The sequence below is a fragment of the Melospiza melodia genome, chromosome W (assembly GCF_035770615.1).
Source record: "Melospiza melodia melodia isolate bMelMel2 chromosome W, bMelMel2.pri, whole genome shotgun sequence".
Classification (NCBI taxonomy): domain Eukaryota; kingdom Metazoa; phylum Chordata; class Aves; order Passeriformes; family Passerellidae; genus Melospiza; species Melospiza melodia.
Genome location: NC_086225.1, coordinates 41,962,494 through 42,034,582, shown reverse-complemented (window position 1 = coordinate 42,034,582; position 72,089 = coordinate 41,962,494).

The window sequence follows — 72,089 nt, the reverse complement described above, 5'->3', positions numbered from 1 at the left end:
GACAGAACCAGAAGCTTTGTTTTCTGAGTCCAAGTTGATCTTATTATTATCAGTTTGTTTAAAACAGTGCTCCAACAGCGCTCTACAAACCGGCATAAGTTCTCTTAAGCTTTCATCTTTTTTGAGAGAGACTAGTTTATAGATTCTCCAGTTTATCTGATCCCAAAAATGAAAAGTCAAAGCAGACTGCAGATTTAAATCTTGCGTATTCGCTTTAACCCAGATAAGTAAGTTTTTAAGCTCAGTTTTTGAAATTTCAGAGTGACCTTTTTCTTGTAACATTGTCTCTAATTGATGAAAAACATCCCATTCAACTTTTGATAAATTCGTTCCCATTTTTGTGTTCTTTTAATAATTTTCTTTTTCGCTATTTTGCCTCCCCACGTCACCCAAGCGCTCTCCCGAGATAAGTTACTTACAATTTTCTTGGCTTCGGCGGGAGAGATGATACAGTGTGCTCCTTGTTAACACTTGGGTCTCCGCAGCTGGTACTTCCACGATTTTTCTTTGTTTTTCTTCTATTCTACGTCCTCACACGAGGCACCAATATGCGGGGGACGGGACAGGTATAAGTCCAATAGTGTCAGGAACCCACGCCGTAAAAAAGGAACCCACTAGGCCGCGGCAAAATATCCAAATATGGATAACATGGTAACCAGACCAGTGAAGAGATTTTTGCTTTTATTTCCAGCACATCAGTCTCAAAATACAAAATGGAGACATGACAGCTCACTGATCCACACCAAAAAATGTCTCCTTCAACAGGGCTCATACAGCAATACATAAAATCATCTCAGACTAGAATTCAGCCAATCAGACACAGAAAACACATCTTGACAAGCATTCTATCCAATCTTATAAAACATAGGTAATCGTAGCTAAAACAAAGACTAGTTGATAAGAGACAAAGAACAGAGTTCTATTCATGCTAACCTTCTAAAGATATACATTAAATAACCTTGTTGCCATCCTAAAGCCAGTTCTACAGAAGCCTATTGTTATTTGTCACGTCTACTGCTTGGGAAACTTTTCTGCTTGCATGGAAAACTTTTTCTGCTTGCATGGGAAACTTTTCTGCAATGCTAACAAAACTCCAGTCTAAGGCCTACATACTTCTTTGAAACCATTTCTTAAAAATCCTCTAACCTTATGGATTCCAACATTTCCCCCTCTCTGTTTGACCCAGAAGCTTTCATTTTCTTGTCGCTTGCTATTTGCGTTTCATAGCTCTATTGCAAAATTTCTGCTTATTATCTGCTGAAGACCTATTTTCACTAAACTGAAGCATTGCTATATTACGGCACAGCAACTTAATGCTGTGAAGACCCAATCCCTGAAAGAGAGATATGAATCACGTTTGGCAACAGTCACAAGGCATCGTTCAAAAAACTGGTCGATTCCAAGGCTTTAATTCAAAACCTTCGCTCATGTCAATACCCTCATCTACTGCTTTCGTGAGATTTCGTACACTCTCTGTGCTTCTACTTCCTAATTCTCCTGCTTGAATGACAAAAACTTCTCGGGCTGTTTTGTTCATCATTCGCTGAAGACAACAGAGTATACAAGGTGCCACTATCAATATCAGTATTAGAACACCTAATATGTAAAGACCTATCTTGCAAAGTTGCCTTAGCCAAGGTGCAAAACTCCAATTTTGAAACAAATCATCCAACCAGGAACCTCCATCTTCTTTAATTTGGGCTGTCTGATCCTTTAATTTTTGAATGCTTTTGTGAATGGATTCAGAATGATCAGACAAATTCATACAACACAATCCTTCAAATTCCTCACAACCATGTCCTTGTGCCAGTAAAAGAAAATCAATGGCTGCTCTGTTTTGAAGAGTAGCATGTCTAATACTATCAACATCGGTCAACATATCACTGATTGCGGAGGATGTGGCATTAGCTTGTTTGCTCAGCCAACATCCAACTCGATCTAATTGTCTCAATGCCACAGCTGAAGCCAATTGGGGTAGAAATATACCTGCTGAAAGCCTTCTGGCAGCATTCCAAGGCATAAAATCACTCTGACAGTTCTCATCATAATGAGGAACAGCTCTTGTTTTCCTTTGTTTCTTTTTCATCACTGCTTTGGCAGTGGGGGCAATTATGGTAAGCATACCAATGCTACAAGGGCCACCTTCAAGGTGGGCTGGAATGCCTTGCCAACCTCTGTCTCCGCAAATGATCCAATACCCTTTTGGCAATTGCCGTGGATATTGGTCCGTCTCCAGAAACACATCCCAACTGTTTGAAAAATTTGCTGCACTGAGAAGTTTTTTCGAACAAATGTTCCAATTGAAGGAAGGACTGTTTCCATTGTCAATTCCACCTGGTTTACCATTGGATTCTTTTCTGACCAAAGGAAACTTTCACTGGCACACCAACCAAACAGGTTGAGAAAGGCTTTTCTGGTTCCGAATTCGACAGGCATATAGTTTCCGATCCGGCAGCCTTGGCTAAGGTCACCCAAACATTCGTTTTCGGTTGATCCACAGGCAAATCTGCACGACAAAAAACAATTAACATCAAGCAAAACAAGTATACCATTTGATTCTGCCCCATCTCTTTCAAGAACTAAGTTTTGGCAGAATTCTTTCTAAACAAAAACAATAACCTAAATTTTCAGCCAAAAATTAGCGTTGTTAAACAAACATTCAGCATTCAATTCGTATACTCATAAATAACATTGGCACAAAATCAGAGTTCATGGGTTCCACCGATGCACAAAGAACGTCAGGCACAAGAGGCGTCAGGCGAGACCCGGGATCCTTCCATTCGGTCCACGTCTGCGTACTCGCTTCCTCAGTTCTAGGCTCGACAACAGGTTCTGAAGTGCGATACGGTTTGACGTTTTTGGCAGGAACCCACTTAATTCTTCCAGCACCTGTGGAAATAGAAGCATACCCTTTGCCCCACGTTATTAATTGAAACGGGCCTTCCATCTGTCCAGAGTCAGGGCTTCCAATTAGAAGAGGAGGATGTTCTTTCAGTTTTGCCTGTGTGCTATTTGAAAAGTGTCTAAAGATTGGTGGATCTGGTTCTGTACTTGAACTATTTAGAAAATTAAAACCATACAAAGCCTTACTCAGTCTCATCTGTGGGGTGATTTCCGTTCCCCCTCTCTGTTGATCTAATATGCGTTTTAAGGTTTGATGTGTTCTTTCAATGATTGCTTGGCTTGTGGGAGAGTGGGGAATACCAAAAATGTGTCGAACACCCCATTCATTTAAAAATGTGGCCAATTTTTGAGATATGTATGCGGGACCATTGTCAGTTTTTACTTCTTGGGGTATACCCAATGAAGCAAAAGCTTGCAGGAAATGATGACAGGCATGGCTGCCAGTTTCACCTGTGTGAAGGGAAGCAAAAACTGCACCAGAGAACGTGTCTATGGAAACATGAATATTTTTAAATTTACCAAAAGAAGGCTATTTAGTAACACCTGTTTGCCACAACTGTAGGCTTTGTAAGCCTCGGGGGTTGATTGCTCCTGTAGAAACAGGAGGTTGTACCAATTGACAGTCAGGGCAAGTATGAATGATAGCTTTAGCTTGACTTTTAGTGATTTGGAACATTCGCATGAGTGCTTGTGCATTTTGGTGGAAAAAGGCATGACTCAATTTTGCTTGTTCAAAAATATTTGGCAATGTGTTAGAAATGACCATTGTCAGCTTGTCCGCTCTTGCATTTCCTTCCACTAAAAATCCAGGAAGTGAAGAATGCGCCCTAATGTGAGAAACAAAATATGGATTAGTTCTATATTGCAAAGTTATAAAAAGACATGAAAGCCAACGATGTAAAGTTTCATTACTAACATCCTTTAAAATGGAACCTTCTATTCTCCTGACTACATTAGCAACATAAGCAGAATCTGTGACCAAATTAAAAGGCTGAGGAAACAGCTGAAAAGCTCAAACTACTGCAGCAAGCTCAACAATTTGAGGGGATCCCTCTACTGTTTGAATATCAGATTCCCAAACATCAGTCTTTTGATTAAACCAAGTCACAACGGACTTGTGGCTTTTACCAGAGCCATCAGTGAAGAGAGTCACAGCATGTAAAGGTTCTTCACTTAATTTAGGTTTTTCTCTGAAACTCAATTTTGCTTGCAGTAGTTTGTGAGCTGGATAGTGTATGGAACAAACACCTGGAAAACCTAAGAATGCATATTGTAAATCATCAGAATTTTGCATTGCCCAATTGAAATAATCATTTTTCAATGGCAAATAGATAACTGAACATTCTTGACCTGCCAAAGTTAACAATCTGGTTCTAGCCTTAATTATAATGTATGCAATCATTTCTAAAACTGAGCAAATGGTCTTTGAAAACCTGTAGGGAGGAAAAACCCATTCCATTATTAACAAAGGATCTTGTTCTGTGGCATCCCACTGGAAAATGAGACCACAAAGCTGCATCTTCTCTCCTAAGATTGCAAGAAAGAAAGGATTTTCAGGAACGCAGCGATGAGCTTGTCTTTTTTGAAGAGCTTCTGTGACTTTGTCGAGAGCAGCACGAGCTTCAGGGGTTAAAGTTCTTGGCGAAGTGATGTCGCAACTTCCTCTCAGCAAATGGAAGAGCGGACTCAGTTCATCATTGGTGATTCCCAGCATCGGTCTGACCCAGTTCATTTCTCCTAGAAGTTGTTGTAACTCTTGTAGGTTGTTGACTCTGGTTCGGATCTGAATTTTCTGTGGTATTATTGTCGTCTTCCATTGTCTTCCATCATCTTCCATCCCAGGTACTTCTAAGGTGAAACTTGTTGAATTTTCGTTGCAGAGATTTCAAGTCCAGCTTTTTGAATTTCAGCAACAACACAGTCGCGAGTTTCTTCCATCTCTTCCTTTCAAAGGACTCCACCCTTAAAGCCAATTTTTCTTTCTCTGTATCTATAGATTGACAAACACCAGAACAACCATGTTTTTGCTTAACTGAAAAAGAGTTCCCCGGAACCACAATTTCCCGAGTGGAAGCAGCCACCTCAGCCTCCACCCCAGGCCCAACAGAATCCAATTCAGGTTTCAGTGTCCCTGCACAAACAATTTTAGGAAGTACAGTCACTTTTTCATTTCCATCTTTTACACACTTTGTTCCATCCCCCTTACAAGAGTCACATATTTTTACATTAATAGAACAACGCAAAGAAAAGTCCAAAAGAGTCTCATTTTTTCCCAGAGAGAGAGAAGAAAGATTTTGTTCAACAGAGTTCAAAGCAATACTTTCAGCATTTGCAACAACACTTGTAACATTCTCCGATAGACACACAGTCTCCGGTTTACTGGAATTTAATGAGACAGAACCAGAAGCTTTGTTTTCTGAGTCCAAGTTGATCTTATTATTATCAGTTTGTTTAAAACAGTGCTCCAACAGCGCTCTACAAACCGGCATAAGTTCTCTTAAGCTTTCATCTTTTTTGAGAGAGACTAGATTATAGATTCTCCAGTTTATCTGATCCCAAAAATGAAAAGTAAAAGCAGACTGCAGATTTAAATCTTGCATATTCGCTTTAACCCAGATAAGTAAGTTTTTAAGCTCAGTTTTTGAAATTTCAGAGTGACCTTTTTCTTGTAACATTGTCTCTAATTGATGAAAAACATCCCATTCAACTTTTGATAAATTCGTTCCCATTTTTGTGTTCTTTTAATAATTTTCTTTTTCGCTATTTTGCCTCCCCACGTCACCCAAGCGCTCTCCCGAGATAAGTTACTTACAATTTTCTTGGCTTCGGCGGGAGAGATGATACAGTGTGCTCCTTGTTAACACTTGGGTCTCCGCAGCTGGTACTTCCACGATTTTTCTTTGTTTTTCTTCTATTCTACGTCCTCACACGAGGCACCAATATGCGGGGGACGGGACAGGTATAAGTCCAATAGTGTCAGGAACCCACGCCGTAAAAAAGGAACCCACTAGGCCGCGGCAAAATATCCAAATATGGATAACATGGTAACCAGACCAGTGAAGAGATTTTTGCTTTTATTTCCAGCACATCAGTCTCAAAATACAAAATGGAGACATGACAGCTCACTGATCCACACCAAAAAATGTCTCCTTCAACAGGGCTCATACAGCAATACATAAAATCATCTCAGACTAGAATTCAGCCAATCAGACACAGAAAACACATCTTGACAAGCATTCTATCCAATCTTATAAAACATAGGTAATGGTAGCTAAAACAAAGACTAGTTGATAAGAGACAAAGAACAGAGTTCTATTCATGCTAACCTTCTAAAGATATACATTAAATAACCTTGTTGCCATCCTAAAGCCAATTCTACAGAAGCCTATTGTTATTTGTCACGTCTACTGCTTGGGAAACTTTTCTGCTTGCATGGAAAACTTTTTCTGCTTGCATGGGAAACTTTTCTGCAATGCTAACAAAACTCCAGTCTAAGGCCTACATACTTCTTTGTAACCATTTCTTAAAAATCCTCTAACCTTATGGATTCCAACATTTCCCCCTCTCTGTTTGACCCAGAAGCTTTCATTTTCTTGTCGCTTGCTATTTGCGTTTCATAGCTCTATTGCAAAATTTCTGCTTATTATCTGCTGAAGACCTATTTTCACTAAACTGAAGCATTGCTATATTACGGCACAGCAACTTAATGCTGTGAAGACCCAATCCCTGAAAGAGAGATATGAATCACGTTTGGCAACAGTCACAAGGCATCGTTCAAAAAACTCTGGTCGATTCCAAGGCCTTAATTCAAAACCTTCGTTCATGTCAATACCCTCATCTACTGCTTTCGTGAGATTTCGTACACTCTCTGTGCTTCTACTTCCTAATTCTCCTGCTTGAATGACAAAAACTTCTCGGGCTGTTTTGTTCATCATTCGCCGAAGACAACAGAGTATACAAGGTGCCACTATCAATATCAGTATTAGAACACCTAATATGTAAAGACCTATCTTGCAAAGTTGCCTTAGCCAAGGTGCAAAACTCCAATTTTGAAACAAATCATCCAACCAGGAACCTCCATCTTCTTTAATTTGGGCTGTCTGATCCTTTAATTTTTGAATGCTTTTGTGAATGGATTCAGAATGATCAGACAAATTCATACAACACAATCCTTCAAATTCCTCACAACCATGTCCTTGTGCCAGTAAAAGAAAATCAATGGCTGCTCTGTTTTGAAGAGTAGCATGTCTAATACTATCAACATCGGTCAACATATCACTGATTGCAGAGGATGTGGCATTAGCTTGTTTGCTCAGCCAACATCCAACTCGATCTAATTGTCTCAATGCCACAGCTGAAGCCAATTGGGGTAGAAATATACCTGCTGAAAGCCTTCTGGCGGCATTCCAAGGCATAAAATCACTCTGACAGTTCTCATCATAATGAGGAACAGCTCTTGTTTTCCTTTGTTTCTTTTTCATCACTGCTTTGGCAGTGGGGGCAATTATGGTAAGCATACCAATGCTACAAGGGCCACCTTCAAGGTGGGCTGGAATGCCTTGCCAACCTCTGTCTCCGCAAATGATCCAATACCCTTTTGGCAATTGCCGTGGATATTGGTCCGTCTCCAGAAACACATCCCAACTGTTTGAAACATTTGCTGCCCTGAGAAGTTTTTTCGAACAAATGTTCCAATTGAAGGAAGGACTGTTTCCATTGTCAATTCCACCTGGTTTACCATTGGATTCTTTTCTGACCAAAGGAAACTCTTTCACTGGCACACCAACCAAACAGGTTGAGAAAGGCTTTTCTGGTTCCGAATTCGACAGGCATATAGTATCCGATCCGGCAGCCTTGGCTAAGGTCACCCAAACATTCGTTTTCGGTTGATCCACAGGCAAATCTGCACGACAAAAAACAATTAACATCAAGCAAAACAAGTATACCATTTGATTCTGCCCCATCTCTTTCAAGAACTAAGTTTTGGCAGAATTCTTTCTAAACAAAAACAATAACCTAAATTTTCAGCCAAAAACTAGCTTTGTAAAACAAACATTCAGCATTCAATTCGTATACTCATAAATAACATTGGCACAAAATCAGAGTTCATGGGTTCCACCGATGCACAAAGAACGTCAGGCACAAGAGGCGTCAGGCGAGACCCGGGATCCTTCCATTCGGTCCACGTCTGCGTACTCGCTTCCTCAGTTCTAGGCTCGACAACAGGTTCTGAAGTGCGATACGGTTTGACGTTTTTGGCAGGAACCCACTTAATTCTTCCAGCACCTGTGGAAATAGAAGCATACCCTTTGCCCCACGTTATTAATTGAAACGGGCCTTCCATCTGTCCAGAGTCAGGGTTTCTAATTAGAAGAGGAGGATGTTCTTTCAGTTTTGCCTGTGTGCTATTTGAAAAGTGTCTAAAGATTGGTGGATCTGGTTCTGTACTTGAACTATTTAGAAAATTAAAACCATACAAAGCCTTACTCAGTCTCATCTGTGGGGTGATTTCCGTTCCCCCTCTCTGTTGATCTAATATGCGTTTTAAGGTTTGATGTGTTCTTTCAATGATTGCTTGGCTTGTGGGAGAGTGGGGAATACCAAAAATGTGTCGAACACCCCATTCATTTAAAAATGTGGCCAATTTTTGAGATATGTATGCGGGACCATTGTCAGTTTTTACTTCTTGGGGTATACCCAATGAAGCAAAAGCTTGCAGGAAATGATGACAGGCATGGCTGCCAGTTTCACCTGTGTGAAGGGAAGCAAAAACTGCACCAGAGAACGTGTCTATGGAAACATGAATATTTTTAAATTTACCAAAAGAAGGCTATTTAGTAACACCTGTTTGCCACAACTGTAGGCTTTGTAAGCCTCGGGGGTTGATTGCTCCTGTAGAAACAGGAGGTTGTACCAATTGACAGTCAGGGCAAGTATGAATGATAGCTTTAGCTTGACTTTTAGTGATTTGGAACATTCGCATGAGTGCTTGTGCATTTTGGTGGAAAAAGGCATGACTCAATTTTGCTTGTTCAAAAATATTTGGCAATGTGTTAGAAATGACCATTGTCAGCTTGTCCGCTCTTGCATTTCCTTCCACTAAAAATCCAGGAAGTGAAGAATGCGCCCTAATGTGAGAAACAAAATATGGATTAGTTCTATATTGCAAAGTTATAAAAAGACATGAAAGCCAACGATGTAAAGTTTCATTACTAACATCCTTTAAAATGGAACCTTCTATTCTCCTGACTACATTAGCAACATAAGCAGAATCTGTGACCAAATTGAAAGGCTGAGGAAACAGCTGAAAAGCTCAAACTACTGCAGCAAGCTCAACAATTTGAGGGGATCCCTCTACTGTTTGAATATCAGATTCCCAAACATCAGTCTTTTGATTAAACCAAGTCACAACGGACTTGTGGCTTTTACCAGAGCCATCAGTGAAGAGAGTCACAGCATGTAAAGGTTCTTCACTTAATTTAGGTTTTTCTCTGAAACTCAATTTTGCTTGCAGTAGTTTGTGAGCTGGATAGTGTATGGAACAAACACCTGGAAAACCTAAGAATGCATATTGTAAATCATCAGAATTTTGCATTGCCCAATTGAAATAATAATTTTTCAATGGCAAATAGATAACTGAACATTCTTGACCTGCCAAAGTTAACAATCTGGTTCTAGCCTTAATTATAATGTATGCAATCATTTCTAAAACTGAGCAAATGGTCTTTGAAAACCTGTAGGGAGGAAAAACCCATTCCATTATTAACAAAGGATCTTGTTCTGTGGCATCCCACTGGAAAATGAGACCACAAAGCTGCATCTTCTCTCCTAAGATTGCAAGAAAGAAAGGATTTTCAGGAACGCAGCGATGAGCTTGTCTTTTTTGAAGAGCTTCTGTGACTTTGTCGAGAGCAGCACGAGCTTCAGGGGTTAAAGTTCTTGGCGAAGTGATGTCGCAACTTCCTCTCAGCAAATGGAAGAGCGGACTCAGTTCATCATTGGTGATTCCCAGCATCGGTCTGACCCAGTTGATTTCTCCTAGAAGTTGTTGTAACTCTTGTAGGTTGTTGACTCTGGTTCGGATCTAAATTTTCTGTGGTATTATTGTCGTCTTCCATCGTCTTCCATCATCTTCCATCCCAGGTACTTCTAAGGTGAAACTTGTTGAATTTTCGTTGCAGAGATTTCAAGTCCAGCTTTTTGAATTTCAGCAACAACACAGTCGCGAGTTTCTTCCATCTCTTCCTTTCAAAGGACTCCACCCTTAAAGCCAATTTTTCTTTCTCTGTATCTATAGATTGACAAACACCAGAACAACCATGTTTTTGCTTAACTGAAAAAGAGTTCCCCGGAACCACAATTTCCCGAGTGGAAGCAGCCACCTCAGCCTCCACCCCAGGCCCAACAGAATCCAATTCAGGTTTCAGTGTCCCTGCACAAACAATTTTAGGAAGTACAGTCACTTTTTCATTTCCATCTTTTACACACTTTGTTCCATCCCCCTTACAAGAGTCACATATTTTTACATTAATAGAACAACGCAAAGAAAAGTCCAAAAGAGTCTCATTTTTTCCCAGAGAGAGAGAAGAAAGATTTTGTTCAACAGAGTTCAAAGCAATACTTTCAGCATTTGCAACAACACTTGTAACATTCTCCGATAGACACACAGTCTCCGGTTTACTGGAATTTAATGAGACAGAACCAGAAGCTTTGTTTTCTGAGTCCAAGTTGATCTTATTATTATCAGTTTGTTTAAAACAGTGCTCCAACAGCGCTCTACAAACCGGCATAAGTTCTCTTAAGCTTTCATCTTTTTTGAGAGAGACTAGATTATAGATTCTCCAGTTTATCTGATCCCAAAAATGAAAAGTAAAAGCAGACTGCAGATTTAAATCTTGCATATTCGCTTTAACCCAGATAAGTAAGTTTTTAAGCTCAGTTTTTGAAATTTCAGAGTGACCTTTTTCTTGTAACATTGTCTCTAATTGATGAAAAACATCCCATTCAACTTTTGATAAATTCGTTCCCATTTTTGTGTTCTTTTAATAATTTTCTTTTTCGCTATTTTGCCTCCCCACGTCACCCAAGCGCTCTCCCGAGATAAGTTACTTACAATTTTCTTGGCTTCGGCGGGAGAGATGATACAGTGTGCTCCTTGTTAACACTTGGGTCTCCGCAGCTGGTACTTCCACGATTTTTCTTTGTTTTTCTTCTATTCTACGTCCTCACACGAGGCACCAATATGCGGGGGACGGGACAGGTATAAGTCCAATAGTGTCAGGAACCCACGCCGTAAAAAAGGAACCCACTAGGCCGCGGCAAAATATCCAAATATGGATAACATGGTAACCAGACCAGTGAAGAGATTTTTGCTTTTATTTCCAGCACATCAGTCTCAAAATACAAAATGGAGACATGACAGCTCACTGATCCACACCAAAAAATGTCTCCTTCAACAGGGCTCATACAGCAATACATAAAATCATCTCAGACTAGAATTCAGCCAATCAGACACAGAAAACACATCTTGACAAGCATTCTATCCAATCTTATAAAACATAGGTAATGGTAGCTAAAACAAAGACTAGTTGATAAGAGACAAAGAACAGAGTTCTATTCATGCTAACCTTCTAAAGATATACATGAAATAACCTTGTTGCCATCCTAAAGCCAATTCTACAGAAGCCTATTGTTATTTGTCACGTCTACTGCTTGGGAAACTTTTCTGCTTGCATGGAAAACTTTTTCTGCTTGCATGGGAAACTTTTCTGCAATGCTAACAAAACTCCAGTCTAAGGCCTACATACTTCTTTGTAACCATTTCTTAAAAATCCTCTAACCTTATGGATTCCAACATTTCCCCCTCTCTGTTTGACCCAGAAGCTTTCATTTTCTTGTCGCTTGCTATTTGCGTTTCATAGCTCTATTGCAAAATTTCTGCTTATTATCTGCTGAAGACCTATTTTCACTAAACTGAAGCATTGCTATATTACGGCACAGCAACTTAATGCTGTGAAGACCCAATCCCTGAAAGAGAGATATGAATCACGTTTGGCAACAGTCACAAGGCATCGTTCAAAAAACTCTGGTCGATTCCAAGGCCTTAATTCAAAACCTTCGTTCATGTCAATACCCTCATCTACTGCTTTCGTGAGATTTCGTACACTCTCTGTGCTTCTACTTCCTAATTCTCCTGCTTGAATGACAAAAACTTCTCGGGCTGTTTTGTTCATCATTCGCCGAAGACAACAGAGTATACAAGGTGCCACTATCAATATCAGTATTAGAACACCTAATATGTAAAGACCTATCTTGCAAAGTTGCCTTAGCCAAGGTGCAAAACTCCAATTTTGAAACAAATCATCCAACCAGGAACCTCCATCTTCTTTAATTTGGGCTGTCTGATCCTTTAATTTTTGAATGCTTTTGTGAATGGATTCAGAATGATCAGACAAATTCATACAACACAATCCTTCAAATTCCTCACAACCATGTCCTTGTGCCAGTAAAAGAAAATCAATGGCTGCTCTGTTTTGAAGAGTAGCATGTCTAATACTATCAACATCGGTCAACATATCACTGATTGCGGAGGATGTGGCATTAGCTTGTTTGCTCAGCCAACATCCAACTCGATCTAATTGTCTCAATGCCACAGCTGAAGCCAATTGGGGTAGAAATATACCTGCTGAAAGCCTTCTGGCGGCATTCCAAGGCATAAAATCACTCTGACAGTTCTCATCATAATGAGGAACAGCTCTTGTTTTCCTTTGTTTCTTTTTCATCACTGCTTTGGCAGTGGGGGCAATTATGGTAAGCATACCAATGCTACAAGGGCCACCTTCAAGGTGGGCTGGAATGCCTTGCCAACCTCTGTCTCCGCAAATGATCCAATACCCTTTTGGCAATTGCCGTGGATATTGGTCCGTCTCCAGAAACACATCCCAACTGTTTGAAACATTTGCTGCCCTGAGAAGTTTTTTCGAACAAATGTTCCAATTGAAGGAAGGACTGTTTCCATTGTCAATTCCACCTGGTTTACCATTGGATTCTTTTCTGACCAAAGGAAACTCTTTCACTGGCACACCAACCAAACAGGTTGAGAAAGGCTTTTCTGGTTCCGAATTCGACAGGCATATAGTATCCGATCCGGCAGCCTTGGCTAAGGTCACCCAAACATTCGTTTTCGGTTGATCCACAGGCAAATCTGCACGACAAAAAACAATTAACATCAAGCAAAACAAGTATACCATTTGATTCTGCCCCATCTCTTTCAAGAACTAAGTTTTGGCAGAATTCTTTCTAAACAAAAACAATAACCTAAATTTTCAGCCAAAAACTAGCTTTGTAAAACAAACATTCAGCATTCAATTCGTATACTCATAAATAACATTGGCACAAAATCAGAGTTCATGGGTTCCACCGATGCACAAAGAACGTCAGGCACAAGAGGCGTCAGGCGAGACCCGGGATCCTTCCATTCGGTCCACGTCTGCGTACTCGCTTCCTCAGTTCTAGGCTCGACAACAGGTTCTGAAGTGCGATACGGTTTGACGTTTTTGGCAGGAACCCACTTAATTCTTCCAGCACCTGTGGAAATAGAAGCATACCCTTTGCCCCACGTTATTAATTGAAACGGGCCTTCCATCTGTCCAGAGTCAGGGTTTCTAATTAGAAGAGGAGGATGTTCTTTCAGTTTTGCCTGTGTGCTATTTGAAAAGTGTCTAAAGATTGGTGGATCTGGTTCTGTACTTGAACTATTTAGAAAATTAAAACCATACAAAGCCTTACTCAGTCTCATCTGTGGGGTGATTTCCGTTCCCCCTCTCTGTTGATCTAATATGCGTTTTAAGGTTTGATGTGTTCTTTCAATGATTGCTTGGCTTGTGGGAGAGTGGGGAATACCAAAAATGTGTCGAACACCCCATTCATTTAAAAATGTGGCCAATTTTTGAGATATGTATGCGGGACCATTGTCAGTTTTTACTTCTTGGGGTATACCCAATGAAGCAAAAGCTTGCAGGAAATGATGACAGGCATGGCTGCCAGTTTCACCTGTGTGAAGGGAAGCAAAAACTGCACCAGAGAACGTGTCTATGGAAACATGAATATTTTTAAATTTACCAAAAGAAGGCTATTTAGTAACACCTGTTTGCCACAACTGTAGGCTTTGTAAGCCTCGGGGGTTGATTGCTCCTGTAGAAACAGGAGGTTGTACCAATTGACAGTCAGGGCAAGTATGAATGATAGCTTTAGCTTGACTTTTAGTGATTTGGAACATTCGCATGAGTGCTTGTGCATTTTGGTGGAAAAAGGCATGACTCAATTTTGCTTGTTCAAAAATATTTGGCAATGTGTTAGAAATGACCATTGTCAGCTTGTCCGCTCTTGCATTTCCTTCCACTAAAAATCCAGGAAGTGAAGAATGCGCCCTAATGTGAGAAACAAAATATGGATTAGTTCTATATTGCAAAGTTATAAAAAGACATGAAAGCCAACGATGTAAGTTTCATTGCTAACATCCTTTAAAATTGAACCTTCTATTCTCCTGACTACATTAGCAACATAAGCAGAATCTGTGACCAAATTAAAAGGCTGAGGAAACAGCTGAAAAGCTCAAACTACTGCAGCAAGCTCAACAATTTGAGGGGATCCCTCTACTGTTTGAATATCAGATTCCCAAACATCAGTCTTTTGATTAAACCAAGTCACAACGGACTTGTGGCTTTTACCAGAGCCATCAGTGAAGAGAGTCACAGCATGTAAAGGTTCTTCACTTAATTTAGGTTTTTCTCTGAAACTCAATTTTGCTTGCAGTAGTTTGTGAGCTGGATAGTGTATGGAACAAACACCTGGAAAACCTAAGAATGCATATTGTAAATCATCAGAATTTTGCATTGCCCAATTGAAATAATCATTTTTCAATGGCAAATAGATAACTGAACATTCTTGACCTGCCAAAGTTAACAATCTGGTTCTAGCCTTAATTATAATGTATGCAATCATTTCTAAAACTGAGCAAATGGTCTTTGAAAACCTGTAGGGAGGAAAAACCCATTCCATTATTAACAAAGGATCTTGTTCTGTGGCATCCCACTGGAAAATGAGACCACAAAGCTGCATCTTCTCTCCTAAGATTGCAAGAAAGAAAGGATTTTCAGGAACGCAGCGATGAGCTTGTCTTTTTTGAAGAGCTTCTGTGACTTTGTCGAGAGCAGCACGAGCTTCAGGGGTTAAAGTTCTTGGCGAAGTGATGTCGCAACTTCCTCTCAGCAAATGGAAGAGCGGACTCAGTTCATCATTGGTGATTCCCAGCATCGGTCTGACCCAGTTCATTTCTCCTAGAAGTTGTTGTAACTCTTGTAGGTTGTTGACTCTGGTTCGGATCTGAATTTTCTGTGGTATTATTGTCGTCTTCCATCGTCTTCCATCATCTTCCATCCCAGGTACTTCTAAGGTGAAACTTGTTGAATTTTCGTTGCAGAGATTTCAAGTCCAGCTTTTTGAATTTCAGCAACAACACAGTCGCGAGTTTCTTCCATCTCTTCCTTTCAAAGGACTCCACCCTTAAAGCCAATTTTTCTTTCTCTGTATCTATAGATTGACAAACACCAGAACAACCATGTTTTTGCTTAACTGAAAAAGAGTTCCCCGGAACCACAATTTCCCGAGTGGAAGCAGCCACCTCAGCCTCCACCCCAGGCCCAACAGAATCCAATTCAGGTTTCAGTGTCCCTGCACAAACAATTTTAGGAAGTACAGTCACTTTTTCATTTCCATCTTTTACACACTTTGTTCCATCCCCCTTACAAGAGTCACATATTTTTACATTAATAGAACAACGCAAAGAAAAGTCCAAAAGAGTCTCATTTTTTCCCAGAGAGAGAGAAGAAAGATTTTGTTCAACAGAGTTCAAAGCAATACTTTCAGCATTTGCAACAACACTTGTAACATTCTCCGATACTCACACAGTCTCCGGTTTACTGGAATTTAATGAGACAGAACCAGAAGCTTTGTTTTCTGAGTCCAAGTTGATCTTATTATTATCAGTTTGTTTAAAACAGTGCTCCAACAGCGCTCTACAAACCGGCATAAGTTCTCTTAAGCTTTCATCTTTTTTGAGAGAGACTAGATTATAGATTCTCCAGTTTATCTGATCCCAAAAATGAAAAGTAAAAGCAGACTGCAGATTTAAATCTTGCATATTCGCTTTAACCCAGATAAGTAAGTTTTTAAGCTCAGTTTTTGAAATTTCAGAGTGACCTTTTTCTTGTAACATTGTCTCTAATTGATGAAAAACATCCCATTCAACTTTTGATAAATTCGTTCCCATTTTTGTGTTCTTTTAATAATTTTCTTTTTCGCTATTTTGCCTCCCCACGTCACCCAAGCGCTCTCCCGAGATAAGTTACTTACAATTTTCTTGGCTTCGGCGGGAGAGATGATACAGTGTGCTCCTTGTTAACACTTGGGTCTCCGCAGCTGGTACTTCCACGATTTTTCTTTGTTTTTCTTCTATTCTACGTCCTCACACGAGGCACCAATATGCGGGGGACGGGACAGGTATAAGTCCAATAGTGTCAGGAACCCACGCCGTAAAAAAGGAACCCACTAGGCCGCGGCAAAATATCCAAATATGGATAACATGGTAACCAGACCAGTGAAGAGATTTTTGCTTTTATTTCCAGCACATCAGTCTCAAAATACAAAATGGAGACATGACAGCTCACTGATCCACACCAAAAAATGTCTCCTTCAACAGGGCTCATACAGCAATACATAAAATCATCTCAGACTAGAATTCAGCCAATCAGACACAGAAAACACATCTTGACAAGCATTCTATCCAATCTTATAAAACATAGGTAATGGTAGCTAAAACAAAGACTAGTTGATAAGAGACAAAGAACAGAGTTCTATTCATGCTAACCTTCTAAAGATATACATTAAATAACCTTGTTGCCATCCTAAAGCCAATTCTACAGAAGCCTATTGTTATTTGTCACGTCTACTGCTTGGGAAACTTTTCTGCTTGCATGGAAAACTTTTTCTGCTTGCATGGGAAACTTTTCTGCAATGCTAACAAAACTCCAGTCTAAGGCCTACATACTTCTTTGTAACCATTTCTTAAAAATCCTCTAACCTTATGGATTCCAACATTTCCCCCTCTCTGTTTGACCCAGAAGCTTTCATTTTCTTGTCGCTTGCTATTTGCGTTTCATAGCTCTATTGCAAAATTTCTGCTTATTATCTGCTGAAGACCTATTTTCACTAAACTGAAGCATTGCTATATTACGGCACAGCAACTTAATGCTGTGAAGACCCAATCCCTGAAAGAGAGATATGAATCACGTTTGGCAACAGTCACAAGGCATCGTTCAAAAAACTCTGGTCGATTCCAAGGCCTTAATTCAAAACCTTCGTTCATGTCAATACCCTCATCTACTGCTTTCGTGAGATTTCGTACACTCTCTGTGCTTCTACTTCCTAATTCTCCTGCTTGAATGACAAAAACTTCTCGGGCTGTTTTGTTCATCATTCGCCGAAGACAACAGAGTATACAAGGTGCCACTATCAATATCAGTATTAGAACACCTAATATGTAAAGACCTATCTTGCAAAGTTGCCTTAGCCAAGGTGCAAAACTCCAATTTTGAAACAAATCATCCAACCAGGAACCTCCATCTTCTTTAATTTGGGCTGTCTGATCCTTTAATTTTTGAATGCTTTTGTGAATGGATTCAGAATGATCAGACAAATTCATACAACACAATCCTTCAAATTCCTCACAACCATGTCCTTGTGCCAGTAAAAGAAAATCAATGGCTGCTCTGTTTTGAAGAGTAGCATGTCTAATACTATCAACATCGGTCAACATATCACTGATTGCGGAGGATGTGGCATTAGCTTGTTTGCTCAGCCAACATCCAACTCGATCTAATTGTCTCAATGCCACAGCTGAAGCCAATTGGGGTAGAAATATACCTGCTGAAAGCCTTCTGGCGGCATTCCAAGGCATAAAATCACTCTGACAGTTCTCATCATAATGAGGAACAGCTCTTGTTTTCCTTTGTTTCTTTTTCATCACTGCTTTGGCAGTGGGGGCAATTATGGTAAGCATACCAATGCTACAAGGGCCACCTTCAAGGTGGGCTGGAATGCCTTGCCAACCTCTGTCTCCGCAAATGATCCAATACCCTTTTGGCAATTGCCGTGGATATTGGTCCGTCTCCAGAAACACATCCCAACTGTTTGAAACATTTGCTGCCCTGAGAAGTTTTTTCGAACAAATGTTCCAATTGAAGGAAGGACTGTTTCCATTGTCAATTCCACCTGGTTTACCATTGGATTCTTTTCTGACCAAAGGAAACTCTTTCACTGGCACACCAACCAAACAGGTTGAGAAAGGCTTTTCTGGTTCCGAATTCGACAGGCATATAGTATCCGATCCGGCAGCCTTGGCTAAGGTCACCCAAACATTCGTTTTCGGTTGATCCACAGGCAAATCTGCACGACAAAAAACAATTAACATCAAGCAAAACAAGTATACCATTTGATTCTGCCCCATCTCTTTCAAGAACTAAGTTTTGGCAGAATTCTTTCTAAACAAAAACAATAACCTAAATTTTCAGCCAAAAACTAGCTTTGTAAAACAAACATTCAGCATTCAATTCGTATACTCATAAATAACATTGGCACAAAATCAGAGTTCATGGGTTCCACCGATGCACAAAGAACGTCAGGCACAAGAGGCGTCAGGCGAGACCCGGGATCCTTCCATTCGGTCCACGTCTGCGTACTCGCTTCCTCAGTTCTAGGCTCGACAACAGGTTCTGAAGTGCGATACGGTTTGACGTTTTTGGCAGGAACCCACTTAATTCTTCCAGCACCTGTGGAAATAGAAGCATACCCTTTGCCCCACGTTATTAATTGAAACGGGCCTTCCATCTGTCCAGAGTCAGGGTTTCTAATTAGAAGAGGAGGATGTTCTTTCAGTTTTGCCTGTGTGCTATTTGAAAAGTGTCTAAAGATTGGTGGATCTGGTTCTGTACTTGAACTATTTAGAAAATTAAAACCATACAAAGCCTTACTCAGTCTCATCTGTGGGGTGATTTCCGTTCCCCCTCTCTGTTGATCTAATATGCGTTTTAAGGTTTGATGTGTTCTTTCAATGATTGCTTGGCTTGTGGGAGAGTGGGGAATACCAAAAATGTGTCGAACACCCCATTCATTTAAAAATGTGGCCAATTTTTGAGATATGTATGCGGGACCATTGTCAGTTTTTACTTCTTGGGGTATACCCAATGAAGCAAAAGCTTGCAGGAAATGATGACAGGCATGGCTGCCAGTTTCACCTGTGTGAAGGGAAGCAAAAACTGCACCAGAGAACGTGTCTATGGAAACATGAATATTTTTAAATTTACCAAAAGAAGGCTATTTAGTAACACCTGTTTGCCACAACTGTAGGCTTTGTAAGCCTCGGGGGTTGATTGCTCCTGTAGAAACAGGAGGTTGTACCAATTGACAGTCAGGGCAAGTATGAATGATAGCTTTAGCTTGACTTTTAGTGATTTGGAACATTCGCATGAGTGCTTGTGCATTTTGGTGGAAAAAGGCATGACTCAATTTTGCTTGTTCAAAAATATTTGGCAATGTGTTAGAAATGACCATTGTCAGCTTGTCCGCTCTTGCATTTCCTTCCACTAAAAATCCAGGAAGTGAAGAATGCGCCCTAATGTGAGAAACAAAATATGGATTAGTTCTATATTGCAAAGTTATAAAAAGACATGAAAGCCAACGATGTAAGTTTCATTGCTAACATCCTTTAAAATGGAACCTTCTATTCTCCTGACTACATGAGCAACATAAGCAGAATCTGTGACCAAATTAAAAGGCTGAGGAAACAGCTGAAAAGCTCAAACTACTGCAGCAAGCTCAACAATTTGAGGGGATCCCTCTACTGTTTGAATATCAGATTCCCAAACATCAGTCTTTTGATTAAACCAAGTCACAACGGACTTGTGGCTTTTACCAGAGCCATCAGTGAAGAGAGTCACAGCATGTAAAGGTTCTTCACTTAATTTAGGTTTTTCTCTGAAACTCAATTTTGCTTGCAGTAGTTTGTGAGCTGGATAGTGTATGGAACAAACACCTGGAAAACCTAAGAATGCATATTGTAAATCATCAGAATTTTGCATTGCCCAATTGAAATAATCATTTTTCAATGGCAAATAGATAACTGAACATTCTTGACCTGCCAAAGTTAACAATCTGGTTCTAGCCTTAATTATAATGTATGCAATCATTTCTAAAACTGAGCAAATGGTCTTTGAAAACCTGTAGGGAGGAAAAACCCATTCCATTATTAACAAAGGATCTTGTTCTGTGGCATCCCACTGGAAAATGAGACCACAAAGCTGCATCTTCTCTCCTAAGATTGCAAGAAAGAAAGGATTTTCAGGAACGCAGCGATGAGCTTGTCTTTTTTGAAGAGCTTCTGTGACTTTGTCGAGAGCAGCACGAGCTTCAGGGGTTAAAGTTCTTGGCGAAGTGATGTCGCAACTTCCTCTCAGCCAATGGAAGAGCGGACTCAGTTCATCATTGGTGATTCCCAGCATCGGTCTGACCCAGTTCATTTCTCCTAGAAGTTGTTGTAACTCTTGTAGGTTGTTGACTCTGGTTCGGATCTGAATTTTCTGTGGTATTATTGTCGTCTTCCATCGTCTTCCATCATCTTCCATCCCAGGTACTTCTAAGGTGAAACTTGTTGAATTTTCGTTGCAGAGATTTCAAGTCCAGCTTTTTGAATTTCAGCAACAACACAGTCGCGAGTTTCTTCCATCTCTTCCTTTCAAAGGACTCCACCCTTAAAGCCAATTTTTCTTTCTCTGTATCTATAGATTGACAAACACCAGAACAACCATGTTTTTGCTTAACTGAAAAAGAGTTCCCCGGAACCACAATTTCCCGAGTGGAAGCAGCCACCTCAGCCTCCACCCCAGGCCCAACAGAATCCAATTCAGGTTTCAGTGTCCCTGCACAAACAATTTTAGGAAGTACAGTCACTTTTTCATTTCCATCTTTTACACACTTTGTTCCATCCCCCTTACAAGAGTCACATATTTTTACATTAATAGAACAACGCAAAGAAAAGTCCAAAAGAGTCTCATTTTTTCCCAGAGAGAGAGAAGAAAGATTTTGTTCAACAGAGTTCAAAGCAATACTTTCAGCATTTGCAACAACACTTGTAACATTCTCCGATACTCACACAGTCTCCGGTTTACTGGAATTTAATGAGACAGAACCAGAAGCTTTGTTTTCTGAGTCCAAGTTGATCTTATTATTATCAGTTTGTTTAAAACAGTGCTCCAACAGCGCTCTACAAACCGGCATAAGTTCTCTTAAGCTTTCATCTTTTTTGAGAGAGACTAGATTATAGATTCTCCAGTTTATCTGATCCCAAAAATGAAAAGTAAAAGCAGACTGCAGATTTAAATCTTGCATATTCGCTTTAACCCAGATAAGTAAGTTTTTAAGCTCAGTTTTTGAAATTTCAGAGTGACCTTTTTCTTGTAACATTGTCTCTAATTGATGAAAAACATCCCATTCAACTTTTGATAAATTCGTTCCCATTTTTGTGTTCTTTTAATAATTTTCTTTTTCGCTATTTTGCCTCCCCACGTCACCCAAGCGCTCTCCCGAGATAAGTTACTTACAATTTTCTTGGCTTCGGCGGGAGAGATGATACAGTGTGCTCCTTGTTAACACTTGGGTCTCCGCAGCTGGTACTTCCACGATTTTTCTTTGTTTTTCTTCTATTCTACGTCCTCACACGAGGCACCAATATGCGGGGGACGGGACAGGTATAAGTCCAATAGTGTCAGGAACCCACGCCGTAAAAAAGGAACCCACTAGGCCGCGGCAAAATATCCAAATATGGATAACATGGTAACCAGACCAGTGAAGAGATTTTTGCTTTTATTTCCAGCACATCAGTCTCAAAATACAAAATGGAGACATGACAGCTCACTGATCCACACCAAAAAATGTCTCCTTCAACAGGGCTCATACAGCAATACATAAAATCATCTCAGACTAGAATTCAGCCAATCAGACACAGAAAACACATCTTGACAAGCATTCTATCCAATCTTATAAAACATAGGTAATGGTAGCTAAAACAAAGACTAGTTGATAAGAGACAAAGAACAGAGTTCTATTCATGCTAACCTTCTAAAGATAAACATTAAATAACCTTGTTGCCATCCTAAAGCCAATTCTACAGAAGCCTATTGTTATTTGTCACGTCTACTGCTTGGGAAACTTTTCTGCTTGCATGGAAAACTTTTTCTGCTTGCATGGGAAACTTTTCTGCAATGCTAACAAAACTCCAGTCTAAGGCCTACATACTTCTTTGTAACCATTTCTTAAAAATCCTCTAACCTTATGGATTCCAACATTTCCCCCTCTCTGTTTGACCCAGAAGCTTTCATTTTCTTGTCGCTTGCTATTTGCGTTTCATAGCTCTATTGCAAAATTTCTGCTTATTATCTGCTGAAGACCTATTTTCACTAAACTGAAGCATTGCTATATTACGGCACAGCAACTTAATGCTGTGAAGACCCAATCCCTGAAAGAGAGATATGAATCACGTTTGGCAACAGTCACAAGGCATCGTTCAAAAAACTCTGGTCGATTCCAAGGCCTTAATTCAAAACCTTCGTTCATGTCAATACCCTCATCTACTGTTTTCGTGAGATTTCGTACACTCTCTGTGCTTCTACTTCCTAATTCTCCTGCTTGAATGACAAAAACTTCTCGGGCTGTTTTGTTCATCATTCGCCGAAGACAACAGAGTATACAAGGTGCCACTATCAATATCAGTATTAGAACACCTAATATGTAAAGACCTATCTTGCAAAGTTGCCTTAGCCAAGGTGCAAAACTCCAATTTTGAAACAAATCATCCAACCAGGAACCTCCATCTTCTTTAATTTGGGCTGTCTGATCCTTTAATTTTTGAATGCTTTTGTGAATGGATTCAGAATGATCAGACAAATTCATACAACACAATCCTTCAAATTCCTCACAACCATGTCCTTGTGCCAGTAAAAGAAAATCAATGGCTGCTCTGTTTTGAAGAGTAGCATGTCTAATACTATCAACATCGGTCAACATATCACTGATTGCGGAGGATGTGGCATTAGCTTGTTTGCTCAGCCAACATCCAACTCGATCTAATTGTCTCAATGCCACAGCTGAAGCCAATTGGGGTAGAAATATACCTGCTGAAAGCCTTCTGGCGGCATTCCAAGGCATAAAATCACTCTGACAGTTCTCATCATAATGAGGAACAGCTCTTGTTTTCCTTTGTTTCTTTTTCATCACTGCTTTGGCAGTGGGGGCAATTATGGTAAGCATACCAATGCTACAAGGGCCACCTTCAAGGTGGGCTGGAATGCCTTGCCAACCTCTGTCTCCGCAAATGATCCAATACCCTTTTGGCAATTGCCGTGGATATTGGTCCGTCTCCAGAAACACATCCCAACTGTTTGAAACATTTGCTGCCCTGAGAAGTTTTTTCGAACAAATGTTCCAATTGAAGGAAGGACTGTTTCCATTGTCAATTCCACCTGGTTTACCATTGGATTCTTTTCTGACCAAAGGAAACTCTTTCACTGGCACACCAACCAAACAGGTTGAGAAAGGCTTTTCTGGTTCCGAATTCGACAGGCATATAGTATCCGATCCGGCAGCCTTGGCTAAGGTCACCCAAACATTCGTTTTCGGTTGATCCACAGGCAAATCTGCACGACAAAAAACAATTAAAATCAAGCAAAACAAGTATACCATTTGATTCTGCCCCATCTCTTTCAAGAACTAAGTTTTGGCAGAATTCTTTCTAAACAAAAACAATAACCTAAATTTTCAGCCAAAAACTAGCTTTGTAAAACAAACATTCAGCATTCAATTCGTATACTCATAAATAACATTGGCACAAAATCAGAGTTCATGGGTTCCACCGATGCACAAAGAACGTCAGGCACAAGAGGCGTCAGGCGAGACCCGGGATCCTTCCATTCGGTCCACGTCTGCGTACTCGCTTCCTCAGTTCTAGGCTCGACAACAGGTTCTGAAGTGCGATACGGTTTGACGTTTTTGGCAGGAACCCACTTAATTCTTCCAGCACCTGTGGAAATAGAAGCATACCCTTTGCCCCACGTTATTAATTGAAACTGACCTTCCATCTGTCCAGAGTAAGGGTTTCTAATTAGAAGAGGAGGACGTTCTTTCAGTTTTGCCTGTGTGCTATTTGAAAAGTATCTCAAGATTGGTGGATCTGGTTCTGTACTTGAACTATTTAGAAAATTAAAACCATACAAAGCCTTACTCAGTCTCATCTGTGGGGTGATTTCCGTTCCCCCTCTCTGCTGATCTAATATGCGTTTTAAGGTTTGATGTGTTCTTTCAATGATTGCTTGGCTTGTGGGAGAGTGGGGAATACCAAAAATGTGTCGAACACCCCATTCATTTAAAAATGTGGCCAATTTTTGAGATATGTATGCGGGACCATTGTCAGTTTTTACTTCTTGGGGTATACCCAATGAAGCAAAAGCTTGCAGGAAATGATGACAGGCATGGCTGCCAGTTTCACCTGTGTGAAGGGAAGCAAAAACTGCACCAGAGAATGTGTCTATGGAAACATGAATATTTTTAAATTTACCAAAAGAAGGCTATTTAGTAACACCTGTTTGCCACAACTGTAGGCTTTGTAAGCCTCGGGGGTTGATTGCTCCTGTAGAAACAGGAGGTTGTACCAATTGACAGTCAGGGCAAGTATGAATGATAGCTTTAGCTTGACTTTTAGTGATTTGGAACATTCGCATGAGTGCTTGTGCATTTTGGTGGAAAAAGGCATGACTCAATTTTGCTTGTTCAAAAATATTTGGCAATGTGTTAGAAATGACCATTGTCAGCTTGTCCGCTCTTGCATTTCCTTCCACTAAAAATCCAGGAAGTGAAGAATGCGCCCTAATGTGAGAAACAAAATATGGATTAGTTCTATATTGCAAAGTTATAAAAAGACATGAAAGCCAACGATGTAAGTTTCATTGCCAACATCCTTTAAAATGGAACCTTCTATTCTCCTGACTACATTAGCAACATAAGCAGAATCTGTGACCAAATTAAAAGGCTGAGGAAACAGCTGAAAAGCTCAAACTACTGCAGCAAGCTCAACAATTTGAGGGGATCCCTCTACTGTTTGAATATCAGATTCCCAAACATCAGTCTTTTGATTAAACCAAGTCACAACGGACTTGTGGCTTTTACCAGAGCCATCAGTGAAGAGAGTCACAGCATGTAAAGGTTCTTCACTTAATTTAGGTTTTTCTCTGAAACTCAATTTTGCTTGCAGTAGTTTGTGAGCTGGATAGTGTATGGAACAAACACCTGGAAAACCTAAGAATGCATATTGTAAATCATCAGAATTTTGCATCGCCCAATTGAAATAATCATTTTTCAATGGCAAATAGATAACTGAACATTCTTGACCTGCCAAAGTTAACAATCTGGTTCTAGCCTTAATTATAATGTATGCAATCATTTCTAAAACTGAGCAAATGGTCTTTGAAAACCTGTAGGGAGGAAAAACCCATTCCATTATTAACAAAGGATCTTGTTCTGTGGCATCCCACTGGAAAATGAGACCACAAAGCTGCATCTTCTCTCCTAAGATTGCAAGAAAGAAAGGATTTTCAGGAACGCAGCGATGAGCTTGTCTTTTTTGAAGAGCTTCTGTGACTTTGTCGAGAGCAGCACGAGCTTCAGGGGTTAAAGTTCTTGGCGAAGTGATGTCGCAACTTCCTCTCAGCAAATGGAAGAGCGGACTCAGTTCATCATTGGTGATTCCCAGCATCGGTCCGACCCAGTTCATTTCTCCTAGAAGTTGTTGTAACTCTTGTAGGTTGTTGACTCTGGTTCGGATCTGAATTTTCTGTGGTATTATTGTCGTCTTCCATCGTCTTCCATCATCTTCCATCCCAGGTACTTCTAAGGTGAAACTTGTTGAATTTTCGTTGCAGAGATTTCAAGTCCAGCTTTTTGAATTTCAGCAACAACACAGTCGCGAGTTTCTTCCATCTCTTCCTTTCAAAGGACTCCACCCTTAAAGCCAATTTTTCTTTCTCTGTATCTATAGATTGACAAACACCAGAACAACCATGTTTTTGCTTAACTGAAAAAGAGTTCCCCGGAACCACAATTTCCCGAGTGGAAGCAGCCACCTCAGCCTCCACCCCAGGCCCAACAGAATCCAATTCAGGTTTCAGTGTCCCTGCACAAACAATTTTAGGAAGTACAGTCACTTTTTCATTTCCATCTTTTACACACTTTGTTCCATCCCCCTTACAAGAGTCACATATTTTTACATTAATAGAACAACGCAAAGAAAAGTCCAAAAGAGTCTCATTTTTTCCCAGAGAGAGAGAAGAAAGATTTTGTTCAACAGAGTTCAAAGCAATACTTTCAGCATTTGCAACAACACTTGTAACATTCTCCGATAGACACACAGTCTCCGGTTTACTGGAATTTAATGAGACAGAACCAGAAGCTTTGTTTTCTGAGTCCAAGTTGATCTTATTATTATCAGTTTGTTTAAAACAGTGCTCCAACAGCGCTCTACAAACCGGCATAAGTTCTCTTAAGCTTTCATCTTTTTTGAGAGAGACTAGATTATAGATTCTCCAGTTTATCTGATCCCAAAAATGAAAAGTAAAAGCAGACTGCAGATTTAAATCTTGCATATTCGCTTTAACCCAGATAAGTAAGTTTTTAAGCTCAGTTTTTGAAATTTCAGAGTGACCTTTTTCTTGTAACATTGTCTCTAATTGATGAAAAACATCCCATTCAACTTTTGATAAATTCGTTCCCATTTTTGTGTTCTTTTAATAATTTTCTTTTTCGCTATTTTGCCTCCCCACGTCACCCAAGCGCTCTCCCGAGATAAGTTACTTACAATTTTCTTGGCTTCGGCGGGAGAGATGATACAGTGTGCTCCTTGTTAACACTTGGGTCTCCGCAGCTGGTACTTCCACGATTTTTCTTTGTTTTTCTTCTATTCTACGTCCTCACACGAGGCACCAATATGCGGGGGACGGGACAGGTATAAGTCCAATAGTGTCAGGAACCCACGCCGTAAAAAAGGAACCCACTAGGCCGCGGCAAAATATCCAAATATGGATAACATGGTAACCAGACCAGTGAAGAGATTTTTGCTTTTATTTCCAGCACATCAGTCTCAAAATACAAAATGGAGACATGACAGCTCACTGATCCACACCAAAAAATGTCTCCTTCAACAGGGCTCATACAGCAATACATAAAATCATCTCAGACTAGAATTCAGCCAATCAGACACAGAAAACACATCTTGACAAGCATTCTATCCAATCTTATAAAACATAGGTAATGGTAGCTAAAACAAAGACTAGTTGATAAGAGACAAAGAACAGAGTTCTATTCATGCTAACCTTCTAAAGATAAACATTAAATAACCTTGTTGCCATCCTAAAGCCAATTCTACAGAAGCCTATTGTTATTTGTCACGTCTACTGCTTGGGAAACTTTTCTGCTTGCATGGAAAACTTTTTCTGCTTGCATGGGAAACTTTTCTGCAATGCTAACAAAACTCCAGTCTAAGGCCTACATACTTCTTTGTAACCATTTCTTAAAAATCCTCTAACCTTATGGATTCCAACATTTCCCCCTCTCTGTTTGACCCAGAAGCTTTCATTTTCTTGTCGCTTGCTATTTGCGTTTCATAGCTCTATTGCAAAATTTCTGCTTATTATCTGCTGAAGACCTATTTTCACTAAACTGAAGCATTGCTATATTACGGCACAGCAACTTAATGCTGTGAAGACCCAATCCCTGAAAGAGAGATATGAATCACGTTTGGCAACAGTCACAAGGCATCGTTCAAAAAACTCTGGTCGATTCCAAGGCCTTAATTCAAAACCTTCGTTCATGTCAATACCCTCATCTACTGTTTTCGTGAGATTTCGTACACTCTCTGTGCTTCTACTTCCTAATTCTCCTGCTTGAATGACAAAAACTTCTCGGGCTGTTTTGTTCATCATTCGCCGAAGACAACAGAGTATACAAGGTGCCACTATCAATATCAGTATTAGAACACCTAATATGTAAAGACCTATCTTGCAAAGTTGCCTTAGCCAAGGTGCAAAACTCCAATTTTGAAACAAATCATCCAACCAGGAACCTCCATCTTCTTTAATTTGGGCTGTCTGATCCTTTAATTTTTGAATGCTTTTGTGAATGGATTCAGAATGATCAGACAAATTCATACAACACAATCCTTCAAATTCCTCACAACCATGTCCTTGTGCCAGTAAAAGAAAATCAATGGCTGCTCTGTTTTGAAGAGTAGCATGTCTAATACTATCAACATCGGTCAACATATCACTGATTGCGGAGGATGTGGCATTAGCTTGTTTGCTCAGCCAACATCCAACTCGATCTAATTGTCTCAATGCCACAGCTGAAGCCAATTGGGGTAGAAATATACCTGCTGAAAGCCTTCTGGCGGCATTCCAAGGCATAAAATCACTCTGACAGTTCTCATCATAATGAGGAACAGCTCTTGTTTTCCTTTGTTTCTTTTTCATCACTGCTTTGGCAGTGGGGGCAATTATGGTAAGCATACCAATGCTACAAGGGCCACCTTCAAGGTGGGCTGGAATGCCTTGCCAACCTCTGTCTCCGCAAATGATCCAATACCCTTTTGGCAATTGCCGTGGATATTGGTCCGTCTCCAGAAACACATCCCAACTGTTTGAAACATTTGCTGCCCTGAGAAGTTTTTTCGAACAAATGTTCCAATTGAAGGAAGGACTGTTTCCATTGTCAATTCCACCTGGTTTACCATTGGATTCTTTTCTGACCAAAGGAAACTCTTTCACTGGCACACCAACCAAACAGGTTGAGAAAGGCTTTTCTGGTTCCGAATTCGACAGGCATATAGTATCCGATCCGGCAGCCTTGGCTAAGGTCACCCAAACATTCGTTTTCGGTTGATCCACAGGCAAATCTGCACGACAAAAAACAATTAAAATCAAGCAAAACAAGTATACCATTTGATTCTGCCCCATCTCTTTCAAGAACTAAGTTTTGGCAGAATTCTTTCTAAACAAAAACAATAACCTAAATTTTCAGCCAAAAACTAGCTTTGTAAAACAAACATTCAGCATTCAATTCGTATACTCATAAATAACATTGGCACAAAATCAGAGTTCATGGGTTCCACCGATGCACAAAGAACGTCAGGCACAAGAGGCGTCAGGCGAGACCCGGGATCCTTCCATTCGGTCCACGTCTGCGTACTCGCTTCCTCAGTTCTAGGCTCGACAACAGGTTCTGAAGTGCGATACGGTTTGACGTTTTTGGCAGGAACCCACTTAATTCTTCCAGCACCTGTGGAAATAGAAGCATACCCTTTGCCCCACGTTATTAATTGAAACTGACCTTCCATCTGTCCAGAGTAAGGGTTTCTAATTAGAAGAGGAGGACGTTCTTTCAGTTTTGCCTGTGTGCTATTTGAAAAGTATCTCAAGATTGGTGGATCTGGTTCTGTACTTGAACTATTTAGAAAATTAAAACCATACAAAGCCTTACTCAGTCTCATCTGTGGGGTGATTTCCGTTCCCCCTCTCTGCTGATCTAATATGCGTTTTAAGGTTTGATGTGTTCTTTCAATGATTGCTTGGCTTGTGGGAGAGTGGGGAATACCAAAAATGTGTCGAACACCCCATTCATTTAAAAATGTGGCCAATTTTTGAGATATGTATGCGGGACCATTGTCAGTTTTTACTTCTTGGGGTATACCCAATGAAGCAAAAGCTTGCAGGAAATGATGACAGGCATGGCTGCCAGTTTCACCTGTGTGAAGGGAAGCAAAAACTGCACCAGAGAATGTGTCTATGGAAACATGAATATTTTTAAATTTACCAAAAGAAGGCTATTTAGTAACACCTGTTTGCCACAACTGTAGGCTTTGTAAGCCTCGGGGGTTGATTGCTCCTGTAGAAACAGGAGGTTGTACCAATTGACAGTCAGGGCAAGTATGAATGATAGCTTTAGCTTGACTTTTAGTGATTTGGAACATTCGCATGAGTGCTTGTGCATTTTGGTGGAAAAAGGCATGACTCAATTTTGCTTGTTCAAAAATATTTGGCAATGTGTTAGAAATGACCATTGTCAGCTTGTCCGCTCTTGCATTTCCTTCCACTAAAAATCCAGGAAGTGAAGAATGCGCCCTAATGTGAGAAACAAAATATGGATTAGTTCTATATTGCAAAGTTATAAAAAGACATGAAAGCCAACGATGTAAGTTTCATTGCCAACATCCTTTAAAATGGAACCTTCTATTCTCCTGACTACATTAGCAACATAAGCAGAATCTGTGACCAAATTAAAAGGCTGAGGAAACAGCTGAAAAGCTCAAACTACTGCAGCAAGCTCAACAATTTGAGGGGATCCCTCTACTGTTTGAATATCAGATTCCCAAACATCAGTCTTTTGATTAAACCAAGTCACAACGGACTTGTGGCTTTTACCAGAGCCATCAGTGAAGAGAGTCACAGCATGTAAAGGTTCTTCACTTAATTTAGGTTTTTCTCTGAAACTCAATTTTGCTTGCAGTAGTTTGTGAGCTGGATAGTGTATGGAACAAACACCTGGAAAACCTAAGAATGCATATTGTAAATCATCAGAATTTTGCATCGCCCAATTGAAATAATCATTTTTCAATGGCAAATAGATAACTGAACATTCTTGACCTGCCAAAGTTAACAATCTGGTTCTAGCCTTAATTATAATGTATGCAATCATTTCTAAAACTGAGCAAATGGTCTTTGAAAACCTGTAGGGAGGAAAAACCCATTCCATTATTAACAAAGGATCTTGTTCTGTGGCATCCCACTGGAAAATGAGACCACAAAGCTGCATCTTCTCTCCTAAGATTGCAAGAAAGAAAGGATTTTCAGGAACGCAGCGATGAGCTTGTCTTTTTTGAAGAGCTTCTGTGACTTTGTCGAGAGCAGCACGAGCTTCAGGGGTTAAAGTTCTTGGCGAAGTGATGTCGCAACTTCCTCTCAGCAAATGGAAGAGCGGACTCAGTTCATCATTGGTGATTCCCAGCATCGGTCTGACCCAGTTCATTTCTCCTAGAAGTTGTTGTAACTCTTGTAGGTTGTTGACTCTGGTTCGGATCTGAATTTTCTGTGGTATTATTGTCGTCTTCCATCGTCTTCCATCATCTTCCATCCCAGGTACTTCTAAGGTGAAACTTGTTGAATTTTCGTTGCAGAGATTTCAAGTCCAGCTTTTTGAATTTCAGCAACAACACAGTCGCGAGTTTCTTCCATCTCTTCCTTTCAAAGGACTCCACCCTTAAAGCCAATTTTTCTTTCTCTGTATCTATAGATTGACAAACACCAGAACAACCATGTTTTTGCTTAACTGAAAAAGAGTTCCCCGGAACCACAATTTCCCGAGTGGAAGCAGCCACCTCAGCCTCCACCCCAGGCCCAACAGAATCCAATTCAGGTTTCAGTGTCCCTGCACAAACAATTTTAGGAAGTACAGTCACTTTTTCATTTCCATCTTTTACACACTTTGTTCCATCCCCCTTACAAGAGTCACATATTTTTACATTAATAGAACAACGCAAAGAAAAGTCCAAAAGAGTCTCATTTTTTCCCAGAGAGAGAGAAGAAAGATTTTGTTCAACAGAGTTCAAAGCAATACTTTCAGCATTTGCAACAACACTTGTAACATTCTCCGATAGACACACAGTCTCCGGTTTACTGGAATTTAATGAGACAGAACCAGAAGCTTTGTTTTCTGAGTCCAAGTTGATCTTATTATTATCAGTTTGTTTAAAACAGTGCTCCAACAGCGCTCTACAAACCGGCATAAGTTCTCTTAAGCTTTCATCTTTTTTGAGAGAGACTAGATTATAGATTCTCCAGTTTATCTGATCCCAAAAATGAAAAGTAAAAGCAGACTGCAGATTTAAATCTTGCATATTCGCTTTAACCCAGATAAGTAAGTTTTTAAGCTCAGTTTTTGAAATTTCAGAGTGACCTTTTTCTTGTAACATTGTCTCTAATTGATGAAAAACATCCCATTCAACTTTTGATAAATTCGTTCCCATTTTTGTGTTCTTTTAATAATTTTCTTTTTCGCTATTTTGCCTCCCCACGTCACCCAAGCGCTCTCCCGAGATAAGTTACTTACAATTTTCTTGGCTTCGGCGGGAGAGATGATACAGTGTGCTCCTTGTTAACACTTGGGTCTCCGCAGCTGGTACTTCCACGATTTTTCTTTGTTTTTCTTCTATTCTACGTCCTCACACGAGGCACCAATATGCGGGGGACGGGACAGGTATAAGTCCAATAGTGTCAGGAACCCACGCCGTAAAAAAGGAACCCACTAGGCCGCGGCAAAATATCCAAATATGGATAACATGGTAACCAGACCAGTGAAGAGATTTTTGCTTTTATTTCCAGCACATCAGTCTCAAAATACAAAATGGAGACATGACAGCTCACTGATCCACACCAAAAAATGTCTCCTTCAACAGGGCTCATACAGCAATACATAAAATCATCTCAGACTAGAATTCAGCCAATCAGACACAGAAAACACATCTTGACAAGCATTCTATCCAATCTTATAAAACATAGGTAATGGTAGCTAAAACAAAGACTAGTTGATAAGAGACAAAGAACAGAGTTCTATTCATGCTAACCTTCTAAAGATAAACATTAAATAACCTTGTTGCCATCCTAAAGCCAATTCTACAGAAGCCTATTGTTATTTGTCACGTCTACTGCTTGGGAAACTTTTCTGCTTGCATGGAAAACTTTTTCTGCTTGCATGGGAAACTTTTCTGCAATGCTAACAAAACTCCAGTCTAAGGCCTACATACTTCTTTGTAACCATTTCTTAAAAATCCTCTAACCTTATGGATTCCAACATTTCCCCCTCTCTGTTTGACCCAGAAGCTTTCATTTTCTTGTCGCTTGCTATTTGCGTTTCATAGCTCTATTGCAAAATTTCTGCTTATTATCTGCTGAAGACCTATTTTCACTAAACTGAAGCATTGCTATATTACGGCACAGCAACTTAATGCTGTGAAGACCCAATCCCTGAAAGAGAGATATGAATCACGTTTGGCAACAGTCACAAGGCATCGTTCAAAAAACTCTGGTCGATTCCAAGGCCTTAATTCAAAACCTTCGTTCATGTCAATACCCTCATCTACTGTTTTCGTGAGATTTCGTACACTCTCTGTGCTTCTACTTCCTAATTCTCCTGCTTGAATGACAAAAACTTCTCGGGCTGTTTTGTTCATCATTCGCCGAAGACAACAGAGTATACAAGGTGCCACTATCAATATCAGTATTAGAACACCTAATATGTAAAGACCTATCTTGCAAAGTTGCCTTAGCCAAGGTGCAAAACTCCAATTTTGAAACAAATCATCCAACCAGGAACCTCCATCTTCTTTAATTTGGGCTGTCTGATCCTTTAATTTTTGAATGCTTTTGTGAATGGATTCAGAATGATCAGACAAATTCATACAACACAATCCTTCAAATTCCTCACAACCATGTCCTTGTGCCAGTAAAAGAAAATCAATGGCTGCTCTGTTTTGAAGAGTAGCATGTCTAATACTATCAACATCGGTCAACATATCACTGATTGCGGAGGATGTGGCATTAGCTTGTTTGCTCAGCCAACATCCAACTCGATCTAATTGTCTCAATGCCACAGCTGAAGCCAATTGGGGTAGAAATATACCTGCTGAAAGCCTTCTGGCGGCATTCCAAGGCATAAAATCACTCTGACAGTTCTCATCATAATGAGGAACAGCTCTTGTTTTCCTTTGTTTCTTTTTCATCACTGCTTTGGCAGTGGGGGCAATTATGGTAAGCATACCAATGCTACAAGGGCCACCTTCAAGGTGGGCTGGAATGCCTTGCCAACCTCTGTCTCCGCAAATGATCCAATACCCTTTTGGCAATTGCCGTGGATATTGGTCCGTCTCCAGAAACACATCCCAACTGTTTGAAACATTTGCTGCCCTGAGAAGTTTTTTCGAACAAATGTTCCAATTGAAGGAAGGACTGTTTCCATTGTCAATTCCACCTGGTTTACCATTGGATTCTTTTCTGACCAAAGGAAACTCTTTCACTGGCACACCAACCAAACAGGTTGAGAAAGGCTTTTCTGGTTCCGAATTCGACAGGCATATAGTATCCGATCCGGCAGCCTTGGCTAAGGTCACCCAAACATTCGTTTTCGGTTGATCCACAGGCAAATCTGCACGACAAAAAACAATTAAAATCAAGCAAAACAAGTATACCATTTGATTCTGCCCCATCTCTTTCAAGAACTAAGTTTTGGCAGAATTCTTTCTAAACAAAAACAATAACCTAAATTTTCAGCCAAAAACTAGCTTTGTAAAACAAACATTCAGCATTCAATTCGTATACTCATAAATAACATTGGCACAAAATCAGAGTTCATGGGTTCCACCAATGCACAAAGAACGTCAGGCACAAGAGGCGTCAGGCGAGACCCGGGATCCTTCCATTCGGTCCACGTCTGCGTACTCGCTTCCTCAGTTCTAGGCTCGACAACAGGTTCTGAAGTGCGATACGGTTTGACGTTTTTGGCAGGAACCCACTTAATTCTTCCAGCACCTGTGGAAATAGAAGCATACCCTTTGCCCCACGTTATTAATTGAAACTGACCTTCCATCTGTCCAGAGTAAGGGTTTCTAATTAGAAGAGGAGGACGTTCTTTCAGTTTTGCCTGTGTGCTATTTGAAAAGTATCTCAAGATTGGTGGATCTGGTTCTGTACTTGAACTATTTAGAAAATTAAAACCATACAAAGCCTTACTCAGTCTCATCTGTGGGGTGATTTCCGTTCCCCCTCTCTGCTGATCTAATATGCGTTTTAAGGTTTGATGTGTTCTTTCAATGATTGCTTGGCTTGTGGGAGAGTGGGGAATACCAAAAATGTGTCGAACACCCCATTCATTTAAAAATGTGGCCAATTTTTGAGATATGTATGCGGGACCATTGTCAGTTTTTACTTCTTGGGGTATACCCAATGAAGCAAAAGCTTGCAGGAAATGATGACAGGCATGGCTGCCAGTTTCACCTGTGTGAAGGGAAGCAAAAACTGCACCAGAGAACGTGTCTATGGAAACATGAATATTTTTAAATTTACCAAAAGAAGGCTATTTAGTAACACCTGTTTGCCACAACTGTAGGCTTTGTAAGCCTCGGGGGTTGATTGCTCCTGTAGAAACAGGAGGTTGTACCAATTGACAGTCAGGGCAAGTATGAATGATAGCTTTAGCTTGACTTTTAGTGATTTGGAACATTCACATGAGTGCTTGTGCATTTTGGTGGAAAAAGGCATGACTCAATTTTGCTTGTTCAAAAATATTTGGCAATGTGTTAGAAATGACCATTGTCAGCTTGTCCGCTCTTGCATTTCCTTCCACTAAAAATCCAGGAAGTGAAGAATGCGCCCTAATGTGAGAAACAAAATATGGATTAGTTCTATATTGCAAAGTTATAAAAAGACATGAAAGCCAACGATGTAAGTTTCATTGCTAACATCCTTTAAAATGGAACCTTCTATTCTCCTGACTACATTAGCAACATAAGCAGAATCTGTGACCAAATTAAAAGGCTGAGGAAACAGCTGAAAAGCTCAAACTACTGCAGCAAGCTCAACAATTTGAGGGGATCCCTCTACTGTTTGAATATCAGATTCCCAAACATCAGTCTTTTGATTAAACCAAGTCACAACGGACTTGTGGCTTTTACCAGAGCCATCAGTGAAGAGAGTCACAGCATGTAAAGGTTCTTCACTTAATTTAGGTTTTTCTCTGAAACTCAATTTTGCTTGCAGTAGTTTGTGAGCCGGATAGTGTATGGAACAAACACCTGGAAAACCTAAGAATGCATATTGTAAATCATCAGAATTTTGCATCGCCCAATTGAAATAATCATTTTTCAATGGCAAATAGATAACTGAACATTCTTGACCTGCCAAAGTTAACAATCTGGTTCTAGCCTTAATTATAATGTATGCAATCATTTCTAAAACTGAGCAAATGGTCTTTGAAAACCTGTAGGGAGGAAAAACCCATTCCTTTATTAACAAAGGATCTTGTTCTGTGGCATCCCACTGGAAAATGAGACCACAAAGCTGCATCTTCTCTCCTAAGATTGCAAGAAAGAAAGGATTTTCAGGAACGCAGCGATGAGCTTGTCTTTTTTGAAGAGCTTCTGTGACTTTGTCGAGAGCAGCACGAGCTTCAGGGGTTAAAGTTCTTGGCGAAGTGATGTCGCAACTTCCTCTCAGCAAATGGAAGAGCGGACTCAGTTCATCATTGGTGATTCCCAGCATCGGTCTGACCCAGTTGATTTCTCCTAGAAGTTGTTGTAACTCTTGTAGGTTGTTGACTCTGGTTCGGATCTGAATTTTCTGTGGTATTATTGTCGTCTTCCATCGTCTTCCATCATCTTCCATCCCAGGTACTTCTAAGGTGAAACTTGTTGAATTTTCATTGCAGAGATTTCAAGTCCAGCTTTTTGAATTTCAGCAACAACACAGTTGAGAGTTTCTTCCATCTCTTCCTTTCAAAGGACTCCACCCTTAAAGCCAATTTTTCTTTCTCTGTATCTATAGATTGACAAACACCAGAACAACCATGTTTTTGCTTAACTGAAAAAGAGTTCCCCGGAACCACAATTTCCCGAGTGGAAGCAGCCACCTCAGCCTCCACCCCAGGCCCAACAGAATCCAATTCAGGCTTCAGTGTCCCTGCACAAACAATTTTAGGAAGTACAGTCACTTTTTCATTTCCATCTTTTACACACTTTGTTCCATCCCCCTTACAAGAGTCACATATTTTTACATTAACAGAACAACGCAAAGAAAAGTCCAAAAGAGTCTCATTTTTTCCCAGAGAGAGAGAAGAAAGATTTTGTTCAACAGAGTTCAAAGCAATACTTTCAGCATTTGCAACAACACTTGTAACATTCTCCGATACTCACACAGTCTCCGGTTTACTGGAATTTAATGAGACAGAACCAGAAGCTTTGTTTTCTGAGTCCAAGTTGATCTTATTATTATCCGTTTGTTTAAAACAGTGCTCCAACAGCGCTCTACAAACCGGCATAAGTTCTCTTAAGCTTTCATCTTTTTTGAGAGAGACTAGTTTATAGATTCTCCAGTTTATCTGATCCCAAAAATGAAAAGTAAAAGCAGACTGCAGATTTAAATCTTGCGTATTCGCTTTAACCCAGATAAGTAAGGTTTTAAGCTCAGTTTTTGAAATTTCAGAGTGACCTTTTTCTTGTAACATTGTCTCTAATTGATGAAAAACATCCCATTCAACTTTTGATAAATTCGTTCCCATTTTTGTGTTCTTTTTATAATTTTCTTTTTCGCTATTTTGCCTCCCCACGTCACCCAAGCGCTCTCCCGAGATAAGTTACTTACAATTTTCTTGGCTTCGGCGGGAGAGATGATACAGTGTGCTCCTTGTTAACACTTGGGTCTCCGCAGCTGGTACTTCCACGATTTTTCTTTGTTTTTCTTCTATTCTACGTCCTCACACGAGGCACCAATATGCGGGGGACGGGACAGGTATAAGTCCAATAGTGTCAGGAACCCACGCCGTAAAAAAGGAACCCACTAGGCCGCGGCAAAATATCCAAATATGGATAACATGGTAACCAGACCAGTGAAGAGATTTTTGCTTTTATTTCCAGCACATCAGTCTCAAAATACAAAATGGAGACATGACAGCTCACTGATCCACACCAAAAAATGTCTCCTTCAACAGGGCTCATACAGCAATACATAAAATCATCTCAGACTAGAATTCAGCCAATCAGACACAGAAAACACATCTTGACAAGCATTCTATCCAATCTTATAAAACATAGGTAATGGTAGCTAAAACAAAGACTAGTTGATAAGAGACAAAGAACAGAGTTCTATTCATGCTAACCTTCTAAAGATATACATTAAATAACTTTGTTGCCATCCTAAAGCCAATTCTACAGAAGCCTATTGTTATTTGTCACGTCTACTGCTTGGGAAACTTTTCTACTTGCATGGAAAACTTTTCTGCAATGCTAACAAAACTCCAGTCTAAGGCCTACATACTTCTTTGTAACCATTTCTTAAAAATCCTCTAACCTTATGGATTCCAACATTTCCCCCTCTCTGTTTGACCCAGAAGCTTTCATTTTCTTGTCGCTTGCTATTTGCGTTTCATAGCTCTATTGCAAAATTTCTGCTTATTATCTGCTGAAGACCTATTTTCACTAAACTGAAGCATTGCTATATTACGGCACAGCAACTTAATGCTGTGAAGACCCAATCCCTGAAAGAGAGATATGAATCACGTTTGGCAACAGTCACAAGGCATCGTTCAAAAAACTCTGGTCGATTCCAAGGCCTTAATTCAAAACCTTCGTTCATGTCAATACCCTCATCTACTGTTTTCGTGAGATTTCGTACACTCTCTGTGCTTCTACTTCCTAATTCTCCTGCTTGAATGACAAAAACTTCTCGGGCTGTTTTGTTCATCATTCGCCGAAGACAACAGAGTATACAAGGTGCCACTATCAATATCAGTATTAGAACACCTAATATGTAAAGACCTATCTTGCAAAGTTGCCTTAGCCAAGGTGCAAAACTTCAATTTGGAAACAAATCATCCAACCAGGAACCTCCATCTTCTTTAATTTGGGCTGTCAGATCCTTTAATTTTTGAATGCTTGTGTGAATGGATTCAGAATGATCAGACAAATTCATACAACACAATCCTTCAAATTCCTCACAACCATGTCCTTGTGCCAGTAAGAGAAAATCAATGGCTGCTCTGTTTTGAAGAGTAGCATGTCTAATACTATCAACATCGGTCAACATATCACTGATTGCGGAGGATGTGGCATTAGCTTGTTTGCTCAGCCAACATCCAACTCGATCTAATTGTCTCAATGCCACAGCTGAAGCCAATTGGGGTAGAAATATACCTGCTGAAAGCCTTCTGGCGGCATTCCAAGGCATAAAATCACTCTGACAGTTCTCATCATAATGAGGAACAGCTCTTGTTTTCCTTTGTTTCTTTTTCATCACTGCTTTGGCAGTGGGGGCAATTATGGTAAGCATACCAATGCTACAAGGGCCACCTTCAAGGTGGGCTGGAATGCCTTGCCAACCTCTGTCTCCGCAAATGATCCAATACCCTTTTGGCAATTGCCGTGGATATTGGTCCGTCTCCAGAAACACATCCCAACTGTTTGAAACATTTGCTGCCCTGAGAAGTTTTTTCGAACAAATGTTCCAATTGAAGGAAGGACTGTTTCCATTGTCAATTCCACCTGGTTTACCATTGGATTCTTTTCTGACCAAAGGAAACTCTTTCACTGGCACACCAACCAAACAGGTTGAGAAAGGCTTTTCTGGTTCCGAATTAGACAGGCGTATAGTATCCGATCCGGCAGCCTTGGCTAAGGTCACCCAAACACTCGTTTTCGGTTGATCCACAGGCAAATCTGCACGACAAAAAACAATTAAAATCAAGCAAAACAAGTATACCATTTGATTCTTCCCCATCTCTTTCAAGAACTAAGTTTTGGCAGAATTCTTTCTAAACAAAAACAATAACCTAAATTTTCAGCCAAAAATTAGCTTTGTTAAACAAACATTCAGCATTCAATTCGTATACTCATAAATAACATTGGCACAAAATCAGAGTTCATGGGTTCCACCGATGCACAAAGAACGTCAGGCACAAGAGGCGTCAGGCGAGACCCGGGATCCTTCCATTCGGTCCACGTCTGCGTACTCGCTTCCTCAGTTCTAGGCTCGACAACAGGTTCTGAAGTGCGATACGGTTTGACGTTTTTGGCAGGAACCCACTTAATTCTTCCAGCACCTGTGGAAATAGAAGCATACCCTTTGCCCCACGTTATTAATTGAAATGGGCCTTCCATCTGTCCAGAGTCAGGGTTTCTAATTAGAAGAGGAGGATGTTCTTTCAGTTTTGCCTGTGTGCTATTTGAAAAGTGTCTAAAGATTGGTGGATCTGGTTCTGTACTTGAACTATTTAGAAAATTAAAACCATATAAAGCCTTACTCAGTCTCATCTGTGGGGTGATTTCCGTTCCCCCTCTCTGTTGATCTAATATGCGTTTTAAGGTTTGATGTGTTCTTTCAATGATTGCTTGGCTTGTGGGAGAGTGGGGAATACCAAAAATGTGTCGAACACCCCATTCATTTAAAAATGTGGCCAATTTTTGAGATATGTATGCGGGACCATTGTCAGTTTTTACTTCTTGGGGTATACCCAATGAAGCAAAAGCTTGCAGGAAATGATGACAGGCATGGCTGCCAGTTTCACCTGTGTGAAGGGAAGCAAAAACTGCACCAGAGAACGTGTCTATGGAAACATGAATATTTTTAAATTTACCAAAAGAAGGCTATTTAGTAACACCTGTTTGCCACAACTGTAGGCTTTGTAAGCCTCGGGGGTTGATTGCTCCTGTAGAAACAGGAGGTTGTACCAATTGACAGTCAGGGCAAGTATGAATGATAGCTTTAGCTTGACTTTTAGTGATTTGGAACATTCGCATGAGTGCTTGTGCATTTTGGTGGAAAAAGGCATGACTCAATTTTGCTTGTTCAAAAATATTTGGCAATGTGTTAGAAATGACCATTGTCAGCTTGTCCGCTCTTGCATTTCCTTCCACTAAAAATCCAGGAAGTGAAGAATGCGCCCTAATGTGAGAAACAAAATATGGATTAGTTCTATATTGCAAAGTTATAAAAAGACATGAAAGCCAACGATGTAAGTTTCATTGCTAACATCCTTTAAAATGGAACCTTCTATTCTCCTGACTACATTAGCAACATAAGCAGAATCTGTGACCAAATTAAAAGGCTGAGGAAACAGCTGAAAAGCTCAAACTACTGCAGCAAGCTCAACAATTTGAGGGGATCCCTCTACTGTTTGAATATCAGATTCCCAAACATCAGTCTTTTGATTAAACCAAGTCACAACGGACTTGTGGCTTTTACCAGAGCCATCAGTGAAGAGAGTCACAGCATGTAAAGGTTCTTCACTTAATTTAGGTTTTTCTCTGAAACTCAATTTTGCTTGCAGTAGTTTGTGAGCCGGATAGTGTATGGAACAAACACCTGGAAAACCTAAGAATGCATATTGTAAATCATCAGAATTTTGCATCGCCCAATTGAAATAATCATTTTTCAATGGCAAATAGATAACTGAACATTCTTGACCTGCCAAAGTTAACAATCTGGTTCTAGCCTTAATTATAATGTATGCAATCATTTCTAAAACTGAGCAAATGGTCTTTGAAAACCTGTAGGGAGGAAAAACCCATTCCATTATTAACAAAGGATCTTGTTCTGTGGCATCCCACTGGAAAATGAGACCACAAAGCTGCATCTTCTCTCCTAAGATTGCAAGAAAGAAAGGATTTTCAGGAACGCAGCGATGAGCTTGTCTTTTTTGAAGAGCTTCTGTGACTTTGTCGAGAGCAGCACGAGCTTCAGGGGTTAAAGTTCTTGGCGAAGTGATGTCGCAACTTCCTCTCAGCAAATGGAAGAGCGGACTCAGTTCATCATTGGTGATTCCCAGCATCGGTCTGACCCAGTTGATTTCTCCTAGAAGTTGTTGTAACTCTTGTAGGTTGTTGACTCTGGTTCGGATCTGAATTTTCTGTGGTATTATTATCGTCTTCCATCGTCTTCCATCATCTTCCATCCCAGGTACTTCTAAGGTGAAACTTGTTGAATTTTCATTGCAGAGATTTCAAGTCCAGCTTTTTGAATTTCAGCAACAACACAGTTGAGAGTTTCTTCCATCTCTTCCTTTCAAAGGACTCCACCCTTAAAGCCAATTTTTCTTTCTCTGTATCTATAGATTGACAAACACCAGAACAACCATGTTTTTGCTTAACTGAAAAAGAGTTCCCCGGAACCACAATTTCCCGAGTGGAAGCAGCCACCTCAGCCTCCACCCCAGGCCCAACAGAATCCAATTCAGGTTTCAGTGTCCCTGCACAAACAATTTTAGGAAGTACAGTCACTTTTTCATTTCCATCTTTTACACACTTTGTTCCATCCCCCTTACAAGAGTCACATATTTTTACATTAACAGAACAACGCGAAGAAAAGTCCAAAAGAGTCTCATTTTTTCCCAGAGAGAGAGAAGAAAGATTTTGTTCAACAGAGTTCAAAGCAATACTTTCAGCATTTGCAACAACACTTGTAACATTCTCCGATACTCACACAGTCTCCGGTTTACTGGAATTTAATGAGACAGAACCAGAAGCTTTGTTTTCTGAGTCCAAGTTGATCTTATTATTATCAGTTTGTTTAAAACAGTGCTCCAACAGCGCTCTACAAACCGGCATAAGTTCTCTTAAGCTTTCATCTTTTTTGAGAGAGACTAGTTTATAGATTCTCCAGTTTATCTGATCCCAAAAATGAAAAGTAAAAGCAGACTGCAGATTTAAATCTTGCGTATTCGCTTTAACCCAGATAAGTAAGGTTTTAAGCTCAGTTTTTGAAATTTCAGAGTGACCTTTTTCTTGTAACATTGTCTCTAATTGATGAAAAACATCCCATTCAACTTTTGATAAATTCGTTCCCATTTTTGTGTTCTTTTTATAATTTTCTTTTTCGCTATTTTGCCTCCCCACGTCACCCAAGCGCTCTCCCGAGATAAGTTACTTACAATTTTCTTGGCTTCGGCGGGAGAGATGATACAGTGTGCTCCTTGTTAACACTTGGGTCTCCGCAGCTGGTACTTCCACGATTTTTCTTTGTTTTTCTTCTATTCTACGTCCTCACACGAGGCACCAATATGCGGGGGACGGGACAGGTATAAGTCCAATAGTGTCAGGAACCCACGCCTTAAAAAAGGAACCCACTAGGCCGCGTCAAAATAGCCAAATATGGATAACATGGTAACCAGACCAGTGAAGAGATTTTTGCTTTTATTTCCAGCACATCAGTCTCAAAATACAAAATGGAGACATGACAGCTCACTGATCCACACCAAAAAATGTCTCCTTCAACAGGGCTCATACAGCAATACATAAAATCATCTCAGACTAGAATTCAGCCAATCAGACACAGAAAACACATCTTGACAAGCATTCTATCCAATCTTATAAAACATAGGTAATCGTAGCTAAAACAAAGACTAGTTGATAAGAGACAAAGAACAGAGTTCTATTCATGCTAACCTTCTAAAGATATACATTAAATAACCTTGTTGCCATCCTAAAGCCAATTCTACAGAAGCCTATTGTTATTTGTCACGTCTACTGCTTGGGAAACTTTTCTGCTTACATGGAAAACTTTTTCTGCTTGCATGGGAAACTTTTCTGCAATGCTAACAAAACTCCAGTCTAAGGCCTACATACTTCTTTGTAACCATTTCTTAAAAATCCTCTAACCTTATGGATTCCAACATTTCCCCCTCTCTGTTTGACCCAGAAGCTTTCATTTTCTTGTCGCTTGCTATTTGCGTTTCATAGCTCTATTGCAAAATTTCTGCTTATTATCTGCTGAAGACCTATTTTCACTAAACTGAAGCATTGCTATATTACGGCACAGCAACTTAATGCTGTGAAGACCCAATCCCTGAAAGAGAGATATGAATCACGTTTGGCAACAGTCACAAGGCATCGTTCAAAAAACTCTGGTCGATTCCAAGGCCTTAATTCAAAACCTTCGTTCATGTCAATACCCTCATCTACTGCTTTCGTGAGATTTCGTACACTCTCTGTGCTTCTACTTCCTAATTCTCCTGCTTGAATGACAAATTCTTCTTGGACTGTTTTGTTCATCATTCGCCGAAGACAACAGAGTATACAAGGTGCCACTATCAATATCAGTATTAGAACACCTAATATGTAAAGACCTATCTTGCAAAGTTGCCTTAGCCAAGGTGCAAAACTCCAATTTTGAAACAAATCATCCAACTAGGAACCTCCATCTTCTTTAATTTGGGCTGTCAAATCCTTTAATTTTTGAATGCTTTTTTGAATGGATTCGGAATGATCAGACAAATTCATACAACACAATCCTTCAAATTCCTCACAACCATGTCCTTGTGCCAGTAAAAGAAAATCAATGGCTGCTCTGTTTTGAAGAGTAGCATGTCTAATACTATCAACATCGGTCAACATATCACTGATTGCGGAGGATGTGGCATTAGCTTGTTTGCTCAGCCAACATCCAACTCGATCTAATTGTCTCAATGCCACAGCTGAAGCCAATTGGGGTAGAAATATACCTGCTGAAAGCCTTCTGGCGGCATTCCAAGGCATAAAATCACTCTGACAGTTCTCATCATAATGAGGAACAGCTCTTGTTTTCCTTTGTTTCTTTTTCATCACTGCTTTGGCAGTGGGGGCAATTATGGTAAGCATACCAATGCTACAAGGGCCACCTTCAAGGTGGGCTGGAATGCCTTGCCAACCTCTGTCTCCGCAAATGATCCAATACCCTTTTGGCAATTGCCGTGGATATTGGTCCGTCTCCAGAAACACATCCCAACTGTTTGAAACATTTGCTGCCCTGAGAAGTTTTTTCGAACAAATGTTCCAATTGAAGGAAGGACTGTTTCCATTGTCAATTCCACCTGGTTTACCATTGGATTCTTTTCTGACCAAAGGAAACTCTTTCACTGGCACACCAACCAAACAGGTTGAGAAAGGCTTTTCTGGTTCCGAATTAGACAGGCGTATAGTATCCGATCCGGCAGCCTTGGCTAAGGTCACCCAAACACTCGTTTTCGGTTGATCCACAGGCAAATCTGCACGACAAAAAACAATTAAAATCAAGCAAAACAAGTATACCATTTGATTCTTCCCCATCTCTTTCAAGAACTAAGTTTTGGCAGAATTCTTTCTAAACAAAAACAATAACCTAAATTTTCAGCCAAAAATTTGCTTCGTTAGACAAACATTCAGCATTCAATTCGTATACTCATAAATAACATTGGCACAAAATCAGAGTTCATGGGTTCCACCGATGCACAAAGAACGTCAGGCACAAGAGGCGTCAGGCGAGACCCGGGATCCTTCCATTCGGTCCACGTCTGCGTACTCGCTTCCTCAGTTCTAGGCTCGACAACAGGTTCTGAAGTGCGATACGGTTTGACGTTTTTGGCAGGAACCCACTTAATTCTTCCAGCACCTGTGGAAATAGAAGCATACCCTTTGCCCCACGTTATTAATTGAAACGGGCCTTCCATCTGTCCAGAGTCAGGGTTTCTAATTAGAAGAGGAGGATGTTCTTTCAGTTTTGCCTGTGTGCTATTTGAAAAGTGTCTAAAGATTGGTGGATCTGGTTCTGTACTTGAACTATTTAGAAAATTAAAACCATACAAAGCCTTACTCAGTCTCATCTGTGGGGTGATTTCCGTTCCCCCTCTCTGTTGATCTAATATGCGTTTTAAGGTTTGATGTGTTCTTTCAATGATTGCTTGGCTTGTGGGAGAGTGGGGAATACCAAAAATGTGTCGAACACCCCATTCATTTAAAAATGTGGCCAATTTTTGAGATATGTATGCGGGACCATTGTCAGTTTTTACTTCTTGGGGTATACCCAATGAAGCAAAAGCTTGCAGGAAATGATGACAGGCATGGCTGCCAGTTTCACCTGTGTGAAGGGAAGCAAAAACTGCACCAGAGAACGTGTCTATGGAAACATGAATATTTTTAAATTTACCAAAAGAAGGCTATTTAGTAACACCTGTTTGCCACAACTGTAGGCTTTGTAAGCCTCGGGGGTTGATTGCTCCTGTAGAAACAGGAGGTTGTACCAATTGACAGTCAGGGCAAGTATGAATGATAGCTTTAGCTTGACTTTTAGTGATTTGGAACATTCGCATGAGTGCTTGTGCATTTTGGTGGAAAAAGGCATGACTCAATTTTGCTTGTTCAAAAATATTTGGCAATGTGTTAGAAATGACCATTGTCAGCTTGTCCGCTCTTGCATTTCCTTCCACTAAAAATCCAGGAAGTGAAGAATGCGCCCTAATGTGAGAAACAAAATATGGATTAGTTCTATATTGCAAAGTTATAAAAAGACATGAAAGCCAACGATGTAAAGTTTCATTACTAACATCCTTTAAAATGGAACCTTCTATTCTCCTGACTACATTAGCAACATAAGCAGAATCTGTGACCAAATTAAAAGGCTGAGGAAACAGCTGAAAAGCTCAAACTACTGCAGCAAGCTCAACAATTTGAGGGGATCCCTCTACTGTTTGAATATCAGATTCCCAAACATCAGTCTTTTGATTAAACCAAGTCACAACGGACTTGTGGCTTTTACCAGAGCCATCAGTGAAGAGAGTCACAGCATGTAAAGGTTCTTCACTTAATTTAGGTTTTTCTCTGAAACTCAATTTTGCTTGCAGTAGTTTGTGAGCTGGATAGTGTATGGAACAAACACCTGGAAAACCTAAGAATGCATATTGTAAATCATCGGAATTTTGCATTGCCCAATTGAAATAATCATTTTTCAATGGCAAATAGATAACTGAACATTCTTGACCTGCCAAAGTTAACAATCTGGTTCTAGCCTTAATTATAATGTATGCAATCATTTCTAAAACTGAGCAAATGGTCTTTGAAAACCTGTAGGGAGGAAAAACCCATTCCATTATTAACAAAGGATCTTGTTCTGTGGCATCCCACTGGAAAATGAGACCACAAAGCTGCATCTTCTCTCCTAAGATTGCAAGAAAGAAAGGATTTTCAGGAACGCAGCGATGAGCTTGTCTTTTTTGAAGAGCTTCTGTGACTTTGTCGAGAGCAGCACGAGCTTCAGGGGTTAAAGTTCTTGGCGAAGTGATGTCGCAACTTCCTCTCAGCAAATGGAAGAGCGGACTCAGTTCATCATTGGTGATTCCCAGCATCGGTCTGACCCAGTTGATTTCTCCTAGAAGTTGTTGTAACTCTTGTAGGTTGTTGACTCTGGTTCGGATCTGAATTTTCTGTGGTCTTCTTGTCGTCTTCCATTGTCTTCCATCATCTTCCATCCCAGGTACTTCTAAGGTGAAACTTGTTGAATTTTCGTTGCAGAGATTTCAAGTCCAGCTTTTTGAATTTCAGCAACAACACAGTCGCGAGTTTCTTCCATCTCTTCCTTTCAAAGGACTCCACCCTTAAAGCCAATTTTTCTTTCTCTGTATCTATAGATTGACAAACACCAGAACAACCATGTTTTTGCTTAACTGAAAAAGAGTTCCCCGGAACCACAATTTCCCGAGTGGAAGCAGCCACCTCAGCCTCCACCCCAGGCCCAACAGAATCCAATTCAGGCTTCAGTGTCCCTGCACAAACAATTTTAGGAAGTACAGTCACTTTTTCATTTCCATCTTTTACACACTTTGTTCCATCCCCCTTACAAGAGTCACATATTTTTACATTAACAGAACAACGCAAAGAAAAGTCCAAAAGAGTCTCATTTTTTCCCAGAGAGAGAGAAGAAAGATTTTGTTCAACAGAGTTCAAAGCAATACTTTCAGCATTTGCAACAACACTTGTAACATTCTCCCATACTCACACAGTCTCCGGTTTACTGGAATTTAATGAGACAGAACCAGAAGCTTTGTTTTCTGAGTCCAAGTTGATCTTATTATTATCAGTTTGTTTAAAACAGTGCTCCAACAGCGCTCTACAAACCGGCATAAGTTCTCTTAAGCTTTCATCTTTTTTGAGAGAGACTAGTTTATAGATTCTCCAGTTTATCTGATCCCAAAAATGAAAAGTAAAAGCAGACTGCAGATTTAAATCTTGCGTATTCGCTTTAACCCAGATAAGTAAGGTTTTAAGCTCAGTTTTTGAAATTTCAGAGTGACCTTTTTCTTGTAACATTGTCTCTAATTGATGAAAAACATCCCATTCAACTTTTGATAAATTCGTTCCCATTTTTGTGTTCTTTTAATAATTTTCTTTTTCGCTATTTTGCCTCCCAACGTCACCCAAGCGCTCTCCCGAGATAAGTTACTTACAATTTTCTTGGCTTCGGCGGGAGAGATGATACAGTGTGCTCCTTGTTAACACTTGGGTCTCCGCAGCTGGTACTTCCACGATTTTTCTTTGTTTTTCTTCTATTCTACGTCCTCACACGAGGCACCAATATGCGGGGGACGGGACAGGTATAAGTCCAATAGTGTCAGGAACCCACGCCGTAAAAAAGGAACCCACTAGGCCGCGGCAAAATATCCAAATATGGATAACATGGTAACCAGACCAGTGAAGAGATTTTTGCTTTTATTTCCAGCACATCAGTCTCAAAATACAAAATGGAGACATGACAGCTCACTGATCCACACCAAAAAATGTCTCCTTCAACAGGGCTCATACAGCAATACATAAAATCATCTCAGACTAGAATTCAGCCAATCAGACACAGAAAACACATCTTGACAAGCATTCTATCCAATCTTATAAAACATAGGTAATCGTAGCTAAAACAAAGACTAGTTAATAAGAGACAAAGAACAGAGTTCTATTCATGCTAACCATCTAAAGATATACATTAAATAACCTTGTTGCCATCCTAAAGCCAATTCTACAGAAGCCTATTGTTATTTGTCACATCTACTGCATGGAAAACTTTTTCTGCTTGCATGGGAAACTTTTCTGCAATGCTAACAAAACTCCAGTCTAAGGCCTACATACTTCTTTGTAACCATTTCTTAAAAATCCTCTAACCTTATGGATTCCAACATTTCCCCCTCTCTGTTTGACCCAGAAGCTTTCATTTTCTTGTCGCTTGCTATTTGCGTTTCATAGCTCTATTGCAAAATTTCTGCTTATTATCTGCTGAAGACCTATTTTCACTAAACTGAAGCATTGCTATATTACGGCACAGCAACTTAATGCTGTGAAGACCCAATCCCTGAAAGAGAGATATGAATCACGTTTGGCAACAGTCACAAGGCATCGTTCAAAAAACTCTGGTCGATTCCAAGGCCTTAATTCAAAACCTTCGTTCATGTCAATACCCTCATCTACTGCTTTCGTGAGATTTCGTACACTCTCTGTGCTTCTACTTCCTAGTTCTCCTGCTTGAATGACAAAAACTTCTCGGACTGTTTTGTTCATCATTCGCTGAAGACAACAGAGTATACAAGGTGCCACTATAATATCAGTATTAGAACACCTAATATGTAAACACCTATCTTGCAAAGCTGCCTTAGCCAAGGTGCAAAACTCCAATTTTGAAACAAATCATCCAACCAGGAACCTCCATCTTCTTTAATTTGGGCTGTCAGATCCTTTAATTTTTGAATGCTTTTTTGAATGGATTCGGAATGATCAGACAAATTCATACAACACAATCCTTCCAATTCCTCACAACCATGTCCTTGTGCCAGTAAGAGAAAATCAATGGCTGCTCTGTTTTGAAGAGTAGCTTGTCTAATACTATCAACATCGGTCAACATATCACTGATTGCGGAGGATGTGGCATTAGCTTGTTTGCTCAGCCAACATCCAACTCGATCTAATTGTCTCAATGCCACAGCTGAAGCCAATTGGGGTAGAAATATACCTGCTGAAAGCCTTCTGGCGGCATTCCAAGGCATAAAATCACTCTGACAGTTCTCATCATAATGAGGAACAGCTCTTGTTTTCCTTTGTTTCTTTTTCATCACTGCTTTGGCAGTGGGGGCAATTATGGTAAGCATACCAATGCTACAAGGGCCACCTTCAAGGTGGGCTGGAATGCCTTGCCAACCTCTGTCTCCGCAAATGATCCAATACCCTTTTGGCAATTGCCGTGGATATTGGTCCGTCTCCAGAAACACATCCCAACTGTTTGAAACATTTGCTGCCCTGAGAAGTTTTTTCGAACAAATGTTCCAATTGAAGGAAGGACTGTTTCCATTGTCAATTCCACCTGGTTTACCATTGGATTCTTTTCTGACCAAAGGAAACTCTTTCACTGGCACACCAACCAAACAGGTTGAGAAAGGCTTTTCTGGTTCCGAATTAGACAGGCGTATAGTATCCGATCCGGCAGCCTTGGCTAAGGTCACCCAAACACTCGTTTTCGGTTGATCCACAGGCAAATCTGCACGACAAAAAACAATTAAAATCAAGCAAAACAAGTATACCATTTGATTCTTCCCCATCTCTTTCAAGAACTAAGTTTTGGCAGAATTCTTTCTAAACAAAAACAATAACCTAAATTTTCAGCCAAAAATTAGCTTTGTTAAACAAACATTCAGCATTCAATTCGTATACTCATAAATAACATTGGCACAAAATCAGAGTTCATGGGTTCCACCGATGCACAAAGAACGTCAGGCACAAGAGGCGTCAGGCGAGACCCGGGATCCTTCCATTCGGTCCACGTCTGCGTACTCGCTTCCTCAGTTCTAGGCTCGACAACAGGTTCTGAAGTGCGATACGGTTTGACGTTTTTGGCAGGAACCCACTTAATTCTTCCAGCACCTGTGGAAATAGAAGCATACCCTTTGCCCCACGTTATTAATTGAAACGGGCCTTCCATCTGTCCAGAGTCAGGGTTTCTAATTAGAAGAGGAGGATGTTCTTTCAGTTTTGCCTGTGTGCTATTTGAAAAGTGTCTAAAGATTGGTGGATCTGGTTCTGTACTTGAACTATTTAGAAAATTAAAACCATACAAAGCCTTACTCAGTCTCATCTGTGGGGTGATTTCCGTTCCCCCTCTCTGTTGATCTAATATGCGTTTTAAGGTTTGATGTGTTCTTTCAATGATTGCTTGGCTTGTGGGAGAGTGGGGAATACCAAAAATGTGTCGAACACCCCATTCATTTAAAAATGTGGCCAATTTTTGAGATATGTATGCGGGACCATTGTCAGTTTTTACTTCTTGGGGTATACCCAATGAAGCAAAAGCTTGCAGGAAATGATGACAGGCATGGCTGCCAGTTTCACCTGTGTGAAGGGAAGCAAAAACTGCACCAGAGAACATGTCTATGGAAACATGAATATTTTTAAATTTACCAAAAGAAGGCTATTTAGTAACACCTGTTTGCCACAACTGTAGGCTTTGTAAGCCTCGGGGGTTGATTGCTCCTGTAGAAACAGGAGGTTGTACCAATTGACAGTCAGGGCAAGTATGAATGATAGCTTTAGCTTGACTTTTAGTGATTTGGAACATTCGCATGAGTGCTTGTGCATTTTGGTGGAAAAAGGCATGACTCAATTTTGCTTGTTCAAAAATATTTGGCAATGTGTTAGAAATGACCATTGTCAGCTTGTCCGCTCTTGCATTTCCTTCCACTAAAAATCCAGGAAGTGAAGAATGCGCCCTAATGTGAGAAACAAAATACGGATAAGTTCTATATTGCAAAGTTATAAAAAGACATGAAAGCCCACGATGTAAAGTTTCATTACTAACATCCTTTAAAATGGAACCTTCTATTCTCCTGACTACATTAGCAACATAAGCAGAATCTGTGACCAAATTAAAAGGCTGAGGAAACAGCTGAAAAGCTCAAACTACTGCAGCAAGCTCAACAATTTGAGGGGATCCCTCTACTGTTTGAATATCAGATTCCCAAACATCAGTCTTTTGATTAAACCAAGTCACAACGGACTTGTGGCTTTTACCAGAGCCATCAGTGAAGAGAGTCACAGCATGTAAAGGTTCTTCACTTAATTTAGGTTTTTCTCTGAAACTCAATTTTGCTTGCAGTAGTTTGTGAGCTGGATAGTGTATGGAACAAACACCTGGAAAACCTAAGAATGCATATTGTAAATCATCAGAATTTTGCATTGCCCAATTGAAATAATCATTTTTCAATGGCAAATAGATAACTGAACATTCTTGACCTGCCAAAGTTAACAATCTGGTTCTAGCCTTAATTATAATGTATGCAATCATTTCTAAAACTGAGCAAATGGTCTTTGAAAACCTGTAGGGAGGAAAAACCCATTCCATTATTAACAAAGGATCTTGTTCTGTGGCATCCCACTGGAAAATGAGACCACAAAGCTGCATCTTCTCTCCTAAGATTGCAAGAAAGAAAGGATTTTCAGGAACGCAGCGATGAGCTTGTCTTTTTTGAAGAGCTTCTGTGACTTTGTCGAGAGCAGCACGAGCTTCAGGGGTTAAAGTTCTTGGCGAAGTGATGTCGCAACTTCCTCTCAGCAAATGGAAGAGCGGACTCAGTTCATCATTGGTGATTCCCAGCATCGGTCTGACCCAGTTGATTTCTCCTAGAAGTTGTTGTAACTCTTGTAGGTTGTTGACTCTGGTTCGGATCTGAATTTTCTGTGGTCTTCTTGTCGTCTTCCATCGTCTTCCATCATCTTCCATCCCAGGTACTTCTAAGGTGAAACTTGTTGAATTTTCGTTGCAGAGATTTCAAGTCCAGCTTTTTGAATTTCAGCAACAACACAGTCGCGAGTTTCTTCCATCTCTTCCTTTCAAAGGACTCCACCCTTAAAGCCAATTTTTCTTTCTCTGTATCTATAGATTGACAAACACCAGAACAACCATGTTTTTGCTTAACTGAAAAAGAGTTCCCCGGAACCACAATTTCCCGAGTGGAAGCAGCCACCTCAGCCTCCACCCCAGGCCCAACAGAATCCAATTCAGGTTTCAGTGTCCCTGCACAAACAATTTTAGGAAGTACAGTCACTTTTTCATTTCCATCTTTTACACACTTTGTTCCATCCCCCTTACAAGAGTCACATATTTTTACATTAACAGAACAACGCGAAGAAAAGTCCAAAAGAGTCTCATTTTTTCCCAGAGAGAGAGAAGAAAGATTTTGTTCAACAGAGTTCAAAGCAATACTTTCAGCATTTGCAACAACACTTGTAACATTCTCCGATACTCACACAGTCTCCGGTTTACTGGAATTTAATGAGACAGAACCAGAAGCTTTGTTTTCTGAGTCCAAGTTGATCTTATTATTATCAGTTTGTTTAAAACAGTGCTCCAACAGCGCTCTACAAACCGGCATAAGTTCTCTTAAGCTTTCATCTTTTTTGAGAGAGACTAGTTTATAGATTCTCCAGTTTATCTGATCCCAAAAATGAAAAGTAAAAGCAGACTGCAGATTTAAATCTTGCGTATTCGCTTTAACCCAGATAAGTAAGTTTTTAAGCTCAGTTTTTGAAATTTCAGAGTGACCTTTTTCTTGTAACATTGTCTCTAATTGATGAAAAACATCCCATTCAACTTTTGATAAATTCGTTCCCATTTTTGTGTTCTTTTAATAATTTTCTTTTTCGCTATTTTGCCTCCCAACGTCACCCAAGCGCTCTCCCGAGATAAGTTACTTACAATTTTCTTGGCTTCGGCGGGAGAGATGATACAGTGTGCTCCTTGTTAACACTTGGGTCTCCGCAGCTGGTACTTCCACGATTTTTCTTTGTTTTTCTTCTATTCTACGTCCTCACACGAGGCACCAATATGCGGGGGACGGGACAGGTATAAGTCCAATAGTGTCAGGAACCCACGCCTTAAAAAAGGAACCCACTAGGCCGCGGCAAAATATCCAAATATGGATAACATGGTAACCAGACCAGTGAAGAGATTTTTGCTTTTATTTCCAGCACATCAGTCTCAAAATACAAAATGGAGACATGACAGCTCACTGATCCACACCAAAAAATGTCTCCTTCAACAGGGCTCATACAGCAATACATAAAATCATCTCAGACTAGAATTCAGCCAATCAGACACAGAAAACACATCTTGACAAGCATTCTATCCAATCTTATAAAACATAGGTAATCGTAGCTAAAACAAAGACTAGTTAATAAGAGACAAAGAACAGAGTTCTATTCATGCTAACCTTCTAAAGATATACATTAAATAACCTTGTTGCCATCCTAAAGCCAATTCTACAGAAGCCTATTGTTATTTGTCACATCTACTGCATGGAAAACTTTTTCTGCTTGCATGGGAAACTTTTCTGCAATGCTAACAAAACTCCAGTCTAAGGCCTACATACTTCTTTGTAACCATTTCTTAAAAATCCTCTAACCTTATGGATTCCAACATTTCCCCCTCTCTGTTTGACCCAGAAGCTTTCATTTTCTTGTCGCTTGCTATTTGCGTTTCATAGCTCTATTGCAAAATTTCTGCTTATTATCTGCTGAAGACCTATTTTCACTAAACTGAAGCATTGCTATATTACGGCACAGCAACTTAATGCTGTGAAGACCCAATCCCTGAAAGAGAGATATGAATCACGTTTGGCAACAGTCACAAGGCATCGTTCAAAAAACTCTGGTCGATTCCAAGGCCTTAATTCAAAACCTTCGTTCATGTCAATACCCTCATCTACTGCTTTCGTGAGATTTCGTACACTCTCTGTGCTTCTACTTCCTAGTTCTCCTGCTTGAATGACAAAAACTTCTCGGACTGTTTTGTTCATCATTCGCTGAAGACAACAGAGTATACAAGGTGCCACTATAATATCAGTATTAGAACACCTAATATGTAAACACCTATCTTGCAAAGCTGCCTTAGCCAAGGTGCAAAACTCCAATTTTGAAACAAATCATCCAACCAGGAACCTCCATCTTCTTTAATTTGGGCTGTCAGATCCTTTAATTTTTGAATGCTTTTTTGAATGGATTCGGAATGATCAGACAAATTCATACAACACAATCCTTCCAATTCCTCACAACCATGTCCTTGTGCCAGTAAGAGAAAATCAATGGCTGCTCTGTTTTGAAGAGTAGCATGTCTAATACTATCAACATCGGTCAACATATCACTGATTGCAGAGGATGTGGCATTAGCTTGTTTGCTCAGCCAACATCCAACTCGATCTAATTGTCTCAATGCCACAGCTGAAGCCAATTGGGGTAGAAATATACCTGCTGAAAGCCTTCTGGCGGCATTCCAAGGCATAAAATCACTCTGACAGTTCTCATCATAATGAGGAACAGCTCTTGTTTTCCTTTGTTTCTTTTTCATCACTGCTTTGGCAGTGGGGGCAATTATGGTAAGCATACCAATGCTACAAGGGCCACCTTCAAGGTGGGCTGGAATGCCTTGCCAACCTCTGTCTCCGCAAATGATCCAATACCCTTTTGGCAATTGCCGTGGATATTGGTCCGTCTCCAGAAACACATCCCAACTGTTTGAAACATTTGCTGCCCTGAGAAGTTTTTTCGAACAAATGTTCCAATTGAAGGAAGGACTGTTTCCATTGTCAATTCCACCTGGTTTACCATTGGATTCTTTTCTGACCAAAGGAAACTCTTTCACTGGCACACCAACCAAACAGGTTGAGAAAGGCTTTTCTGGTTCCGAATTAGACAGACATATAGTATCCGATCCGGCAGCCTTGGCTAAGGTCACCCAAACACTCGTTTTCGGTTGATCCACAGGCAAATCTGCACGACAAAAAACAATTAAAATCAAGCAAAACAAGTATACCATTTGATTCTTCCCCATCTCTTTCAAGAACTAAGTTTTGGCAGAATTCTTTCTAAACAAAAACAATAACCTAAATTTTCAGCCAAAAATTAGCTTTGTTAAACAAACATTCAGCATTCAATTCGTATACTCATAAATAACATTGGCACAAAATCAGAGTTCATGGGTTCCACCGATGCACAAAGAACGTCAGGCACAAGAGGCGTCAGGCGAGACCCGGGATCCTTCCATTCGGTCCACGTCTGCGTACTCGCTTCCTCAGTTCTAGGCTCGACAACAGGTTCTGAAGTGCGATACGGTTTGACGTTTTTGGCAGGAACCCACTTAATTCTTCCAGCACCTGTGGAAATAGAAGCATACCCTTTGCCCCACGTTATTAATTGAAACGGGCCTTCCATCTGTCCAGAGTCAGGGTTTCTAATTAGAAGAGGAGGATGTTCTTTCAGTTTTGCCTGTGTGCTATTTGAAAAGTGTCTAAAGATTGGTGGATCTGGTTCTGTACTTGAACTATTTAGAAAATTAAAACCATACAAAGCCTTACTCAGTCTCATCTGTGGGGTGATTTCCGTTCCCCCTCTCTGTTGATCTAATATGCGTTTTAAGGTTTGATGTGTTCTTTCAATGATTGCTTGGCTTGTGGGAGAGTGGGGAATACCAAAAATGTGTCGAACACCCCATTCATTTAAAAATGTGGCCAATTTTTGAGATATGTATGCGGGACCATTGTCAGTTTTTACTTCTTGGGGTATACCCAATGAAGCAAAAGCTTGCAGGAAATGATGACAGGCATGGCTGCCAGTTTCACCTGTGTGAAGGGAAGCAAAAACTGCACCAGAGAACGTGTCTATGGAAACATGAATATTTTTAAATTTACCAAAAGAAGGCTATTTAGTAACACCTGTTTGCCACAACTGTAGGCTTTGTAAGCCTCGGGGGTTGATTGCTCCTGTAGAAACAGGAGGTTGTACCAATTGACAGTCAGGGCAAGTATGAATGATAGCTTTAGCTTGACTTTTAGTGATTTGGAACATTTGCATGAGTGCTTGTGCATTTTGGTGGAAAAAGGCATGACTCAATTTTGCTTGTTCAAAAATATTTGGCAATGTGTTAGAAATGACCATTGTCAGCTTGTCCGCTCTTGCATTTCCTTTCACTAAAAATCCAGGAAGTGAAGAATGCGCCCTAATGTGAGAAACAAAATACGGATAAGTTCTATATTGCAAAGTTATAAAAAGACATGAAAGCCCACGATGTAAAGTTTCATTACTAACATCCTTTAAAATGGAACCTTCTATTCTCCTGACTACATTAGCAACATAAGCAGAATCTGTGACCAAATTAAAAGGCTGAGGAAACAGCTGAAAAGCTCAAACTACTGCAGCAAGCTCAACAATTTGAGGGGATCCCTCTACTGTTTGAATATCAGATTCCCAAACATCAGTCTTTTGATTAAACCAAGTCACAACGGACTTGTGGCTTTTACCAGAGCCATCAGTGAAGAGAGTCACAGCATGTAAAGGTTCTTCACTTAATTTAGGTTTTTCTCTGAAACTCAATTTTGCTTGCAGTAGTTTGTGAGCTGGATAGTGTATGGAACAAACACCTGGAAAACCTAAGAATGCATATTGTAAATCATCAGAATTTTGCATTGCCCAATTGAAATAATCATTTTTCAATGGCAAATAGATAACTGAACATTCTTGACCTGCCAAAGTTAACAATCTGGTTCTAGCCTTAATTATAATGTATGCAATCATTTCTAAAACTGAGCAAATGGTCTTTGAAAACCTGTAGGGAGGAAAAACCCATTCCATTATTAACAAAGGATCTTGTTCTGTGGCATCCCACTGGAAAATGAGACCACAAAGCTGCATCTTCTCTCCTAAGATTGCAAGAAAGAAAGGATTTTCAGGAACGCAGCGATGAGCTTGTCTTTTTTGAAGAGCTTCTGTGACTTTGTCGAGAGCAGCACGAGCTTCAGGGGTTAAAGTTCTTGGCGAAGTGATGTCGCAACTTCCTCTCAGCAAATGGAAGAGCGGACTCAGTTCATCATTGGTGATTCCCAGCATCGGTCTGACCCAGTTGATTTCTCCTAGAAGTTGTTGTAACTCTTGTAGGTTGTTGACTCTGGTTCGGATCTGAATTTTCTGTGGTATTATTGTCGTCTTCCATTGTCTTCCATCATCTTCCATCCCAGGTACTTCTAAGGTGAAACTTGTTGAATTTTTGTTGCAGAGATTTCAAGTCCAGCTTTTTGAATTTCAGCAACAACACAGTCGCGAGTTTCTTCCATCTCTTCCTTTCAAAGGACTCCACCCTTAAAGCCAATTTTTCTTTCTCTGTATCTATAGATTGACAAACACCAGAACAACCATGTTTTTGCTTAACTGAAAAAGAGTTCCCCGGAACCACAATTTCCCGAGTGGAAGCAGCCACCTCAGCCTCCACCCCAGGCCCAACAGAATCCAATTCAGGTTTCAGTGTCCCTGCACAAACAATTTTAGGAAGTACAGTCACTTTTTCATTTCCATCTTTTACACACTTTGTTCCATCCCCCTTACAAGAGTCACATATTTTTACATTAACAGAACAACGCAAAGAAAAGTCCAAAAGAGTCTCATTTTTTCCCAGAGAGAGAGAAGAAAGATTTTGTTCAACAGAGTTCAAAGCAATACTTTCAGCATTTGCAACAACACTTGTAACATTCTCCCATACTCACACAGTCTCCGGTTTACTGGAATTTAATGAGACAGAACCAGAAGCTTTGTTTTCTGAGTCCAAGTTGATCTTATTATTATCAGTTTGTTTAAAACAGTGCTCCAACAGCGCTCTACAAACCGGCATAAGTTCTCTTAAGCTTTCATCTTTTTTGAGAGAGACTAGATTATAGATTCTCCAGTTTATCTGATCCCAAAAATGAAAAGTAAAAGCAGACTGCAGATTTAAATCTTGCGTATTCGCTTTAACCCAGATAAGTAAGGTTTTAAGCTCAGTTTTTGAAATTTCAGAGTGACCTTTTTCTTGTAACATTGTCTCTAATTGATGAAAAACATCCCATTCAACTTTTGATAAATTCGTTCCCATTTTTGTGTTCTTTTAATAATTTTCTTTTTCGCTATTTTGCCTCCCAACGTCACCCAAGCGCTCTCCCGAGATAAGTTACTTACAATTTTCTTGGCTTCGGCGGGAGAGATGATACAGTGTGCTCCTTGTTAACACTTGGGTCTCCGCAGCTGGTACTTCCACGATTTTTCTTTGTTTTTCTTCTATTCTACGTCCTCACACGAGGCACCAATATGCGGGGGACGGGACAGGTATAAGTCCAATAGTGTCAGGAACCCACGCCTTAAAAAAGGAACCCACTAGGCCGCGGCAAAATATCCAAATATGGATAACATGGTAACCAGACCAGTGAAGAGATTTTTGCTTTTATTTCCATCACATCAGTCTCAAAATACAAAATGGAGACATGACAGCTCACTGATCCACACCAAAAAATGTCTCCTTCAACAGGGCTCATACAGCAATACATAAAATCATCTCAGACTAGAATTCAGCCAATCAGACACAGAAAACACATCTTGACAAGCATTCTATCCAATCTTATAAAACATAGGTAATCGTAGCTAAAACAAAGACTAGTTGATAAGAGACAAAGAACAGAGTTCTATTCATGCTAACCTTCTAAAGATATACATTAAATAACCTTGTTTCCATTTTTCACTTCTACTGCTTGGGAAACTTTTCTGCTTGCACGGAAATCTTTTCTGCTTGCATGGGAAACTTTTCGGCAATGCTAACAAAACTCCAGTCTAAGGCCTACATACTTCTTTTTAACCATTTCTTAAAAATCCTCTAACCTTATGGATTCCAACATCAGGCCTTTATCACTTCCATAGCTTTAAGCCATAACAAACACAATTCAACCAACCACCATGCACCACGCTGTGAACACACGACGGTTCTAGAACTTGTTGATTTACGTCTAATTCAGCTGCCTCACCTCCCACAGTCCTTTTCTACTTAGCCAAAGTAATGGGCCTCAGCCCAAGGCCTTCCTTTTTTAAGCTTCTAGCTATATGCAGCAGCAAACCACTACTTTCTTCTGTGCCAAGACTTTAGGTAGACGATTTGCATCTGCCCTTCCAGTGAAACCTAATGGGGAGAGAAAAGCCTCTCAGAGATGTTTAGTCATTCCATTTTCTAGACAGGCCAAATCCAAAGAAAAGCAAGCTATGGGATTGTGTACTTGCTCTTACAAAACACCTGCTGCCCTCTGACAATCAACTAGCAGAAAACCAGCCAAACTGAGACTTGAGGCAAACGACCCTTGGAAGGGAATAATGATGTGATCAATCAAGACAACACTTTTCCAGGCTACCGAGATATTGGAAATGTCAGCAAAGGCTTGAGAGCAAAGGCTGAACAAATGGGGAAAGGGTAAAAGAATCCCAAGAAAAACATGACCAAAGGTTAAAACAATTCCAAGAAAAACATGGGCAAGTAACCTGTTGAAGCCTTCAGGAAATCAGTGGCCGCTGATTGACATAGGCCATTCAAGTTAATTGACCCCTGCACCTTCCACTCCTTTTTCATAGGGTGAATTGAGACCATGGAATCACAATTCCTTGGATTCTGTTCTTAACTTTAGGAGAGAAGTACAGCAGCTGAAGTACCTGTTACTGATGTGATACCCAGAAACACAGAGTTGACACATTTCATTCTTGGCCAATCACAACAAGCAAGACTAAGAGGATAAGGCTGGCTAATTTTCATGACATTTTTCTTGTTTGACAGCCTGCTCTGATTGCAGTGAAACTTCATCGTTAGCTTCTCTCTACAAGGAGAAAGTCCAGTTCACTGTCCTGCCCTACTGCTGCAAGAATACCATTTGGTTTGTCGAGCCAAAAAATTGAATTGGAAGGTACGGAGCTAAGAGGCGCTCCGGGGCGTCTTTCGGCAGAAGCCGCGCTAAGGAGAGCACTGTGAGCGGCACAGTCGTCTTTGCGCGAAGAAGCCGCTTCTTCGGCTCCGGGAGCCGGAGAGAGCGGCAACTTCGGGAAGGTGAAGAAGCAAACTGTACAACACTGGGATTGTGTGCGCACTTTGCCAACTAATAGAAAACAGTACTTTTGCACTCTCCTGACTTTTCCAGTCACATGAACATTCGATTGGAAGCTGTTTTGGACAACTTTTCTTTTCTTCCTGCCAAACACTTGGCAGACATCTCTGCAACTTCTAGAACACCTTGGGAGATGTTTTCTGTGCTGGCACAGTTTTTCCTAGCCAGACATAGTGGAAAAGCTTTTTGCTGAGATGTAGATGAGAAGAGACGCTAAAGACGAAGGTAGGATGCTCTCCGGAGCTAAGAGCCGCTCCCGGGCGTCTTTCAGCAGAAGCCGCGCTAAGGAGAGCACTGTGAGCGGCACAATCGTCTTTGCGCGAAGAAGCCGCTTCTTCGGCTCCGGGAGCCGGAGAGAGCGGCAGCTTCGGAAAGGTGAAGAAGCAAGCTGTACAAGACTGGGATTGTGTGCGCACCTTGCCAACTGATAGAAAACAGTACCTTTGCACTCTCCTGACTTTTCCAATCACATGAACATTCGATTAGAAGCTGTTTTGGACCACTTTTCTTCCTGCCAAACACTTGGCAGACCTCCGTGCAATGTCTAGAACACGATGGGAGATGTTTTCTGTGCTGGCACAATTTCACCTGGCCTGATGTAGTGGAAAAGCTTTTTGCTAAGATGTAGACGACAAGAGAGGCTAAAGAGTGGATGTAAGCAAATGACACCCATCTTCAAAAAAGGCAATTCAGAGGACTCGCGATAGTACAAACCAGCCAGCCTCTTTTTTATCCCCAGGAAGTTGATGAAGCAGCTCTTCCTGGAAATCCTTGCCAGGCACATGAAAGACGACCAAATAATGTAGTTAGCATGATTTTTCAGGGGAATTTCATGCTGAACATCACTTTAAACTCCTCTGATGAATCAACTTGACTGGTAGATGAAGGGAATATTATCTGCCTGGGCTTCAGGGCGGTTTTTGACATATCTCTACATGGCAGCACACATACATATGGAAGCAATAGTGCAAAGGGGAGGGAATCAGTGTCTTTTCAGTGATGCTGAGGGAAAAGACAAGAGGCAGTGGGCACACACTGAAATACAGGAGATTGCCTTTGAACATCAGTAAATGTTTCTTTACTGTGAGGGTGACTGAACCACGGCACAGACTGCCCAGAAAGATTGTGGAGCCTGGATCTTTGAAGACATTAAAAGTACACCCAGATAGAATCCTGGGCAAGAGGCTCTAGGTATCCTGGTTTAGGCAGGGGGGTTGGGCCTGGTTAGCCCCACCAACCCCTTCCACTCTCTTTCATTCTGTGCTAGTGAATTCTCTTCAAGATGCATTTCAAGCACTGGCATGACAAAGTTCTGTGCAGACAGAGATCCAAATGGACATGGCATCTAAGTTCCTTAAGCAGTGTTCAAGAAGAATGTAAAACTCTGGCACAAGTGTCTCTTCCCTAACTGAATCCCTTTCATGGGAAAATTCCCAGCTCTAGAAAGATCTTCTGATACGCATGCTTAAGACTGACACTGGCTGAGCAAATTTCTCCCTATGTGTATCTAAGACCAGTTAGGATCTTCACCCAAAGTGCTGTCAACATAGTCACAGAATGCCTATTGTTAAGAAGTGACAGCTTCCATCAGAATGGCAACTATTGGTCCACAAAATGGATTAATGGATGGGAATTATCTACGTGGGTTAAAAACAAAAATAAAGAGTTGGTCTTTATTTATCAATTTCATTGCAATATTGATAAGGGAAGAAAAAGATCTAAGTCCTTGACTTTCTGAACTCGAGGAAAGATTTTAAAAATTCCTTGTAAAAATGTATGATCACAATCAGACTATTGAAACCATTTTAGTTGGGAACAAAGTTCCAAAATTGTCTAGATAGTGGCAAAGAAGCCAAGAAAATAGGAAAGAAACAAAAAGAGAGCAAAAGAGTCAGCTTCAGTGTACAAGCTCGTTCTAGAAGTAGTCTGCTGGGAAAAGGAACCCCCAGCTAAATTTCCAATGTATTCCTGCGCTTGATTCAGTAACTGGTCAATGTAAAAACCAATCCTTTTGTACAACTTCTTCCAGCAACAAAAGCTCCAACAGGTTGACACTACCATCATGCCTGTTCCAGACATATTTAAAAGAGAAATGATGATTTTCTTGAAAACCTACTTGCATAAAAGTTGCAAGATGGTGGAGGGATTCCCACATCCTCCTTCCTCCATCTGGCTTGAAAGTATATTTGATAAAATATGCAACAAAGCACATGATTTATAAGGGAGAGTCAAATGGATGATTTGGGAATTGATCTCTTGTTGATAGTAAACTTCATATCCACTCAGTGTGACCTTTTTAAAACAAAATGTGGAGCTGAGGCATGAATCTGCCACAACAATTGTAAAGCAAACATACACACTCCCCTTCACATGCCCCCCCTTCCACACACACCTAGGCACACACAGAGATCAGCATAGCAGATCATGAACACCTTGGAAAAGACTGAAATGCTAAATGCCTCTCTTGATGGGCAAAAGAGCTGGTGCAGTAATTCAAATGCCTGGTACAAAAATTCTGTTTCATATTTAGCTCCTATTTAAAACACAGCTTTTCATTTCATTCTATTTACAGAATATTTTAATTTCATTTGTTTCTTTAAAATTACTTAGTTCTCACCTGTTGTATGTCTAGGAATATTTTCTTCCAAAAATAGAAAAAAATAGATGATATCTTTTCAGCAGAAAACATTGGTTGATACAATTTTAAACCATCATGATATGGAAGAATTCTTCTGTCCCTCTCGAAGGTGGAAGAAGCATTTGGATCACAGATCATCTACAATGAAATACTTGACATGTTTAAGATGCTTTCAATCAATTTTGATCGTCAATTGCTTATTCGTTGTAAACAGTAATTTTTCAGTGAAGGGAAAGTGTGTGTGGTATATCTACATGATGTGTTCAAAGCCAGTTCCTACTAATGGCCAGGCTGAATTCCAGTAAATAATGTCCCGAATGATATTTTGCCGCCTTCTTTGGCACTTCATGAAATCTTACCCCGATGAAGTGCTGAAACACAGAGATTTTCTCTTAGAGAGTGTCTCATGTTGTAACCCATCCCATGGATTTTATGCTGTAATTCTTATCTCTTTTAAAATTTACTATCTTCTGTACAGTTTTCATGAAACTTTCTGTTACAGTAGTGAATAGCACAGATAAATGTCATTTTGTACAACTTTGAATTTACCCCAAGAGCTGAGAGAAAACTTGCTCCTATACTTCAATCCGAGTTTCTTCTATAGTCCAACTTTGTTTCTCTACCATCAAGCTTCTCCTTTGTTGCTGCTCCAAGCCCCGTCCAAGGTGACCTTGAATACTTTCAGGGAGGGGACACCCACAACTTCTCTGGGCAACCTGTTCCAGTGTTCCAGCACTCCCACAGTAAAAAAGGCCTTCCTTTCATCTAATATGTGTAGGAAATCATAAATCTAGGCATAGAAGCTTGGAGTGCAAATTTGAAATTCTTTGGATTTGAAGCACATTTTATATGAATACTGACTTACAGATGACTAAAAGATGTTGATGGGCATTTGAGCTGACAAGTTTTGAAAAAGTGCACGGAAATTAAAATTGAAACCACTAAAATTAAAAACTCCTTGCCATTGTCTTTTTCCTCTCCTATTCAAAATTGCATATGTCAGATATCAGTGCTTCATGCAAACATCTCAGATGCTCTCAGAGAAAAAGCTTTTCTTTCAGACTAAGTTGCGGTTGACGTAGAACACTAGCAGGAGTGAAAGTTTTTCTGGGCATCGGGGCAGCACCTTCTCCTTGGATTTGTGTGCAGAATGCATTTTATCCAAACTGGAAAATAGATCCCAGCTCTGTTCTATTCATCATTCTTACTTCATCAGGCCTGAAGATTCTGTGAAAAGTAGCCTGTGGACCTTGAAGATAGCGCATGTGAAACAGATGAGAGGTGATAGAGAAGTTGAGGGAGAGAAGAAAGAGCATATGGCTGAAACCAGAAAGTATTTCTTCACATGATCATGGAAGATTGCAGGAGCCACTTGGTGCTATCAAACCAACCCGACTTGGCACTGGTGCCACCTTGGGTCTGGGAGCCATCTTGCATATCGTGCATTTTAAGGAGCCAGCTGGCCACTCCCAGCCATATGCCCCCAAACACAAACCACGGCCCTTTTCTCTGGCAAACAAAACTCAGCTGCCCAGCTTTTTGATGGCAGATGGCAGGAGCCACTTGGTACTATCAAACCAGCCCGACTTGGCACTGGTGCCACCTTGGATCTGGGAACCATCCTGCGTATCGAGCATTTTAAGGAGCCAGCCGGCCACTCCCATCCATATGCCCCCAAAAACAAACCACGGACCTTTACTCTGGCAAACAAAAATCAGCTGCCCCGCTTCTGGATGGCAGATTGCAGGAGCCACTTTGCACCATCAAACCAGCCCGACTTGGCAGTGGTGCCACCTTGGATCTGGGAACCATCCTGCCTATCGTGGATTTTCAGGGGCCAGCCGGCCACTCTCAGCCGTAGGCCCCAAACACCAAACACGGCCCTTTCCTCTGGCAAACAAAACTCAACTGCCCCTCTTCTGGATGGCAGATTGCAGGAGCCACTTGGTACTATCAAACCAGCCCGACTTGGCACTGGTGCCACCTTGGATCTGGGAACCATCCTGCGTATCGTACATATTCAGGAACCAGCCGAAAACTGCTGGCCATAGGCGCCCAAACACAAACCTTGGCACGTTTCCCTGGATAACAAAAGTAAGCTGCCCCGCTTCTGGATGGCAGTTTGCAGGAGCCAATTGGTACTATCAAACCAGCCCAACTTGGCACTGGTACCACCTTGGATCTGGGAACCATCCTGCGTATCGAGCATTTTCAGGGGCCAGCCGACCACTCCCAGCCATATGTCCCCAAACACAAACCTCGGCCCTTTTCTCTGGCAAACAAAACTCAACTGCCCCTCTTCTGGATGGCAGTTTGCAGGAGCCACTTGGTACTACAAAAACAGCCCAACTTGGCACTGGTGCCACCTTGGGTCTGGTTACCATCCTGCGTATCGTGCATTTTAAGGAGCCAGCTGGCCACTCCCAGCCATATGCCCCCAAACACAACCCACAACCCTTTTCTCTGGCAAACAAAACTCAGTTGCCCAGCTTCTGGATGGCAGATTGCAGGAGCCACTTGGTACTATCAAACCAGCCCAACTTGGCAGTGGTGCCACCTTGGGTCTGGGAACCATCCTGCGAATTGTGGATTGTCAGGAGCCAGCCGACCACTCTCGGCCACAGACCCCAATCAAAAACAACGGCCCGTTTCCCTGGAAAAAAAAAACTCAGCTTCCCCGCTTCTGGATGGCAGATTGCAGGAGGCACTTGACACTGTCAAACTAGCCTGACTTGCCACTGGTGCCACCTTGGGTCTGGGAACCATCCTGCGTATCGTGGATTCTAAGGAGCCAGCCGGCCACTCCCAGCCACAGGCCCCCAAACAAAAACAACAGCCCTTTTTTCTGGCAAACAAAACTTAGCTGCCTCGCTTCTGGATGGCAGATTGCAGGAGCCACTTGGGACTATTAAACCAGCCCAACTTGGCACTGGTGGCACCTTGGGTCTGGGAACCATCCTGCGTATCGTGGATTCTAAGGAGCCAGCCGGCCACTCCCAGCCACAGGCCCCCAAACACAAACAACGGCGCTTTTCCCCGGAAAACAAAACTCGCCTGCCAACTTTTTGATAGCAGATTGCAGGAGACACTTGGTACTATCAAACCAGCCCGACTTGGCGCTGGTGCCACCATGGGTCTGGTAACCCTTTTGCCTATCGTACCTTTCCAGGAGCCAGCCAGTCACTCCCAGCCATAGGCCCCCAGACACAAACCTCAGCCCGTTTTCCTGGCAAACAAAAGTAAGCTGCCCCGCTTCTGGATGGCAGATTGCAGGACGCACTTGGTACTACAAAAACAGCCCGACTTGGCAGTGGGGCCAACTTGGATCTGGGAACCATCCTGCGTATCGAGCATTTTAAGGAGCCAGCCGGTCACTCTCAGCCATAGGCCCCAGACACAAACCTTGGACCTTTTCTCTGGCAAACAAAAATCAGCTGCCCCGCTTCTGGATGGCAGATTGCAGGAGCCACTTTGCACCATCTAACCAGCCCGACTTGGCACTGGTGCCACCTTGGATCTGGGAACCATCCTGCCTAGCGTGGATTTTCAGGGGCCAGCCGGCCACTCTCAGCCATAGGCCCCCAAACACAAACCACGGCCCTTTTCTCTGGCAAACAAAACTCAACTGCCCCTCTTCTGGATGGCAGTTTGCAGGAGCCACTTGATACAACAAAAACAGCCTGACTTGGCACTGGTGCCATCTTGGGTCTGGTTACAATCCTGCGTATCGTGCATTTTAAGGAGCCAGCCGGCCACTCCCAGCCATATGCCCCCAAACACAACCCACGGCCCTTTTCTCTGGCAAACAAAACTCAGCTGCCCCGCTTCTGGATGGCAGATCGCAGGAGCCACTTGGTATTATCAAACCAGCCCGACTTGGCACTGGTGCCACCTTGGGTCTGGGAACCATCCTGCGTATTGTGGATTGTCAGGAGCCAGCCGACCACTCTCGGCCACAGACCCCAATCAAAAACAACGGTGCTTTTCCCTGGAAAACAAAACTCGCCTGCCAACTTTTTGATGGCAGATTGCAGGAGCCACTTGGTACTATCAAACCAGCCCAACTTGGCACTGGTGCCACTATGGGTCTGGTCACCATCCTGCCTATCGTAGCTTTTCAGGAGCCAGCCGGTCACTCCCAGCCATAATCCCCCAGACACAAACCTCGGCCCGTTTCCCTGGCAATCAAAACTAAGCTGCCCCGCTTCTGGATGGCAGATTGCAGGACGCACTTGGTACTACAAAAACAGCCTGACTTGGCAGTGGTACCACCTTCGGTCTGGGAACCATCCTGCGTATCGAGCATTTTAAGGAGCCAACCGGCCACTCCAAACCATATGCCCCCAAAAACAATCCACAGAACTTTTCGCTGGCAAACAAAAATCAGCTGCCCCGCTTCTGGATGGCAGATTGCAGGAGCCACTTTGCACCATCAAACCAGCCCGACTGACTCCTGAAAATCATCCATACGCATGATGGCTTCCAGACCCAAGGTGGCACCAGGGCCAAGTCGGGCTGGTTTAATAGTACCAAGTGGCTCCTGTAATCTGCCATCCAGAAGCGGGGAAGCTGATTTTTTTTTGCCAGAGAAAAGGTCCGCGGTTTTTTTTTGGGGGCATGTGGCTGGGAGTGGCCGGCTGGCTCATTAGAATCCACGATACGCAGGATAGTTCCCAGAGCCAAGGTGGCACCAGTGCCAAGTTGGGCTGGTTTGATAGTACCAAGTGGCTCCTGCAATCTGCCATCCAGAAGAGGGGCAGTTGAGTTTTGTTTGCCAGAGAAAAGCGCCGTTGTTTTTGTTTTTCGGGGCCTGTGGCTGGGAGTGGCCGGCTGGCCCCTGAAAATCCACGATACGCAGGATGGTTCCCAGACCCAAGGTGGCACCAGTGCCAAGTTGGGCTAGTTTGATAGCACCAAGTGGCTTCTGCAATCTGCCATCCAGAAGCGAGGCAGCTAAGTTTTGTTTGCCAGAGAAAAGGGCCGTGGTTTTTGTTGGGGGCCTGTGGCTGGGAGTCGCCGGCTGGCTCCTTTAAATCCACGATAGGCAGGATGGTTCCCAGACCCAAGGTGGCACCAGTGCCAAGTCAGGCTGGTTTGATAGTCCCAATTGGCTCCTGCAATCTGCCATCCAGAAGCGGGGCAGCTGAGTTTTGTTTGCCAGAGAAAAGGGCTGTGGTTTGTGTTTGGGGGCCTGTGACTGGGAGTGGCCGGCTGGCTCCTTAGAATCCACGATACGCAAGTCGGTTCCCAGAGCCAAGGTGGCACCAGTGGCAAGTCAGGCTGGTTTGACAGTGTCAGGTGCCTCCTGCAATCTGCCATCCAGAAGCTGGGCAGCTGAGTTTTGTTTGCCAGAGAAAAGGGCCGTGGGTTGTGTTTGGGGGCATATGGAAGGGAGTGGCCGGCTGGCCCCTGAAAATCCACGATACGCAGGATGGTTCCCAGATCCAAGGTGGTACCAGTGCCAAGTTGGGCTGGTTTGATAGTACCAAGTGGCTCCCGCAATCTGCCATCCAGAAGCGGGGCAGCTTACTTTTGTTTGCCAGGGAAAAGCTCCAAGGTTTGTGTCTGGGGGCCTATGGCCATCAGTGTTCGGCTGGCTCCTTAAAATGCTCGATACGCAGGATGGTTCCCAGATCCAAGGTGGCACCAGTGCCAAGTCGGGCTGGTTTGATAGTACCAAGTGGCTCCTGCAAACTGCCATCCAGAAGAGGGGCAGTTGAGTTTTGTTTGCCAGAGAAAAGGGCCGAGGTTAGTGTTTGGGGGCATATGGCTGGGAGTGACCGGCTGGCCCCTGAAAATCCACGATAGGTCGGATGTTTCCCAGATCCATGGTGGCACCAGTGCCAAGTCGGGCTTGTTTGATAGTACCAAGTGTCTCCTGCAATCTGCTATCAAAAAGTTGGCAGGCGAGTTTTGTTTTCCGGGGAAAAGCGCCGTTGTTTGTGTTTGGGGGCCTGTGGCTGGGAGTGGCCGGCTGGCTCCTTAGAATCCACGATACGCAGGATGGTTCCCAGACCCAAGGTGCCACCAGTGCCAAGTTGGGCTGGTTTAATAGTCCCAAGTGGCTCCTGCAATCTGCCATCCAGAAGCGAGGCAGCTAAGTTTTGTTTGCCAGAAAAAAGGGCTGTTGTTTTTGTTTGGGGGCCTGTGGCTGGGAGTGGCCGGCTGGCTCCTTAGAATCCACGATACGCAGGATGGTTCCCAGACCCAAGGTGGCACCAGTGGCAAGTCAGGCTGGTTTGACAGTGTCAAGTGCCTCCTGCAATCTGCCATCCAGAAGCGGGGAAGCTGAGTTTTTTTTTTCCAGGGAAACGGGCCGTTGTTTTTGATTGGGGTCTGTGGCCGAGAGTGGTCGGCTGGCTCCTGACAATCCACAATTCGCAGGATGGTTCCCAGACCCAAGGTGGCACCACTGCCAAGTTGGGCTGGTTTGATAGTACCAAGTGGCTCCTGCAATCTGCCATCCAGAAGCTGGGCAACTGAGTTTTGTTTGCCAGAGAAAAGGGTTGTGGGTTGTGTTTGGGGGCATATGGCTGGGAGTGGTCGGCTGGCCCCTGAAAATCCACGATACGCAGGATGGTTCCCAGATCCAAGGTGGTACCAGTGCCAAGTTGGGCTGGTTTGATAGTACCAAGTGGCTCCTGCAAACTGCCATCCAGAAGCGGGGCAGCTTACTTTTGTTTGCCAGGGAAACGTGCCAAGGTTTGGGTTTGGGGGCCTATGGCCAGCAGTGTTCGGCTGGTTCCTGAATATGTACGATACGCAGGATGGTTCCCAGATCCAAGGTGGCACCAGTGCCAAGTCGGGCTGGTTTGATAGTACCAAGTGGCTCCTGCAATCTGCCATCCAGAAGAGGGGCAGTTGAGTTTTGTTTGCCAGAGGAAAGGGCCGTGTTTGGTGTTTGGGGCCTACGGCTGAGAGTGGCCGGCTGGCCCCTGAAAATCCACGATAGGCAGGATGGTTACCAGATCCAAGGTGGCACCACTGCCAAGTCGGGCTGGTTTGATGGTGCAAAGTGGCTCCTGCAATCTGCCATCCAGAAGCGGGGCAGCTGATTTTTGTTTGCCAGAGTAAAGGTCCGTGGTTTGTTTTTGGGGGCATATGGATGGGAGTGGCCGGCTGGCTCCTTAAAATGCTCGATACGCAGGATGGTTCCCAGATCCAAGGTGGCACCACTGCCAAGTCAGGCTGGTTTGATGGTGCAAAGTATCTCCTGCAATCTGCCATCCAGAAGCGGGGCAGCTTACTTTTGTTTGCCAGAGAAAAGGTCCAAGGTTTGTGTCTGGGGCCTATGGCTGAGAGTGACCGGCTGGCTCCTGAAAAGCTACAATAGGCAGGATGGTTACCAGACCCATGGTGGCACCAGTGCCAAGTCGGGCTGGTTTGATAGTATCAAGTGGCTCCTGCCATCTGCCATCAAAAAGCTGGGCAGCTGAGTTTTGTTTGCCAGAGAAAAGGGCCGTGGTTTGTGTTTGGGGGCATATGGCTGGGAGTGGCCAGCTGGCTCCTTAAAATGCACGATATGCAAGATGGCTCCCAGACCCAAGGTGGCACCAGTGCCAAGTCGGGTTGGTTTGATAGCACCAAGTGGCTCCTGCAATCTTCCATGATCATGTGAAGAAATACTTTCTGGTTTCAGCCATATGCTCTTTCTTCTCTCCCTCAACTTCTCTATCACCTCTCATCTGTTTCACATGCGCTATCTTCAAGGTCCACAGGCTACTTTTCACAGAATCTTCAGGCCTGATGAAGTAAGAATGATGAATAGAACAGAGCTGGGATCTATTTTCCAGTTTGGATAAAATGCATTCTGCACACAAATCCAAGGAGAAGGTGCTGCCCCGATGCCCAGAAAAACTTTCACTCCTGCTAGTGTTCTACGTCAACCGCAACTTAGTCTGAAAGAAAAGCTTTTTCTCTGAGAGCATCTGAGATGTTTGCATGAAGCACTGATATCTGACATATGCAATTTTGAATAGGAGAGGAAAAAGAAAATGGCAAGGAGTTTTTAATTTTAGTGGTTTCAATTTTAATTTCCGTGCACTTTTTCAAAACTTGTCAGCTCAAATGCCCATCAACATCTTTTAGTCATCTGTAAGTCAGTATTCATATAAAATGTGCTTCAAATCCAAAGAATTTCAAATTTGCACTCCAAGCTTCTATGCCTAGATTTATGATTTCCTACACATATTAGATGAAAGGAAGGCCTTTTTTACTGTGGGAGTGCTGGAACACTGGAACAGGTTGCCCAGAGAAGTTGTGGGTGTCCCCTCCCTGAAAGTATTCAAGGTCACCTTGGACGGGGCTTGGAGCAGCAACAAAGGAGAAGCTTGATGGTAGAGAAACAAAGTTGGACTATAGAAGAAACTCGGATTGAAGTATAGGAGCAAGTTTTCTCTCAGCTCTTGGGGTAAATTCAAAGTTGTACAAAATGACATTTATCTGTGCTATTCACTACTGTAACAGAAAGTTTCATGAAAACTGTACAGAAGATAGTAAATTTTAAAAGAGATAAGAATTACAGCATAAAATCCATGGGATGGGTTACAACATGAGACACTCTCTAAGAGAAAATCTCTGTGTTTCAGCACTTCATCGGGGTAAGATTTCATGAAGTGCCAAAGAAGGCGGCAAAATATCATTCGGGACATTATTTACTGGAATTCAGCCTGGCCATTAGTAGGAACTGGCTTTGAACACATCATGTAGATATACCACACACACTTTCCCTTCACTGAAAAATTACTGTTTACAACGAATAAGCAATTGACGATCAAAATTGATTGAAAGCATCTTAAACATGTCAAGTATTTCATTGTAGATGATCTGTGATCCAAATGCT